This window comes from Lygodium microphyllum, chromosome 2 (assembly GCF_053477565.2).
Source record: "Lygodium microphyllum isolate KBCC chromosome 2, Lygodium_microphyllum_v1.1.10, whole genome shotgun sequence".
Lineage (NCBI taxonomy): Eukaryota > Viridiplantae > Streptophyta > Polypodiopsida > Schizaeales > Lygodiaceae > Lygodium > Lygodium microphyllum.
Window position 1 is genome coordinate 97,764,476 of NC_141136.1, and position 72,089 is coordinate 97,836,564.

Sequence of the window (72,089 nt, forward strand, 5' to 3'; positions counted from 1 at the left end):
TATAAATCAAGCATCCAATAACCTGTTGATAAAAGAAGACATCAAAGAGAATCTTTGGCATCATGAAGGCTCAACTTCAAATGTGTCTCCATAGGATTAGCAATAGACTTGCAATCTTCCATACCAAATCTCTGCAATAATGTCTCAACATACTTTGTTTGACACAAAGCAATACCTCTATCAAACTGCTTAAACTGAAAATAATGATGAAGCCAGCCCAAATTTGACATGTCAAAACTTGAATTCAACTCAGCTTTAAAATCAGCAATATATGTGTCATTAGGACCCGTGAGCATGATGTCATCAATATGAACCACAATGAGTAGAGGCAGATCACCTTCATGTTTGAGTATAACATGTTCTTAGTGGGACTATTCAAAAAACCATGTGTAGTCAAGGATGCATGTATCTTCTCATACTAAGCACGAGGTGCTTACTTCAAACCATACAAAGCCCTTTTCAATTTGCACATTTTGTTTTACCCCTTTTGGACAAACCATGAGGCTAAAAAACATAGACGTCCTCATGTAAATCACCATTCAAAAAACAATTTTGATGTCTAATCGATGTAGATTTCAACCATTATGAGTTAGTGTTACGAATATTTGACATACGACAAGCTAGAAAAAAGGTATTGTCAAAATCAATGCCCTTCGATTGAGCATAACCCTTTTCAACAAGTATATCTTTGTACCGATCAATACTATCATTTGGCTTGCACTTTAACTCATAGACCCACTTGCTACCAGTGGCCTTCTTGCCAAGAAGCAAATCACATAAGAACGAAGTATCAATTTTTATAATAACATCATACTCAAATTTTATAATAGCCATCGAATTTTCTAAATTTTGTGCCTCTTCAAAAAATTCAGACTTATCATCATCACACAAACTAGACACAACCAATGAATAACAATATAATGCATAAGAGGCACTATGAGAGCTAGGACAAGTACGACTAGCCAACAATACATCTAACTTATTATCATGCAATGTTTGCACCAACCATTTTGGCATAGACCTGGAGTGCTCAATCTCTACTCTCTCATCAAGAAGTACATCATTTATAACTGCATCAAAAATAGATGAATCTATGTTATCATGAGACACCTACATAGGTTGAAAGACTACCTGGTTTGGCATTGCATGTTACTGCACAACATTGAAAGAAGGCACTAAAGTGTCATAGATATCACGTGAGTGTACATCTCTCTCTTTGGTATATGAAATTAAAGGCTAAATAATATCTTCCACAAGGAAAGCATAATGGATGGCCAAGATACGCCTCCTTTGTCGATGATATAGCTTATAACCTTTGATTTCATTATTGTACCCAACAAAAATGCATTTTACATCCTTGTCATCCAACTTCTTACATTGTTGCACTAGTAGCAAAGCATAAGCCAAGTAACCAAAAACATGCAATTGAGCCACACATGGCTTTTTAACATGCCCGGCCTCATACAGAGTGATAGATTGCGAAGCCTTAATGGGACACCTACAAAGTATATAGGTTGCACATAAAACAACTTCAAGTCGAAAACTATGTGCCAAATCTTAACTCTTGATCATGCATTGTGCCATCTCCACGAGTGATCTATATGTCCTCTCAATTACATCATTTTATTATGGTGTATATGGTAGTATACATTGGTGTTTTCTCCCACATTTAGCCATTTATGTATTAAATTCCTTAGACATATACACCCCTCTCTCTCAATTAGAATGGAGAGTATCCACTTTACATTCTGACAAAGTTTTAGCCATGCTAACAAATTACTTGAAGCATAAAATACTTAGACCTAGCTTTGAAGCCATATATCCATGCATTCTTAAAGTAATCATCAATGAAAGTCACAAAGTATAAGTAGTTACCAAAAGAGCATGTTTACATGGGACCACAAACATCACTGCATACAAACTATAGTTTGCAAATAGTTCTCACTAAAGGATATTTTGGAAATGAAGCACGTTACATTTTACCCAATATATAGAATTCACGTGTTTTCTAGGTGCCTCAAGAGTAGGTAATGAAAACAACATATCTAATTTCCATAGGTGTAATAAACTAGCAAAATTTAGATGACCAAGACAAGCATGCCAAAGTTTTGCATTTGAAATTGCCTGCGAATTTGCAACTGCACATGCCCTATCTTCTACACATTTCACATATTTATTGAGCTTATATGGCCTATGACATAGTGAACTACATACAATAATGGTATCACCAAGAGATGTCATGAAATGTACATCTATAATCAACAAACTTCACAGTCAAGCTACTCTTGACAAGTGCAAAAACTAACAACAAATGATCTCTAGTACATATGAAGCATCTAAAAGTGTGAAATACTACCATTAATAGTGGTCAACACAATTTTGTTATCTCGTTTGATAGGATAAGAGGAGATATTGGCACATATTGTAGTACTACTCTTTAACATAGACTCATGAGAAGTGAACATACTACATAGAGAAACAATATGGTTTGTGGCACCATTGTCAAAGTACCATACATTTAAACCCAGAACAAACGTGCATAAATCGTGTAAAGAAATGTCATAACTGTATTGTGCACTAAATGCCTAGTCTATATCATGCAAAATATTTATATATTCTACCTTACAAGGAGAGGCATTTGCAACAACCATACTATCCTCTTTCTTCTTAACCTCTTTCATCGCCAATTTAGGACAGTCCTTAATGATATGATATTTTGCTTTTCAATACCTACAAAACATCTAACTCTATTTTTTCTTCTCATCCTTGTCAGTCATCTTTGTTTGAGTAGAATTTGAAGATTTTTGCCTACTAACACAAGATGAAGCTTTACCTTTACCTTTTCAACTACGTACAAAAGCTTGGTCTACACATAATGGACTTGTTTTACATAGATTATTCTTTTTGTAACAAAACAAAATCCAACTCATCAAAGGACAAAGCATTCAAGTTGCCCTTCATCGACAAATGAAGAGTAGATGCAAAACTCTGATAAGAGTCAAGAAGACCTTTGAGAATAATATGCACAAATGAATTGCCTAGCGAAATCTCATCAGCAACAATCAACTACTCCTTAAGATCTTTGATCTTTCTCAAAAAATTGTCTGTGGAGTCAACTTCATCCATCACTCTCTAATTGCTTGCGCAAGTAAGCAACACGTGTCTCATTTCTTCCTTGATACGAAAATGCAAGAGTACTCAAAGCATCTCTAATTATCTTACATGAGTGAATATGTGAGATCATGGTATGTTTAAAAAACAATGCAATCAAAGTATGAGCCTCTACACCTCTGCCATCCCAACAAATCTACTCAAGAGTAGGTAGTAGTGGTATTGTAATATCAACTAGAGCAAAATTGAAATACGTAGCATCCTCAACAATATCTATTTTCGGTGCTTCTGTTGTACTTGTAGCTTCTAAACTATCATCGATGCATCTTTCAATTCCATGTACAATATTCCAAAGCCCCTTTGCAACTAATACATGATGCATCATATAAGCCCACAATGAATAGTTGGTTCCATCCAACTTGTCCTCAATAGCTAACATACAAAATACATCATTGTTTCTAGCCACCATGGCTCTATTAACTATACTTGATGTAAAAGTTGCTTATGTAGAGGAAAATAAGCACAAAGCCAATGTATATCATGTGGCATAATATAAAGGAGATTATAATGGCTCTTACCCACATAAATGATTGATGTGAAAATTTTGCACAAAAGGATAAAATAGTTTGCACAATATTGGTAGTAATGTAAACAAAGGCCAAAATGAACTTAAATAAAAAAGCTGACAATGCTAGGCCCTTACTAGTTGACAACAATATTTGTCAATCTATGTTGCACTTATCAAATCTTGCTCGAATATGAGGAAATCAAGCAAATGGTATTGACCACTCTGCCCAAGAGGTCAAAGCCTGCTCTAATACTAATAGTTGGATTTAAGGTTGCAAGAATGCAAGTATAGAGCTTGGGGAAGAAGAAGCTTGAAAGAGCACAAGTCAAAGTATATTGAGAAGTATTAATAGAGAATATTTTACAAGACTAAGTATGCCCTAAAAGTGAATAGGCATCTACACAATGTCGATGTAAAAAAACATCCTAAAGAGGGAAAAAAGTACCATGGCAATCCTAAGTGCACTCAAACACATCATCACTGAAATATAGCAACAAAAGTTTGATAATACAATCTAGATTGCCAAAAAATGTACATTTGGCAATCATAAAGTTTTTGATGTTTCAAACAATTTTCAAGGGCTTCTCTATTTTGTTGATTGAAAAATTGAAGTCTACACCTTAGGACAATTGTTTTGAGACTTTCTTTTGTTATGTCATCTCTCTATCTCTAACAATGAGACAACCACATAGGTTTGGAAGTTCTATGGTGGTACAAGGGGCAAGATTGACAGATTTATCTAGCCTAATAATGCAAATGTGTTAAAACTTATATGTCTTCAGTTTGCAAACTACTTTTGTGTGGTTGAGTATCCTTACAAGAAACAAAAAATTATTCAATGCTTAGACTGAATGTCAAAAGGTGTCATAGCTCGAAGTTTCCTAGTAAGCTCTAATAAGATGTCTTACATAGCATTTGCATAATTAATTGGGTATAATTCATGTAATGGAAAGCTAATGGTTCATCGTGATTAAGATCAAGCTAAGATGTAACATAGCTTTGTTAATAGCAAAAACCTCTTATCTTTAAAAGTAGATATTTACAACATCATAAGCACATGAATAATCCATGTAAGGAAATAACTTAAGTGCATTTTGAATCATTTAACACCTTGTCATAAGATAGCAAAAGAAACCAAGCATCAAAATATTAAACTTCAAACAAGTTAAGGGTCGTTTGAATTAAATTACATGCTTTTGCCATCTTGATACCAAAAGTTTTATACATTATTAGGGGATTTAAACATTCTTCTTAAAATGTGATGGTGTTTTTAAATAGTTCAAAATTCATTTTCACTAAACGTTGGTCTCTTATGACCATTGTCTAGCTAAACATTTTGCAATGACATGGAGTTGTGCAATACATGTCCTTGAAAACTATTGCGTGCACTAATCCTACTTGCTCTACTTTTCATATAATTTAAAGTGCAATAAAGAGTTTATGGAGGTATGTGCATACATTGTGGGCTTGCTACATTCAAGGAACTTTGATAATCTCCTCACATGGGGTGCATTTTTTGAGATAATGCTCAATGCAACTTACTTGGCTTATTACTAGGGCAGATACCAAGAACCCCTGCCTCTCTCTCTCTCTCTCTCTCTCTCTCTCTCTCTCTCTCTCTCTCTCTCTCTCTCTCTCTCTCTCTCTCTCTCTCTCTCTCTCTCTCTCTCTCTCTCTCTCTCTCTCTCTCTCTCTCTCTCTCTCTCTCTCTCTCTCTCTCTCTCTCTCTCTCTCTCTCTCTCTCTCTCTCTCTCTCATGAACACACTTAGTCCGACCACACTAACACAAATGTCGATGTAATGCACTCATATCTTTCTATGGGGAACAAAACATACTAAATGGAACATATACACATGAAATAGCATGCTTATGTGCACCTTTCTTCTTTTTTTGAGTTTATTGAAAAGAAGCTACAATGTAAGTTTCTTCCTTACATCATAAGTGAGAATGTGTTTTATCAATGTGAAGCATAATGTTTTGAATTCCATAACATCAAAGTGATAGTAACAATATCATGTCACCAAACAATAAAGAATGTAAGGTCCTTAAATTTCATAATGAAAGAGCTAAATACACATATTCGACCTAGACCTATTTATGTGCAATAAGATGTTGCTATTTAACCTATTGCAACCTAACATGGCTAAGACAGTTTATGTAGCATGCTTAAATCCTATAGGGGAATGTTCAAGCTCATGTGTGCAACATACTTAACACACACTTATACATGGGGATATGTTTGTTGAACATACATGTGCCTAGCATAAGTATTTATGTAATTGCATTTATAGGGATAGAAACAAGAACATGTTAGTTTGTTTTACACTTGTGGGTATTTGGGTTCTTCAACTTGAATAATCAACAATTCTAGGGCATTGAAGGATGGGTCCTTGCAAAAGAATATGGAATGGATGCTACATTTTGAGTTGCTAATCTTTACATACACTCTTTGTGTAGTGTCTTAATCAATAAAAATTGTGTACTCATTGTGTATTGAGTTCATGAGCTAAATAAAAATCCAACATTTGGTATCAAAATTATTTTCAACCATTGGTAGGTTTTTCATATTGCAATAAGTTTTGTGACACATGTAATTTATAGGTCTTGGTGATTTCAAGATCAAATATCAATCTCAATGATCCAAGAAGCTCTCTGATCAAGTATCTCAATGTTTTACCACCCATTTGGAGTTGTTTATGCATTTAGAATTTTGTTCAAAGTTAAGCTTCATAAGTTGAACGGCCATGTGTTATAGATTACTAGAGGTTACAAGCTTACATGTTTTCGCTTAGAGTTTGATTTTGGAAAAGTTTTGTGCATTGTCATTGGGGTTAATGAGGTATTAAGATTGTGATCAATGTGGTTAAATCTCTTGTGTGTTTTTTATGTGGCATCATGGCTCTAGCTAAAGATGAGGATATTTTTGTGTTTTATCTCAACACGACAAACTTGATTGTGAAAACTACTCACTATGGAGCTTCATGGTGAAAAATTTTTGCATTGCCAAAAGTCTCTGGGAACATATAGCTAGTGATAAGCCTCATCATTCTAATATTGAACTTGCTACTCTTATTCATGGGGAACATAGAGATGGTGACAATCCACAACCAAAGTTATACAATAGAACTAAGTACATAGCACAAGTGTTGGAATGTCAAGGGTGCACAGGTTATGGTTACAATTGTGTTGAATATAAAATGGTCTATCACACCACACATTAGCTCGTATAAGACAATGAAGCATGCTTTGAAGTGATTTATACTATTTTAAGAATGATGTAAGGATTTCTACTGCAAGAAGTAATCGAATTAGCTCAACATGCAAGAAAAAATGGCATGATAGAGCATCTTGATAAGGTGCAAGATGTGCGTGAGTAGCTAATCAACAATGATGGAGTCATTTTTTATGATGGTATGATTTGTAAGACTTTAGAGTCATTGCCACCTTCTTAGTGCTCCTTCCATACATCACCTATTGTGTCTATGGCATGATAGAGCATCTCAATAATGTGCAAGATGTGCATGAGTAGCTACTTAATAATGATGAAGTCATTTTTATGATGGTATGATTTGTAAGACTTTAGAGTCATTGCCACATTCTTAGTGCTCCTTCCATACATCACCTATTGTGTCTATGTGCAGTACTATAAAGTGCTTGTGAGTCTGTTACTAGGAAGAACCAAAGAGAAAGAATAAGTATATCTTTCTATACCAAGGTGATTAAGCTCTTGTTGTATACAATAAGGGCAAGGATAAATTCAATGGTAATACTAAGCAAAAAGTTAATTATGGTGGATAGTCTTCTACCATGGAAGGTGTCAATAAGTCAAAGGAGAAGGGAAATTGCCATTATTAATCGAAGTCCAAACATGATATCTATCCATGTCAAAAAAGACTAGCAAAAGGGAAGAAGAAAGAGCTTAGTATGGATGTTGCAAATTCTTCTTCTACGTCTACAAACAAGGATAATACATTAGCAAAATTGTTAGCAAATCTTATAATTGATGGCTATATTTTCTTGGTGTAATTATGATGAAAGAGTTCATACATGCGATGTTCAAGACACCTGACTATTTGGTATTTTTATTGTAGAGGTTTGACACGTATTACATCCCATAAAGCTTTGATAGTGGTAAACTTTGGAACTTTTTATGTCTCGTAAAGATTTTCGTTCCAATGTTAAAGTTATTCTAGTTGGGGAAGTAGTCAAATAATACCTCATATCCTATGAAAGACATTGATGATGTGATTCTCGCTATGGTTGAAGGTATAAATGGAGCTTTGCAAGATGTATTGTGTATGCAAGGGATTAAGAAGAACTTGCTTTCTATTTCCTTTATTATTATGTGAGGTTACTTGGTAAGTTTTGAGGATGACAAATGCATTGACAGAATTTGTGATGACCATTACAAACTTATTACTACATGCACTTTGCAAAATGGTTTGTACAGGCTAGATCATTATGATAGATAGGAAGCAAATGCATGTATTGAACATAATCTGACCTGGGTTATGCAAAGTTACTAAGTTATGGCATGTTAGAGTAGGGTGTGTAAACTATGGCAATTTATTGTTGAAGGAAAAATGTGGTATGGTCAAAAATATTTCTTGTGAGATGATGCCTAAATAGGTACATGAAAGATGATTTAGTTAGAGCTACATGAAAATTGCATCTCATACATAGTGAGTAATGTGGTCCCATGAGGACACAATGTCTTGGTAGAAACAAGTACTTTGTAGCATTTATTGATCAATTTCAAGGTTTACTTGCCACTCAAAGAGCAAACCAAAGTTTTTATGTATTTCCAATACTTTGTTGCAAAAGCTAAAAATGAGATTGGTTCTAAAATGCAAACTCTCAAGACATATTTAGGGGGGAGTGTATGTCCAAAGTGCACGAGTCATAATTGAATAACAAGGGTATAACATTAGTGTACTTAATGTAGCATGACATAATTATGTTATGAGATGAAAAATAGTTCTTTAATGAAGATAGTTGGATGCATGATTAAGGCAAAAGGTTTGCCTCACAAGTCTGGGAAGCAAATTGCTTGTACAACATATGTCTCGTATCAATGTCCTACAAAAGCATTGAAGAAAATCACTCTGTATGAGGCTTAATATGATAGGAATTCCTTTAGTGAGCTTTATGTGTGTGTTTTTGGTCACTTAGATTTTGCGCATGTACCTCATTTAGCAGTCATGCAATAAGTTTGATCACAAAGGAATCAAATGTGCTTTTGTGGGTTACAGTGTTATTAGCAAAGGTTGCAAAGATTGTGAGAGAAAAGGAGAATACTCCTTGTGAAGAAAGAGCATTGCCAATGTTGGACTCAAAACCTTGCATGATAGCAAGTCAGATGCATGTTCCTTATAGAACATATGCCAGATTTTTTTTTTGAAAAGTGCAAGTTGATGTAGTGTTTATGACTACACTTTGTGATTCAAATGAGCCATAATCATTTGAAGAAGCTCAGGAACATGAACATTGGCAAGCATTTAAGCAAGAGGAAATTTATGATGTCCTTAAGAAAAGTGCTTGGGTATTAGTGGATTTTCCACTCGGTAAGAAGCCTACAGTACAAAGCAGGTTCATAAACAAGTGAGATGGTGACATTGACAAATACAGGGCCAGGTTGGGTTGCAAAAGGCTATGCTCAACAAAAGAGCATCGATTATAGAGAAAAATTTGCACCTAGTTCTCTGGCTTCCACTATGAAAATAGTTGTCTACTCATTATGGTCGCAAAATACATAGGCTAGGCATCAATATTAGTTGTAAAATACATCAACTAGACATCAAGATTACATTCTTGGATGGTGATTTCTAGGAAGGATTGTATATACATCAATAAGTGATTATGTGATGCATGGTGAATAAGGGAAAGTATGCAAGCTGTATCAAAGCACTTCACAATCTCAAACAACCTCCATGCATTTGGTATGAGAAAAATCATGCTTATCTCATTGGTTAAGAGTTTCGTATTAGTTTTGGGCAAAGGTACACTTTACGTGAAAGAGGATGATGGTGTTAGTACCATCTTGACATTCTATGTCAATGACATACTTGTGATAGCAAACTATGAGCAAAATTTTTTGGAATTCAACTCATCTACAAAAGACACTTTTCGAGATGCTAAATTTGGGTTTATTGCATGACTATTTGGATATTTAGTTCATACAAACCAAAGAGGACACACTATTTCTTGAATTAGCATATGTCTAGAAGGTCTTGGAGAAGTTTGGAATGGAGAATTGTAAGCCTATCTCTACATTGGTAGAACTAAGGCTAAAATTGATCATGGATGATGCTAGAGAACATATTGACATTGTTATGAATGATGTAGCATAGAGCGTTGGACAAATTGGGCAAACATTCATGGAAGATGTGAAAAGTCACTGGTTAGGAGATAGTTAGTGTGTTGTTTCAAACATAGATCTATTGCATCATTAAAACCAATGGGTATACTCGTTGGTTAATTTGAACATCATATTTTCAAATAATCTAAATTTATGAGCCTTGCTATTTCTAGTGCATTTCCTTGTACTATTCAATGCATTACTCAAAATTCAATATTAGTGCACCATCCTATCTTACTCTATCTTCAATTCATTACAATTCTATTTGGCAACTAAATAGAGTGTAGTAGACCTACTCTTCACCTATATTGGGTATGAGGTAGGTGTATATTTGTGCTAGATTATAGATAGTAGTTGGGTGTCTCAACTACTTGACTACCCATATAGGGCTTGACATTTGGAATATGAAATGCCTCAAGTAAGCTTATTTTCTACACAATCTACACCACTTGTGTAGCTAAATACGATACCACATTTACAATAATGGTAGAGGTTATATATAAGAAGGTTATTGGGATGATCTTCTTGAGTGCCAATAAACATCCACCACTAATCTTCTCGTTAATAGTCAATGTGCTAGCAATGGTAAGAAATCCTATGTTTCATGCATGGACTAAGCACATTGAATGTTTCCACACAATTGCATTTGAAGGGGTTATGAGGCATCCTGTTATAGCTTTTCCCTGTAATTTTTGGGTAGCAATGATGTCCTTGACAATTGAGGGGTGTTTAATCAAGATGATCTCAAATTCCTCCCATGAGTTGGATAAAGACCTCACAATGTTAGCCATATTTTCAACTAGGAGACCTAGAGAAAATTTGCTATAGTTGTAGGCGAACAGGGTGAAGTTGTTGTCGAGATGTCTAATGTGACTACATCCTCACTTGTATCGGTGGCCATATGAGCAACTAGTTCTAGAATGGTCAGCCTCTTCTAAGAGGGATTTAGGTCAAGAGGTAGATCTAGTTGGGTGAGATTGATTTGATTGATGTGAGCAACTAAATTAAATGGGACTATAGTTGCAACTTCACCTTGTGTGGTGTTTGTGTCCATGGTGAAAAGGACACATGGCAAAGGTTTCTTATTGCCACTAGAGGTGACAAAGGGATGTGAAGGTTCAAGTGGTGTCTCACCATTCTCAAAGTGCATGATGTGATCAGTTTGCTATTGTTGAAGTTGTGAACTCAAGTTTGTGATTTAGTGTTGGTTGAGCATGATCAAATCGTCTTGCTAGAACATGTACTAAGGTTGCTTTTTCCTAGCAAGTGTTTTCCCTTAGCTATATGGTGTGAAAAGGATACCTAACATTTTTTTGTATTAATTTATTGGCAACAATCGGGGGCAACATTCACAACAGTGGTGTAACAAAGCTCATTGATCTTTTGTAACTAAGCTTTCATTGAGCTTTTGGTACATTTTGAGGAGCTAAGTTTTGCAATACACTCTCTATTTAGCTTGTCACATGATATGAACCTTCTATTCACTACGTATTGCATTCAGTAGTTGAATAAAAGATCCAACATAAACAAGCAATGAGGAGAGAGATGACAAGAGAGAATAAGTGATGACAAGAAAGGAAAGAACAATGACTCACTGAAGGATGACCTTGAAGTGATATGGTGCACATAGTGAAGATGACCAATGTTTGGAATATTAACATAATGTCATTGATGTTGACAGTTTGATGGTGATGTTAGGAGAATACCATTGTGCAAACAAACAACATGGATATGTGGCTAGAATTAAACATGTGCAAAGAGGCATTGGCATAGCTATAAAGCATGGGTTAACACATAGTTGTTTAACATACATAAGATGTTGGTGACAGCTTCTAAAATGATTTAGCATACGACTATTCACCAACAAACACAAGATTTTGGCGATAACTTCACTCTTAAGGCAACATTTGTTGTTTAACCATGGATGCCACAACGAGTTTCTAATGATTGTGGTAGGAAAGTTTGATTGAAACTTGTCTCTCTTTCCCACAAAGACTTAAGATGAAGAAGTGCAGAGTTGCACTTGCTTTAATACCATGCATTGGGCAAATTGAAGCATTAGGAGTTGTGTATGGCTGAATCAAAATCTTACCATTTCATGAGATGCAAGAACAAAATGGAATAGGACTTAATTGAAATGGATATGGGCAAGGAATACCTATAGCAATGACTCATTGCTTTACAATTCTATTCCACTTACTGAATGATTCTTATTTGCAGCCATATTGCATTCAATCACATCAAGCAATTCGGGGTTAGGATTAGCACAACTTTTTTTTCAACAAATGGAAGGAATTAGCAACAATTGGCTACTGATTTTTATTGGGTAAGATGAAAAGAATTCAGCATGACATCATTCAGCCCTAAGTTGGGTCTATATGCAATCAAATGGTTATTCTCAAATGGGATTACTCTTAGTTATCCCTTTTCAACATGGATGGCTTAAACGATTGGATTATAAAGGGATTAAGAGCAAAATTAAGAAATACCTCTTGCATTGTTGAAGTAGATGATTATGGAAACTCCAATACCCGTATGAGACTTGAAATTCTTGAACTCCAGCTTGATGTAGCCAATAATTGACTCAAAGAGGGAGAAAAATTAGAAGTGTTTCTTCATAAATGAGAGAAAGAACACACAATAAAAGGTTCATGGCCTTGTTTATGTTAACCAAGAAGTATGCAAACTATTTTGACCCTCATTAATGTGCCTAAAATATGTTCACATGGTGTGATACACAAACATACTAAAGGATGACACAACTAGTTTCTCTGATGACTATGGTAGGAAAGTTTTATTGAAAATTGTCTCTCTTTACCACAAACAATTGAGAGGAAGAATATGATATGCATAGAGTTACACTCACTTTGCTATCATGCATTGACAATGGGGTGAATTGAAGCACTAGAAGTTGTGAGAGACTCAAAGAGGGAGAAAAACTAGAAGTGTTTCTTTGTAAATCAAAGAAAGAACACAAAATACATGGCCTTGTTTATGTAAACCAATAGGCACACCATCTTGACTTGCATTAATGCACCTAAAATGTGTTCACATGGTGCAATAAACAAACATACTAAAGGTCATGTTTGTATATGAGGCAAATCTAAGGATTTTTAGAATGTCACCATATTTTAAATGGACCAAAAACTACTCAAATGCTCATTTAGGCAATGGGAAAAAATCTCAAGGTTTTGATCTAAAATAGAGTAGGAGTGCTTAGAGATCTTGAAAAAGTTATATAAAACGAGTTGCTCCAAACATTTTCATTGTTGCAAAATTCAAACAAGGTGTAGGCTAGAATTGTCTTAAAGCCTCCACACTTGTTGAAGATTTAATCACTCATGATAAAATTTAAATGATAATTGATCATAGTTAATGTTATTAGGTTATTTATGAGAATTTATGTAAATAGTTTTGTGAAATCATGTATCCTCCCTACAAAAGTGAGGCCCTAACTATTGCATTAAGCAGCTTCATCCCTTGTACAAAGCCCATTTGTCATATTGGGTATCCCTTGGAGGGTTGGAGAATGATGGCCTAAAAGGTAGGTAATGTTGAGAATTTGTGCATTCAAATTGAAGTTTTGAAAGTTGCACACATGAATGATGCATGTGAGTTTGCTTAAAATGTAACCTGTTCTAGTGGCATATTTGTATTGATTGCAAGATGAAGCATGCAATGTGTTAGTGACTATGTTAATGTTGAAGACTATCAAACAAAAAAGGTTGTAGCAGAGTGTGCACACCAAAGATGCATGGAGATGGGCTTACTTTTTGGACAATAATTGTTAAGTAGCCTATCAAGTGAATAGTTTGGACATTTATAACTACTTGGCAAGGATGTTTCTATAAGTAGGATCACTTAAAGTGAGGGCACTTCTAGTTTGAGATTCCTAATTAAGTGGAAGGAATGTTGCAATATGTGGATGCCCTCTTTATGGAGGCATTTCTCTTTGATGAAACAATAATGATTATAAGAAGAGCATTTGTTGAGTTCTTGGCTATAGGTGGCCCCAATGTTAATGCTTTTCACATCTCAAAAGAATATATACTATTGCCATGATTAGGGATGCATTATGAATCAGTTTGGCATACGAGTAGAGTTGTAAGCATGTAAATTATTATTTTGGTGCTTTTGCAACTTATCTCTATAAGATTGGATGATTTACACATTCTTGTACTTACACCTTAGATGAATTCAGTAGAAATCAAATATTAAGCACCACAGAAGTGCCATGTGGTGGAGAGATACGTAAGGCCTACTTCATTGCCTTTATTGGTCTTATGCCATGGTTATTCTTGTGGAAAAATATAGTCAAGAATCTTTACTAGTTTTACACCATGGTTATTCTAGTGGAAAAATATAGTGGAGAATCTTGCAATTCAATGCACATGCAATGGACAACCAAATGTTTGAAGCCTTCATGATGGGGTGACGTTTTTGGCCCAAGCTTCCTCCTATGCATACATTGTCAATGATTTCCAATTATGGTGGTTGTGCATATAATGTGAAAGTTGGGTTCTTTGTTCTTTGTGGATGTGAAACAAAGGGGAGCGACTTTAGTTGAGATTAATGCTTGGTGAATTTGATTTCTCTCTTTTGTGCTTTACAAGGATCTCAACGTGTTTGTAACATACCTGGCATCTACTAAACATAAAATAAATATACAATGATAAAATATTAAACTAGGAACTTGCAAATAACCAGTCTAGATCAGCATTGGTAAATATGATTCCAGCAAGTAGGCTAATTCTAGCATCCTTGGCTAGGATATTCCACTTGAGGACCATCATTAAGAGTTCATCCATAAGGGCTTAGCCAACAATAGAGGCCAATGTTGATGGTCTATCAAGTCTTAGTCCAAAATTGAATTTGTCAAATAGTTTGGCCATTGAAGAACCTACTAAACTTCATCCACATTACCATATCTCATTACATGTTAGTTCTAATATCAGCCCACTTCCATTAGTCATGCAGTGACTAATTGCCATAGCTACGAGAAGATGCACATAGTCACCCAACATATAGCTCCTACATAGTATAAAAGTGAGGTATTGAATTGAAGGCACCACATGGAGTCCTAAGGTTGTCTAGCTAACATTGGTTTTGAGATATGATGATTGCACACATTAGTTTTCTTACGCATTATAGGCAGCTTTTTTAACCCTAGTTTAGAAGCCTCAACCTCTTGTAAAGGTCCATTAAGCATTCCCAAGGACTACCAAGAGCTTTTTCAACCTAACACTCACAATCTTGTCCCTTAAGAAACTCAATATATGAGCACAATGTAGAGCTATGTGCTTGGAATAATGGATAACTTGGGATGAGGGCATTGATTCTACTTATTGATTTCAAACCCTTGATATTTCCATGCATGGGTATGATAGGCATGAAACGAGGCTTTAATTTGAGACATGGGTAATGTTGGCATTCAAGGGCAAGTATAGTTGAGGTAATCTACCCCATCTTATGGAGATCTCAACAATAACATTAAAATGTAGAATGGTGATTTTGGGTCGAGATTGTGATTTTAGATATCGGTCTTTTGAAAACATATACTCTTGCACATGTACGGTACATAGCCCATTCTTATGGTGGGATAATATTCTCGGTAAAAGTATGGGGAAGGAGAGGCCTTGTATGTAGTTTATTGGGTGCTTCATCCCATCAACTAGCACAACCTAATAGGCCGATATGAAGATTACAAGTTAACCACTATTGTGCCATGTGTTTGAGCCAAATGCATGCGATTTGAACTTGATACCTAAGCAAAATTTCAACTTTTTATTGGCCCTTAACATGGCTAAGGTTGGTGTTTTGTCAGATAAATGGGGAAGGTGCCGACTTTCATAAAGCATGTGCCTCTTTACCCTGTAGGAGGTGTGAAAAGAACTCTCTTCTCAAGTGAGAAGTGGGGAAGGCTTTGCTACCTACTTGATGTGTGAAAGGATCAATAACTCTGTGGGTGGTGTGAATAGGGAGGGGGGATCAAATACCTTCGCTGGAGAGATAAAAAATTATGAATACTCAATTGAGAGATGTAGGAGAGGGTTTGTGATGAAGAGAGAAAATTACACGTTCTCGAGTGGGAAGTGTGGAAGGATGAGGGCGGAGAAAGGGATGTGGGATGATGGGGCCAGGGCATAAAATGCTATACACTTGGTGTACGGCATAAGATGCTAGGGTGGACACATGGGTGTAACACTTCTTGTGTCAGGGGAGGGAGAGAGAGAGAGAGAGAGAGAGAGAGGGGGGCTACAGAACTCATTAGAGAGGGAGAGGAAGAAGAGGGGGGAGAGAGGAGGCCATAGATCCTAGAGAGAGAACGAGAGAAGAAGAGAGAGAGGAGGAGAGGAGAGATGCCATAGGGGAGAAGAAGAGAGGACAGACGAGGAGAGACGCCATAGAACTTCAGAGAGAGAGAGAGAGAGAGAGAGAGGAGGGGGGGTGCAGCAGGCGGAAAATGCCAAAGGGCTGCTGTGGAAACCCAGCCATTTTCTTCCATCTTCGTCAATAAAGGATCCTACAGTTGGATTCTAGTACTTGAAGCCCCCTGCAACCACCCGAGTATTTTTTTCCCACCCCCCTTCCCCTTCCCTTCTCTCATGCCCGCACCATCGCATCCCGCACCCTCTGTGCGTACACCACACCTTTTCACTGTATATCTTCCTCCCCTCCCTCCCCCCGCCCCCTTCTTATTCCTTCCCCTCCCCCCCTCCTTCCCCCCCCCCTCTCTCTCTGCCTGCCATAGCCAGTCCTCTTGTCGTCACTGCCTATTTTAACGTCTTTTGCCTACATCCTCACCATCATCATCACCTCCTCCGTCATCATTATCATCATCGTCATCATCACCGTCTTATGCTCCGTTTTTGCATGCTTATACCTTAGACTATAAGTGCTTTTGAGCCGCTGCGATCTATCCGCGAGAGTGACGCTCAGCTTTTCTCCCTCGATTGCAAATTCTGGCCGCATCTTCCGGTATGGGGTCTTTTTTAACGAGGAGTAGCTGTCCGAGGTGCAGTGTTTGACTGGAAGTTCATGTGAGAGGCAGATTCTGCTTGGCAAAGCGAGTTTTTTTTTTCTTTTGATCCAACATGGACAAGCATTATCGAGACAGAAGGAAGAGAGGGGGAGTTACACAGTTAGAGAAAGGCCATTCCTGACGTCAAATGCAAGAAACTCATGTCGAATGTCTGCACCTTCATGATGCCGACGCTCCAAGAAGGTCTCTTGAATCTACAATACGGTTCCTCCGCAGCCAGCCTTGCGCCGTCTCGACAGATGTAGGGAATTTGCAGTTTGGGAATTCGGACCCCGCCGATCAAAACTGCATCAGCTTGCCGAAACCCTTGCCATCGCGCTTCAGCATGTCACAACAACATTGCAATCAATCAAGCTTTTCACATAATTCCGCTAGTTCATGACATTTCCAGCACCAAGTCCGTTCTGCACCAAGCCAAGCTCAGAAACCATGCTTACCCCCGTGCAGCCGAGAGTTTCAGTCTCTGGCTCTGCTGTAACTGCAGAAGGTATACTCGATCTTCGGATATAGCCCTCTGTGTCACATAAAGTTTCTCTCTCTCGCACACAGCGTTAAAAAGTTTCTGGCCTGTGGACATTATGCTTGCATGGAATATGTGGCATGAAGGTGATGCTGCATTTGAATGTCATGCTTGTTTGCGAGTCCATTGCCAATTTGTGCAAAATATTTTGCTGTCTTCTAGGAAGCCCTATCGTATCTAGCCTCTCTAGGAGGCGGGGCCATGATAGAATGTTGCTCCAAGCAGGCAGGGTCATAGCATCAGCCTCGCTATCTACTCCTTCTAGAATCAAGGAAGAAGTTTTGATTCTAGATTTGTGAACTGTGTTCTTAGGTTCTGTCTTGATGTTCTAAACTCAGGCAGGCTTAAGCTTTTTGTATGAAACATTCATTGCTGATGGCAAGCTGCAGCTACATGCTGAGAATTTCTTCGCACGAAATATGATGAGTCTCAGCTGTGGGGTCTCTTCAGTTGTTTTTGAAAGGCGAAATGTTGATGTGGTGCTTGGACTTGCACATCTTGTTCACTAATTCGATTGCAAAAAATAATCATCTATAGGATTCGCAATTCAGAGGACATCCTAGGAATGTTGTGCCGGATAGAAATAAGGATGTTTGGAAGTTGAAACTATGGCTTATATTGGATGCATGTACATCGGTAGAGTTAATTCGTGATGTAAGGAGAATGGTCTCAGGAACAGTTGCTCTCGCACATTGTACAGAATTTGTAGTTTATCCAGTGTACAAGATGTGAAAATGTTTGTGCATCCATGTGAAAATTGATCTATACTGTGTCTTTTGTTGCTTATTTCTCACGAGTGGTTTGAGGTGCCACTTGTTTCTTTTTTTTTGGGTTATACCTTTTATTACTGCATAGAAAATCTCACACACAACAACAGACAGACAACCCCAACATCCCCCCCCCCACAAAATAAATAAAACTCATTCCCATGCATTCACTATTTTTTGTGAAACTACTGTTCATTATTTCATAAATGTACAATCAAAAAAGATTTCATAACAAAGTTTCCCTCCCCCCCCCCTCCCCCCCCCCTCCCCCCCCCCCAAAAAAAAAGAAACTATTATGCACGTGTGTTCCCCCTGCCCCATAGAGAGAGAGAGAGAGAGAGAGAGAGAGAGAGAGAGAGAGAGAGAGAGAGTTTTTCTGGTTATGCAGGGGAAAGAAGAGATCTGAACTCAGAGCTATGGCATGCTTGTGCTGGGCCCCTAGTATCTCTCCCAACAATTGGAAGCCGTGTTGTGTATCTTCCACAGGGCCATAGTGAGCAGGTAAAGCCCTCATGGAAATTGTGTGTTATTGAGGTTCATGTTCATCTGCTCGGAGATGATCCAATATAGAATCAAGTGTTCTTTATTCTGCATATTTTAGAAGAGGGTTTTGTTCTTAATGTTTTAGTAGAATTGCTTTGAATGCACCCTTGTAGTAGTAAACTTCCTCTTAAAATCTTCATTGTATAAATGTTGAAGTGATAGTTGAATATTATTTGAAGATCGGCATGCAAAAGTGAATTAAGTGAAAGGGTTAACTTAAGTACCATTTTTGTAATCTATAGACATGTGCACACTTCTTTTCTTGAAACCATTGTTAGTAAGTCAATAATGCACAAGGAGAATAGGCTTCATGGCAAAGTTAAGTCTATAAGAAAGAAACAATGGTAAAGCGCATCCATAGAAGAAGTATCCAAGTCACTAACATAGCAGCAATGATATAGAGATTTCCACAATGAAAGGTGAAAGTAGGCATAAATAAGGTGACGTGATTGTGTCCCCATAGAAGCATGTTCCTTTGAATCGAAAGGGTCTTGAAAGCCCAATAGTTAACCCAATGAAAGAAGAGGGAATGCTGAGAAAGTTTGTGACAAAACCTTTCAAACAACAAAAAGAATTTTCTACATCTTTGACTTGGGAGTTAGGCAAGGAATTGTTGAGAAAGGCTTGTAAAGATTACACGGTGTAGGGAGTGTTAGCAGTCAGAGACCCTGTCCAGGTGCAGTCGGACAGTTACTGTCCAGGTGCAGTCGGACTGCACAGTCGGACTGCCACGTGGCAGTCCGACCTGTCCTGTCAGTCGGCTGCATTAAACGACAGGTCTTTTCTGGCGTCCAGATTCTGGCTATTTATAGCTGAGTTTTCCAGCAGTCTCCCGCACTTTTCTGCTCGCAGATTACAAACTGGTCGCACGCGCAGATTCCGTCTCTGTTCGCAGATTTCAGACAGGAGATAGTGCAGACTGCAGTGGACTTTGAGGTGAACAGCAGGTTGCATCGTCGAGGTGGAGACATGCAGTCCAGCGCACTGCGCCCGTGTATATATCTGCATATCTTTGTATACAGCACACTTTATACAACAGATCTTCATCTTCCACTGTCTCTTTCTCTCTCTTCTCTCTCTGCGTTCTCTCTCTCGGTCCTACGCTTCCGCACCGCTGCACTCTGACATGGTATCAGAGCAGTGTAGAAGGGCTGACTGAGTGTAGAACCAACCTGAAGAGGAGTTTCTATCGCGACTCAAGGCTGCGTTTTCAGCGTTTGAGGGCAGGCAGGAGAGCTGCGCCTCGGAAGAAGGCTGAAGCGAGTGTGGGCGCACAGGAAAGGAGTCCAGGTGGTGGATTTGCTGCTGTTTACTGCTGTTTGACGAGGAGGAAGTTTGAGTTTTCAGCTTTTAAGTGCAGGTTTTGCTTTTTCATCGCCTCCGGCGGGTGAAGAAGTTTTAGGGTGCGGAAGAGTCCTAGCAGGCTGAGTTTTCATAGTCAGAGGGGGCTGCTTTTGCGTTTGTGAAGGCATTACAGGTGAAGATGTCTACAGAGATTGACTTGGAGTTCCAGACGATTATGGACCGGAAGGTGCCTGTCTTACCGGCTCTTCCCGTAGATCAGAAGCTCGATGGCGACAACTACCGCATCTGGCGCGTTATGGTGTTGGCCATCCTTGAGTCCTATGATTTGGCGGAGCTTGTACAGGAGGAGATCGACCGGCCCTCGGTAAGAGATGAGTCCAAACTCTCTTCCGATGCTCGTGCGGAGTTGGCCAAGGCTCAGTCTCACAGGGACAAACTGAATGCTAGGATTCGTTCCTTTCTTTTTCTGTCTTGTACTACAGCCGTGATAGCTCACATCGAGCACTTGACGGGGGCTCGGGAGATATGGCTGGAGCTTGATCAGATATATAACCGGATGACCCTAATGAAGAGGGTTTCTTTGGAGGTTCAGATGCGGAACTTGTCCGTGAACAAGTCTTCTTCGTTGTGGGAGCATATCAACAAGCTTAGACAGCTTCAGATGCAAGTCCAGTATGCGGGGAAGCCGATTTCCTTCGAAGACATGGCGATCACACTATTGTCCTAGTTGCCGCTACGATTCGGTACTTTCTACTCCGCTCTTATTACTTCGGGGCGAGAGTCCACTCTTCGGTGGGAAGAGTTGGTTCCTATGGTCTTGGACCAAGAGGAACAACTAAAGGGACAGAATGCTTCCAAGTCGGAGGCACTGACAGGTCAGGCCTCTCAAAAGAAGGGGAAGGACCAAAAGAAGAAGAAGGGGGATAACAAGTCAAAGAAGGACAAGGACAAGGACAAAGAATCCACATGCCATATTTGTGGAAAGACTGGCCATTGGAAGAAGGATTGCCTTGACAAAGACAAGAAGGACACTAACAAGAAGGACACGAAGGATTCTGGAGCGGTGGCTGCACCCTCATCAGCTGCATTTCTTCATCTAGTTGTCATTGAGGACTCTACACGGAATGCTTCTGATGCTGCGATGACGGCTCCCCAAGCTCGAGAGTGGATCGTTGAAGTGGTGCCTCCTGGTACATGACTCCTTCCTCAGATGGTGTTGCCCAGTTGTGACCTTCGCGTGGGCAAATTCTCGTTGGAGATAGCTCTTCAGTGTCTATTGCAGGACGGGGTGAGATGCAACTTATTCCAGATGGACGTGGTGGTACCCATACCTCAGAGGTCTTGCATGTACCAGGTTTAGGGTATCATCTTCTGTCAGTTCATAAGATTTGCTCCCTTGGACTTTTGGTGGAGTTTGACAGTGATTCGGTGCCAGTCCTTGATCGTGGGTCAAGGAAGGTTCTATCATCCGGATATGAGGAGAACGGCATCTATAAATTGAAGTCTTCCACCGCCCTCTCTACTCTTCTTCTTACCTCACAGACACAGTCAAAGTTATGGCATGCTCGGTTTGGTCACCTCAACTATGATTATCTTCGGAGGGTGTCACGTGGACAGCTTGTTCGAGGGTTGCCGGATATAGTGGTGAGCCAGCAGCCATGTGTTTCCTGCATTCGTGGGAAGCAGCACAGGGATGCCATTCCCCACAAAGCTTCGTGGCGGTCTACTTCACCGATGGAGCTTGTATCTATGGATCTTTGTGGCCCTATGAGGAACGAGTCCTTGTGAGGGAGCTCTACTTCATGCTGATTGTAGATGACTACAGTAGGATGACATGGGCCTATTTCTTGGCATTGAAGTCAGAAGCTTTCTCCCACTTCAATGATTGGCTTCTCTTTGAGGAGAACCGATCAGGCCGGAGATTGAAGACCTTGCGATCCGACAAGGGTGGTGAATTTGTTTCTAATGAGTTTGCTCGTTTTTGTGCAGATAAAGGTATTCACTAGGAGTTTGCCAATACCAACAGTCCTCAAGAAAATGGCATCCTTGAACGGAAAAACCACAGTGTAATCGAGATGGCGCGTACCATGATGGAGCACCGACAGACACCTCAGTTTTTGTGGGCCGAGGCGGTGGCTACTGCAATCCACGTTCTTAATCGATCCCCCACTTCGGCCGTTGATGGGATGACACCTTTTGAGGCTTACTTTGGGACTAAGCCCGATGTTTCTTATTTTAGGGTCTTTGGGTGTGATGCCTATGTTCACATTCCCAAGGCTCACCGTGATAAATTTGAAGTAGCTTCCCGAAGATAGGTATTTGTTGGCTACAGCTCCCAGTCCCAAGGCTATCGATTGTATGATCCCGTTAAGCGGGATGTGTACACTAGTCGAGATGTGCGGTTTGGGGAGGATCCGGCCATCTCAACGGGTGAGGAGCATCCCGTTCTTGGAGATCCAGGGGAGAGTTGGGCTCCTGCTACAGTTTCTTTGGAGCCCATGCCTTTTGTTTTGATTCTGATTCTGTTTCTGACACAGAGTCTACTGTTCCACCGGTCACCCCCGAGGAGTTACCACCGGTGGATATCCCAGAGTCTTCAGCTGATGGAGAGCGACGAAGGGAGGTCCGGCCTCCTCCTCGTTGGGCCTGTGACACACTCCGTGATTCAGGGATTGAGGGGGTCCCTGAGGAGTGGGGACCGCAGGATGGTCCGCGGCGGTCACGGAGGCACCAGCCACATTCTACGGAGCTTGTTTGCTCTAACTATTATTTGATGACCCGTGTTATGCAGGATTGAGAGTCCACCTCCGTGAAGGAGGCTTTACAGTCCGCACCATGGAAGAAAGCTATGGAAGCCGAGTTGGAGGCTATTGAGAGGAATGGCACTTGGTCACTTGTGCCACGTCCCTCGAATAAGAAGGTGATTAGCGTCAAATGGGTCTTCAAGACCAAGTACCTTAGTGATGGTTCTTTGGACAAGCACAAGGCTCGCCTTGTTGCTAAAGATTTTGCACAATGCCCAGGGATTGATTGTCATGATACTTTTGCCCCCACTGCTCGTATGGCGACTATTCGAGCTGTTCTTGCCTTGGCTGGCCATAGGCGATGGCCTGTCTATCAGTTGGATGTGAAGTCGGCCTTCCTCAATGGTGATTTGAAGGAGGAGATCTATGTCGAGCAGCCTCCTGGCTTTGGATCTTCAGATGGAAAAGTCTACAGGTTGAAGAAGGCCTTGTATGGCCTCAAGCAGGCTCCGCGTGCACGGAACGAGAAGATTGATTCGTTTCTTCAGTCAAAGTTGGGATATCGGTGTTCTAAGGCCGATCCGCAGCTTTATGTTCACCCTTCCGAGGATGGTTGTGTGCTTTTCGTGTTGTATGTTGATGATTTGATTGTCACAGGTGATCATGCACAGAAGGTCCAAGAGACGAAGGCAGCTTTACATCGGACGTTTGAGATGACGGACTTGGGTCTACTCCATTTCTTTTTGGGCCATGAGATTTATCAGTCTCAGAGGGGGATCTTCATCTCTCAATAGAGATATGTATAGGAGCTCTTGGTTTCTTTTGCGATGGAGGATTCTCGGACCCTTTCTACTCCTATGGATCCGAATTGGAAGGCCACTTCCCATTCAGCTTCTCCCATGGCGGATGCTTCTCGCTATTGTCAGTTGATTGGCTCATTGATTTGGCTCCTCAACACTCGCGTTGATCTTTGTTTTGCTGTCGGGCTCTTGGCAGGGTTCATGAGTGAACCTCAGACGGTGCATTGGCAGGCTGCTCAGAGGATACTTCGGTATTTGAGGGGGACGTTTGATTTAGGGATTCATTATCCCGCAGGGACAGATGGTTCTGATCTTGTACTTGCAGGTTGGAGCGACTCGGATTAGGCCGGTGATGTGGACCACAGGCGGTCTACTACAGGTTATTGTTTTACCTTGGGTGCAGGTGTTATCTCATGGAGTAGCAAGAAGCAGCCCATGGTAGCCCTTTCGTCTACTGAGATGGAGTATCGGGCCGCGTCTTCCACCACATGTGAGGCTATGTGGCTTCGGAGATTGTTGGAGGAGCTTGGCTGCCCCCAGACTCGTCCTACTTTGCTGCAATGCGACAATGAGAGTTGCATTGCCTTGGCACGGAATCCTGTTTTTCATGCCCGGACAAAACACATAGAGATCCAGTACCACTTCATCAGAGAGAAGCTTCTGGATGAAACCATCACTGTGGAGTACTGCAAGACGGAGGACAATCTTGCAGATTTGTTTACGAAGGCACTTCCCCAGGCTCTACTTCGGAGACATTCCAGATCCCTCAGGCTTCTGCCCCGCCCAGGCTCTGAGAGGGGGTGTTAGCAGTCAGAGATCCTGTCCAGGTGTAGTCGGACTGCCACGTGGTAGTCTGACAGGTCTTTTGTGGCGCCCAGATTCTGGCTATTTATAGCCGAGTTTTCCAGCAGTCTCCCGCACTTTTCTGCTCGCAGATTACAGACTGGTGGCACGCGCAGATTCCGTCTTTGTTCGCAGATTTCAGATAGGAGACAATGCAGACTGCAGCGGACTTCGAGGTGAACAGCAGGTTGCATCGTCGAGGTGGAGACATGCAGTCCAGCGCAGTGCGCCCGTGTATATATCTGCATATCTTTGTATACAGTACACTCTATACAGCAGATCTTCATCTTCCACTTTCTCTCTCTCTTCTCTCTCTGCGTTCTCTCTCTCTCGGTCCTATGCTTCCGCACCGCTGCACTTTGACAGGGAGAAGAACAAAACTTCTTTAATTTCAAACAAATTGATACAAAGATGGCTTTGTCCACCCATGTGCGTTCATTGTGAAGCTTAGATGGTGATCCAAACAGATAATAGGTGAATATCTCAAGGCAAGTTGAAAGATCTTTGACTAGGTGAAATATGGGTTGATTATGGCTTTGGAGGGGTTTTCCTTTTATAGCTTGGGAGGACAATTTGGTTGACCTGTCCGACCATATTATGAACCTTTCCTAGTCGGCTTGGGAATATTTCCTTTATCCCATACCTGGCAACTTGATGCAATGTGTCTTGAGTTGCTACCAACTTAACAACTCTATCTAACCTGAAGGCTAGACCCGCAAAGGTCACCTTTTTGCCATCTGGTCATATGAGAACTCATCTGACATACAAGTCGAGACCAACAAATGTTCAGGCTCACACATGGCTTCTCCTTATAATGGGGGCCTTACAACTTAGAGCACCATGGGTCATTGGTGACACGTTATAAGGGTGCATTGAGTATATCTAACAAGACCATCCAAAGAAATCCGAGTTTTTATGCAATACTGTAGTAGAAGTGGTATTGTTTAATTTGCATACGAGCATATTGATAGCCTAGAATTTTCCCCTTGAAATGACTTAGAACCACTTTTCAGTGGTTTATAACTTAATGTCTATATGCTTGAGTTTTCATATCAACACACGTTAGTCAAAGGAATTCTGTGAGTGTTTTTGCTTAAAAGGAAGTAGGAACACTCAACAAGGCAGCTTTCTTGGCCAACACTTGATAGTTTCATACACGAGTGTGGGAACATTTTGTATTACTTTGTATTACTAGTGGGAAATGTTTGAAGAGGTGAAAACTATTCTCTATACAAGGTATAAAATAGAGGGCTCTCAATGCAAAGGATCCCCTAATTGAACACATGATTTGTAAAACACATTGGAAGATTAGATCTAGGTGGGGCTGACCAAGTTTTATAGCATGAAATTGCCATGCAAAATTAATCCTAAATGTGCCAAAGTGTACGATTCTAGTCAATCTAATTAGAGATGAGAAAGCTTGATATATTGTCCATGTAAAGAAGTGTATATAATTATCGAATGAATGTTATATTAGTGTAAGACCTAGAAAATTTAATTGAAGAGATTCTTGGAACTTGGAGATGGAACAAATTGAGCAAGTGTTTTATGGAATGGCACATAAAATGGGGCAATCCATGGTAGCTATCTTCGTATTTGTGAATGTGTCCCATATGGGTAGCAACCATGAAACCAATCTTCCTTCCGTGGATGGGTGGTAAATCCTTGATTACAACTTAATTACAGCAACAAACAATAAATGCAAATTTGAAAATACAAATTTACCTATTGATCTTGGACAATGCACACTCGATTGGCCGCAAAATTAGCGCCCCTTTCGGTATTTCTTTAGCTTTATTGAAGAAGAAGTTGATTTACAATGGGATTCTCCCGATCCCCTTGGCAATCCAAACTCCCCTTGCTGTCCAAGTGACCAGGAAGTCTTCAATCTGTTTTGCCCTTGATTCAAGCACTTAATTGGCCATCACCTACTTCATAGACAATGAAAATGTGCCAAATTCAATGGCTGGCTAGTCCTCCACCTGGATTTAGTTGAAATTCACCTCCAACCCTAAAAAATCAAAGTCTTGGAGCTTCCAATTTTTGGCACGCTTCACGAGGCTGCTGGTAAACCCTAAATTTTGCTCTAAATTAGGGTTTACAGTAGAGAAATTTGCAATTTCTTAGCCTCCAAAGGTCCTAATGCTGAGATCTTCGGAGCAAGGTTGTGAAATGGCTAGGAGATGAGAGAGAAAGTTGTAGAGAGAGAAAATTCAGAGTTTTGTCGCAAAGAATGATTGAAAATTAGTCAAATGCAGCTGTTGCCCTGCCACAACAGCATTAAATGCTGTCGCCTACAGTTGAGACATCTAAATCAGTTGTTAGCTTGCACTTGGATGCAATCGCCCAGCTATGGAGGGTCCGAATTTGCAATCGCCTCCTCAAAACTCACTCGTGGTTGGCTGCAACGACTGAAAATAGGCTAGCCATGGCTGCTCACAGCTCTCCCATATTTGCTACAACAAGAATGATCTCGTTTTTCCTTTTCTTCAACCTTTTACTAGCTTGTATGGGCAAGTTTGCCAAGTGGCAGTCTTTCCAACATTAATAATCATTAAATAATAATTTTCAACCTTTAATTACTAAAAATTAATGTAATAATTATTTCGGTGTCTAGAAAAATAATATGATTGGCCAATAATTAAATTGGCTAGGTATCTTCCACTCGCGAGTCTCTTTGTGCCATCTTTGACCATTAGATCGGTGTTAGGTACAATTAAACGCCATATCTCCAATGTCACCAACTAACACTTATGGCCAAATGAATGACCTAGGCCAACAATTGATGCCAGATACCACCAAGTACATGTGCAACGTAACTTGTAGCAACTTCTGCCTTTGACATTCCACGATTTTCTTGGGTTGCGGGCTCGTAAATTTACTCTAACCCCAATTGCACCTCACATGTGCAACATTTACTTTATCATGTGATTAAAAATTAATCCACATGTTAAGTGAGGTTTCAAAAATACATGTCCTCATGACAACCCTTCCTTGATTACAACTTAATTACAGTAGCAAACTATAAATGCAAATCTGAAAATACAAATTTACCTACTGATCTTAGACAATGTACACTCGATTGGCCCCAAAATTAGCGCCCCTTTTGGTATTTCTTTAGCTTTATTGAAAAAGAAGTTGATTTACTATGGGATTTTTCCGATCCCCTTCGCAATCGAAACTCTCCTTGCTATCCAAACTGACTAGCAAGTCTTCAATCTGATTTGCCTCTAGATTCGGGCACTTAATTGGCCTTCACCCACTTCTTAGACAATGGAAATGTGCCAATTTCAATGGCTGGCTAGTCCTCCACTTGAATTTAGCTGAATTTCACCTTTAGCCTTGAAAAATCCTAGCCTTGGAGCTTCCGATTTCTGGCACGCTTTCTGAGGTGGTTGCTAAACCCTAATTTTTGTTGTAAATTAGGGTTTACAGCAGAGAACTTTGCAATTTCTCAACCTTCTCCAAGGGTACCGAGATCTTTAGAGTAAGGCTGTGAAACGGTTGAGAGATGAGAGAGAAAGTTGTAGAGAGAGAAAATTCAAAGTATTGTTGCTAAGAATGACTGAAAATCAGTCAAATGCAGTTGTTGCCTTGCCACAACAGCATTAAATGTTGTCGCTTAGAATTGAGACATCCAAATCAGTTGTCACCTTGTACCTGGATGCAATCGCTTAGCAGTGGAGGGTCTGAATTTACAATCGCCTTCTCAAAACTCACTCGTGGTTGGCTGCAATGGCTGAAAATAGGTTGGCCATGTGAGCAACTCTCCTACATTTGCTACAGCAAGAATGATCTCGTTTTTCCTCTTCTTTAGCCTTTTACTAGCCTGTATGGGCTAGTTTGCCAAGTGGTAGCCTTCCCAAATGTTTTTTTCAACATTAATTATCATTAAATATTAATTTTCAGCCTTTAGTTTTTGAAAATTAATCTAATAATTATTTGGTGCCCAATTTTTTTTTTTGACTAGTCAATAATTAAATTGGCTAGGCATCTTTCACTCTTGAGTCTCTCTGTGCCATCTTTGACCATTAGATCTGCGTTAGGTACCATTAAATGCCACATTCCTAGTGTCACCAACTTTCACATTGTAAATCAACTTCTTCTTCAATAAAGCTAAAGAAATACCGAAAGGGGTGCCAATTTTGGGGTCAATCGCGTGTGCATTGTCCAAGACCAATAGGTAAATTTGTATTTTCAGATTTTCATTTATTGTTTGCTATTGTAATTAAGTTGTAATCAGGGATTTACCACCCATCCACGGAAGGAACGTTGGCTTCATGGTTCCATTGCCGGGATACCATCAAATCCTTTGAATTGGTGGGCCCATGGTACTTGATTGCAACTTGAGACTATTGCATTATTGCTATAATTGTTCTTAGCAGTGAATTACAACAAGCATGTCTTCACATGGTGATACGGGATCAATTGGAGAGGATGCATCACTCCTTGGTCAATCATGTGGTGAAGGGGGAAATGCAATGACTGATGTTGGGCGTGGTTCTTAGCATGGACAGCATGCTGAAAATGTGGAAAATGACCCAAATGTTGGCACTTCAATGCATAAAGAGGCTGATGACCAGCAAGGGGCTGAAGAATTTGATGATAGCTTCAAGGATCGAATGCATACAACAGCAAATCTTTTTGCTGAATTGGCAAAGGATCCCTAGTTTACTCGATTCTTGAATGCCCCAAAGAAGGACATCAAAGGCAAAGAGAAGAAGACACCTTCTACAGCTTTGGGACAGCCACAAGAACCGAAGGAAATGCCTAAGCCCTCTTTAGAAGAGCCCAAAGTGCCTGATGAGCACAAATAGTTGGTATCCGTGGGGCAACAAGTGCAAATGCATGGCCAACTTGGTAGTGCCAATCCATGGGAACATGGGCAGCAAGGCAATTATTCACATGCAAGCATGGGACATCATGGATACTTTGGTAGTGGTACCATTTTTCATACTATGGTTGGACAGGCACTGCATATGGGAATGTATGGCACAAATCCCTATGGTATGCAGCAGCCAATGCATGGCTCACGACACCCAAGGTATCCAGGTAATGTAAGTGGAATGCTTAATCCCATGTATGGTAGCTTAAGCATGATGGGGCACATAGTGGGCCATATGGATATGTATCGGCACCCCTAGGGACTGTTGGAGCACGAGGATTTGGTGCTGGTCATGTAGGTGCTTGAGATAGTACTGGTTTTTATGCAAATGCAGCCATTGCACTCTTTTTGCAGCAGCTCATTTATGATAACTTGACTCCCATAGGTCCTCCGAAGGACTAATGAAGGTGGCAAAAGCGTGAAGTTTGAGCCTTTCAATGGTGCACAAGATCGGCTGAAAGCACTTGTTTTTATTCAACAGTTTGATGCAGCCTATTTTGGAGGCAACTTTACAGAGGCATCTAAGATAAGCAAGGCAACCACATTTTTGAAGGGAAATGCATTGCAGTGGCGGTGTACACTTCTTATTTAAGGGAAGTCACCTAACACTCGGGTCCAGTTCAAGCAAATGTTTGCTTCAAATTGGTTGACAAGTACCTTTGAAGTAGACATTATAATAGCTTGGAATCAGTTGAATTCCAAAGATTGCAAGAACTTTGATTAGTATAATAAGAAGTTTTGGGATTCATTACTGCTAGTTACTTCTTATCGCACAGTACCCCTCCATGAGGAGGTGGAGAAGTATATTTGTGGTTTGCCAAAGGGTATTTAAGATTTTTTGCATTAAGTCCACTGTTTCCAGCATGTCGCAACTTCTAGAAACTGCTACTACAGCCGACATATTGCTGCATGGAAAGGATGTAGGATTCCACGATGATGATGCCAAGTCACATGTCAAAGTGGCAAAGATTGAGAAAAAGGGTATATTTGAAAATAAAGCTGAAAATCATGGCAAATTTGAAAATAGGGCTGGAAGGAGGAACAGATTGCAGAGAAAGAGTGGGAAAAGTGATGCATGACGTAAGGAGCTGATGGCTGCAAATAAATGCTATATTTGTGAATAGGAAGGGCATATGGCATGCAATTGTCCTAATAAACAGCAAGCTGAAAAGGATGATAATAAGGGAAATAAAGGCAAAACCATTACTAGTTTAGTGCTTGATGTAGTGGCAGATCAACCTAATCAAGATAGTACTGAACTTTGCAGGACATGAGGCAAAATTAGAGATCAGCATGCATTGATTTTTCTTGATCCAGGGGCACGGACAAATTTCATCTCTCTTGATATGGCAGCCCATTTAGGCATCAGAGAGGATGAGATGGGACCCATGGGTGAGATTGGTATGGCATGCAAGGGACATGTAGAGCTGGTCACTCCTATCATTGTAAAGTTTCGTTTGCACATTCAAAGTTATGTGAAAAGCAAAGAGTTTTTTATTGCTCCATTGGAAGGATGTGATGTCTTGCTTGGTATGCCTTTGGTGTCATCGTGTGCATGCAATGATTGATACTCATGATAAGATTGTGACCCTCTTCCATAGAGGCAAAGTTCATAGTTTGGATGTAAAATTGAAAGGGGAATAAGTCCTTGTTGTATTTGCTTCTGCTATTTCCAAAGTAATGAAAAATCATCTTTCAGCTTAGTTTTCACTAGGGATAAAAGTGATAATGGAAATGAGTGTTGGAGAGGATTAGTGATGCATGCTATAGGCTGAAATTGCCTCCACACTGGCGGATATACAATGCCGTTCATGTGAGCTTGCTTAGCCCTTTTCAGGGATAAGGGTTCCAGAAGGTACTTGGTGAAGTTTTCGAATTATTCACCAATGGATGCCAAATGGATGGAGAAGGATGATTGGGCAGACCATCCTCAGATGTTGCAGCTTTACCTTGATGCTTTCTAGTTAGAGCTGACTTAGTTCGGATTCAATCAGGTTCAGCAGAGTAAAGGTTCAGAGTATTACCTAATGCTTGTGAGGGAGCTAGCACCTTCGCTCCTTAGTAATGGGCAGCTCTAGAAGTAGTGGATCTCGAATGTATTCAACATACATTCAAGGTACTGTAGTTGAACAATATGTTTGCTAAGAGATCACTATTTAGTGTACTAGTCACTATGTTTGGTATGCAGATCGGTATGGTTTTCACTGCAGCTTTGGAATTGTACATTCGCATCCATTATGCTCGGTGTGTAGTCAGTTATGCTTGATATGGCATTGGTCATGCTTGGTGTAGCATCAATTAATGATCATTAGGGGCTGATCATCGAATGTTGGTTTTTAGTGTATGATCATTAATATTCATTGGTATTCAGCTGGTTTTGTGGACAACAACATGTCTTATGATGCCATTGATGTTTCAACCATGGTTTATACTTGGTTTTCTCTATACTATGGTTTGGTTTTGCCAGATGAGTTAAGCCCATGAGAAATGGACATGTTACATGAAAATCTGGCAATGTTTTTTGAGATTCTTTGTGAGTCTTATGATATGTTATGTTGGTTGGTAATTTTCAGCATATGTTGGGCATATGGAATGGTTTAAGAACAATGCGCAATGTTGTGTTGACTATGATGCCCTGAAGAAATTCCAGTGTAGTACTTTGCTTTTGATGCATTTAGCAGTGCAATCGAGGACGATTGCAAGGATTTCAAGGGGGAGGGCTGTCATGAGGACATGTATTTTTGAAACCTCACTTAACACGTGGATTAATTTTTAATCACATGATTAAGTAAATGTTGCACATGTGAGATACAACTGGGGTTAGAGTAAATTTATGATCCTGGGACACAAAAAAATCACGGGATATCAAAGGCAAAAGTTGCTCTAAGTTATGTTGCACAAGTATTTGGTGGTATCTAGTGTCAATTGTTGGCCTAGGTCATTCATTTGGCTATAAGTGTCAGTTGTGGTAACACTAGAGATATAGTGTTTAATGGTACCTAACATTGATCTAATGGTCAAAGATGGCATAGAGAGACTCCGAAGTGGAAGATGCCTAGCCAATTTAGTTATTGGTTAGTTAGATGCACTGAAATAATTATTACATTAATTTTCAATAATTAAAGGCTGAAAAGTAGTATTTAATGATGATTAATGTCGGAAAAACCATTTGGGAAGGTTGCCACTTGGCAAGATTGTCCATACAGGTTGGTAAAAGGTTGAAGAAGAGGAAAAATGAGATCATTCTTGCTGTAACAAATGTGGGAGAGCTGTGAGCAGCCATGGCCAACCTATTTTCAGCCATTGGAGCCAACCACGAGTGAGTTTTGAGAAGGCGATTGCATTATGGACCCTCCACTGTTGGGCGATTGCATTTAGGTACAAGGTGACAGTTGATTTGGATGTCTCAGCTGTAGGCGACAGCATTTAATGCTGTTGTGGTAGGGCAGCAGCTGCATTTGACTGATTTTCAATCATCCTTTGTGACAAAACTGTGAATTTTCTCTCTCTATGGCTTTCTGTCTCATCTCCCAGCCATTTCACAGACTTGCTCCAAAGACTTGGATTTTTCAGTGCTGAAGGTGAATTTTAGCTAAATTCAGGTGGAGGACTAGCCAGCCATTGAATTTGGGGCATTTCCATCGTCTATGAAGTGGATGAAGGCCAATTAAGTCCCCGAATCTAGGGGCAAATCAGATTGAAGACTTCTTGGTCACTTTGGACAGCAAGGGGAGTTTGGATTGCGAAGAGGATCAGGAGAATCCCATTGTAAATCAACTTCTTCTTCAGTAAAGCTAAAGAAATACCAAAAGGGGCGCCAATTTTGGGGCCAATCGGGTGTGCATTGTCCAAGATCAGTAAGTAAATTTGTAATTTCAGATTTGCATTTATGGTTTGCTGTCGTAATTAAGTCGTAATCAGGGATTTACCATCCATCCATGGAAGGAAGGCTGGTTGCAGTAAACATAGAGGGTGATGGTGAGGGTGAATATAAAGTGTCGTCTTCCCCGTTGAGTCCATAATGTCTCCGTAGGGCCTCCAGTGATGGAGAAGCTTGATAAGGCATCATGGGGTTACGAGAAGGTGTCTGTGACATTATGATTCGGTTACGATTCATATTGTGTGCCTCGTGCAAAGACTAGCACTCCACAATATCCACAAGATACTCTTTATAAGAGCACCAGCTCTGATACGACGTGAAGAAGAGTATGGAGGCATTGCTAGGGTTTGCACTGAGGAAACACAGTGTACGGCCATGATAGAAGCACAATGAGACAAAGACAGACACAGAAAGCAAAACTCAAACCCTAAATACAAAACTCAAAACTCAAATACAAAAACTCAAACACAAACAAAAGAAGGGACAGAAAGAACACAACTCTGAAGTGAATGAATGGTGTAAATGAATGTAAGAGTATAAGGTATGCCCAAGGGGAGAGTAGTGTGTCGGAAAGTGACATTCACCGGAGACAGATCCCAAGTGCTTTGATCACCAATCGGAGTGATAGAGTGAGAGAAACACGAAATGTTGATCACCAAAGTGCAAGGAGACTAAAATGCTGATCACCAAAGTGCGAGGAGACTGAAGTGGCTGTAGAGGATGATGCTTGATGATGTGGACAAAGCAACAAAACGCAGCAGTAGAATGCCACAGTAAAACGTAGCAGTAAAGTGCCGTAGTAGAATGTAGCAGTAGAACGCCGTAGTAAACGTGGCAGTAAAACATAGCAATAGAGCACCGTAGTAAAACATTGTAATAGAATGAGGTGATGGGAGCAGTCGCGAAGGTTATGCTGCCACGTGGTGGGAGACTAATGGCTGTGATTTGCACACAAGGGTGAGAAACCTGCATGGAAGAGATAGGACTGAATGGGGGCAGCCTATCTATTTATAGATGAGGATGGACCCTCCCAAATTGGGGTTTCACTGAACTCTCTCGAACCGCTTCCTGTTTTAGGGTTTTCAGTAAATTAAGCTTGTTTTGGGGCTGTTTAAGTGGCTAATCAACGTGGAATGCATTTCTTAGCTCAACAACATGGTTGTGGATTTCTTGGTCCTTTGTGTTTCAGAGGGGCTTCCCAAGATCATGATGAGTTTCTTTAGGACTTCTAGTCTACTTTGAGCCTTTCCTTTATGCAACAACCTCTTTTTGTCGTCCTCGAGCCACCATCCCCTACCGCTTGGCCCTTGGTCCTTATAGTTTTTTTGCAACTTATGTTGCCTTTGATAGTTTCTCACTATCACCTCATAGTTAGGTGAGAGGCTTGCCTCACCCAGCCCAAGTTTTAAGGAGTGATCTATTTGAGGCTTCTTTGTTTTCATTGGCGTTTGGTGGCCTTCAGTTTGATTAATTTTTCTATGGTGAGGGGTCCTTGCTCCTTGGTTGACTTTCTTCAACAATGGACTTCATTGGCATTGGCACTCTCGGATCCGCATCTCCTTTGGCCTTCCGCCACATCTAAGATTTGAGAGGGGCTGTTAGCAGTTGTGTGTCTTGTGTGGTCATCTCTTGTATGCGAGTCTTAGTTTGAGTTAGATGAGGACATTAGGAGCTCTGCCCAATTGTAGGCCGAGGCACTGGAGCATAACCAATTAACTCATTGGGTAAAGCCATTTGGGTGAACTATGGTACGAATTTATTCAAGCACATCTTTCTCACACACGGTATTTCCCTTTCCCTATCTTTCCTAGCAAGGAATAGTAGGTGCTTTCATGGCAACTTATCGTGCAAAGTTGCTATGAAGCAACATTGTGAAAGGAATAAACTTGTCATTTGCTTGCACCATTTGTTATTCCTATTTCTTGTTCATCCTCTCTCTCTCTCTTTGTCACACACATACAAAAGGGAAGGTCCTAAAAGGTGTCTTATGTTTAAAGAATCCCTTGACATGATGTGAGATGTCATTGGTGGTATATGCATAGGAAAGGTGAATGGTGTGAATAGTAGTGCAACGGAAGAAATGTGTGGGATGGGTGGGGAATTTAATTGAGCTAATGATGATGTGTATGTGAACTTATTAAATTGATTTTTTGAATTCCAATCTTTGGAATTGAAATGTGGATAAAGATAGAAAAGAAGGATGAGACGTTTCACCTACTTCAAATTGTCGTTGAGAAGCAAAACCGAAGGCAAAGTAGGAGAATGAAAACTTATAGATGGGTAGATTTTTTTCTTATTAAGCACCTCTTTTTGTATTCACATAAAGATGTTGGTTCTCTTTGGGACCTATCCTATTGTGGATTGATCGAACAATTTCCTCTTCCTCAAGTATAAATAGACATATCCAACATTGGATTGAATGGAGGGGTAGAGAATAAAGGCTTGTACTCTGTGTTGGTTTCTCTAATGGAATGAGCTGCCCCATGTGGAGTGTTTGTATTTATTGCAAAATTAGTAGATCTGTTCACCAAATCTAAAGGGGATTACAAAGGTTTACCTTCCAATAGTTGTTGAGCTTGATGCATAAGGATAAGATCATACTCGGCTCGTGTAATCTCATGTGGTCTATGAACTCCATGGTAGGCGGACATCTCTCCTCTTGTATTGGATGCTTGTGGAGCAAGTTGTGGGGTCCACTGAGAAATCCTTCACCCTTCACCCTTCACTTGCAGATTGCATTTTTGCGTTTTTGCGGTTTGCGTTTAGGGTTTGCAGTCCCAAAAAGGGGTGCCATCCTAGACTGGCTGTGCCTATTTATAGGCCACTCTCTCATTCATTCCTTACGATCGAATCATTTAGTTCGTCACCTCTTCTCCCCAGCCTCTCCACTGCCCTCACACCCCTTGAGGAGGACATTGTGGTTCATGGTTCGTGGTTGTCTTCATCATCTTCCTTGTGCTATGGCACCCTTGTTCCCTTGTATCACATTCACTCCATGATTTAGAACTTCATCATTCCATTCATCAGAGTTTCTTCTCTCTTCTCTTCTCTTTTCCATGTTTGCCGAGTTCACTCCGTGTTCCTCCCCGCAAACCCTACTGTCTCGTTAGTACGTCATCTTTTGACATGGTAACAGAGCTGGTGGATCCACTCAAACAGTGGCAAAGATCCTCCACTCCAGTGATGGCAAAAGACCGATGGCGGGTTCGGCATCCACTTCTCTTTTTCTTCCGCTGTATCAAAATCTCGTTTTTGCAGGTTTTAGGTGTTTTTAACTTGCTGCCCACACCCCGTTTGTGGAGGACATCTCGGCCGAAGCTGTCCATTGTTGTCTACAATAGTTGGCGCTTGATTTCCAGCCCTCTTCTCGTAGTTTGGGGCTGATCCTAGCCAGTGACTGTTGTTCCTGCACAAACCTGTTGTCGTACTGCCTGCCATGTCATTTGCAGCTTGCGTTTGGCACGTCATCTTTTGACATGGTATCAAAGTTGGATCTGCTCAAACAATGGCAAAGATCCTCCACTTTAGTGATGGCAAAGACTGGTGGTGGGTTCAGTATCCACTTCTCTTCTTCTTCCGTTGCATCAAAATCTCGTTTTTGCAGGTTTTAGGTGTTTCCAGCTTTCTGCCATCAACCCCTTTCATGGAGGACATTGCAGTCTCAGTTGTCCCTTGTTGTCATCTACAGTTTGGCGCATGTTTCCAGCTTTCCACCCGTAGTTTGCAGTTGTTTACAGCAGAGCGATTGTTACTAATCACTCTCCATTCAGAAAACAATATCGTTTTTGCAGATTTCAGGTATTTCAACTTGCTGCCCACACCTTGGACGCAGAGGACATTGTGGTCCAAGCTGGCCATTACCGTCTACAATAGTCTGGCGCTTGTTTCCAGCCTATCACACATTGTTCGGAGTTGATTTTAGCATGCTGATTGCTACTACTGGTTTTTCTTGCGTTTTTAGTATTTCTCTCTCCTCACTTGCGTTTTTCTACTGGTTGCAACCTCTTACTGCTAGTAGCATCCTCCCACTAGTAGCTCAATTTCAGCCCTTCCATTGCCCTACCACCCCTTGTGGCGGACATTGCGGTTCGTGCTTCACACTAACCTCACACCCCTCGAGGTGGACATTGCAGTTCGTGGTTCGTGGCTGACCTCTTTCATCTCTTCCTTCTTCAACAAGGCACACTGGTACCCATGGCTTCTTTACCAACAGATGACCAGACTATTGGGTGCTTCTACTGTGGCATCACTGGACACACCACTGATGCTTGCCGACTTTGACCTTTGCTCGCTACCCCCCGAAGTATATACGTCTTTCACTAGGCACTCCTTGTGGCACCTCTCCTTTCTGGGCCATAGAGATCGTTCTGCATCGACTATCAGAGTATTATGCTCAAGGCAATAAGATGCATTTGATGTGCACTAAGTCCTTTCAAGCACATGGAGGATTGATTGGTGCTACGACCTCTTCGAGATCGTTGCAATGCTAGCGACAGTCTTCTCCCACCCATTTTCGAGTACAATGGCTACCATGGCCGCCATTCTGCAATTCGCTCCATCGAGAGACAGTGATTGTTTGATACCATCTACTTGTCAGTCCGCTCCTTTGAGAGATAGTGGCTACTCGACTCCTTCCTCTTCTTGAGCTTCCCGGTCCACTCCATTAAGAAGCATCGATTGTTGCCCACTCATTGCTCGGTCTGAGCTCTACCCTTCACCCTCTCCTACTCAGGTTCGAGAGGCCACCTCTGGGAATTCTTCACCACCCGAGACACCTTCTTTGTCACGACTGGTAGCACTTCCTTCATCCTCAGACATTTTAGAGTCGGTGATCCATGAGTTTTTGGTTTCCCTATCTACCTCAGAGGGGGATGATCTTTCTTTGCCCTCCGAGGGGGCATCTACATTTACTGCGACTTCAGAGGGGGCTCCTATTCCTCCAGTTTCAAATGGGGTCCCCACCCCCTGCTCAATCCTTCACACACCCTGGCAGGGGCCTTTTACCTTCTTCTACCCTTGGATGGGGTGGCTTCCTTCCAGCGGTCATCTCACCGATTGATGCCCAGGATCTCAAGGATCTACCTAGATTGGGGCCTTGGAGGTTTAGCAGCAACTTGGTGACGAGGCCTTCGTATTCCTTCCTGCATGGATGCACAAAGCTAGTGGGTTCTCTTCGGAGGTTGAGTTTCAGGTTCTCCAGTTCACTATGTCTATTGTTCTTTACTGCAGGTTACCTTTCAAGTTGAAATCTGGGATCTTAGGGATCCTCTACATCTTCTTCCTCCTCTTCTTCTTGCCTTGGTCACTTGGTCAGCATGGAGCCAACTCCCGAGATCGAATACGGGCATTTCCTTATGGTTCTCAGCACCTCACAAAGTCCAACATTCCTCCTATGCATTGCATGTTTTCATCATCTTTGTACGAGGGCCCTTGGGCAAGTGAACAATTTCCCCACTAGGAACACTGTCCAGGTGGCACTTGTTGCATGAGTATTCTTCAGCATGTAGCATTCCATCTCCACCTCACTCTTCTTTTCTTCCCCTTTTTGGGCCTGAGAGGGGCATTGAGAAACCCTTTATCCTTCACCTGCAGTTTGCGTTTTTTGCGTCTCTGCGGTTTGCGTTTAGGGTTTGCAGCCCAAAAAGGGGTGCCATCCTTAATTGACTGTGCCTATTTATAGGCCACTCTCTCATTCATTCCTTACGACTGATTCATTCAGTCTATCACCTCTTCTCTCTAGCCTCTCCATTGCCCTCACACCCCTTCAGGAGGACATTGTGGTTCATGGTTTGTGGCTGTCTTCATCATCTTCCTTGTGCTACGGCGCCCTTGTTCCCTTGTATCACATTCACTCCATGATTTAGAACTTCATCATTCCATTCATTAGAGTTTCTTCTCTCTTCTCTTCTCTTCTCCATGTTTGCCGAGTTCACTCCGTGTTCCTCCCCGCAAACCCTACTGTCTTGCTAGTACGTCATCTATTGACAGATTGAAGCGGTGTGGAAGCGTTTGAAGTCATCTATCCTCTGTGAACGTGCTTATGATGACCAGCTCTCTAATCAAAAGCCTATGTTTCTTCAGTGAGTACCTAGTTGTGATACCACTTAAAGAAATACTCGTCTACAGATGACAAATGCAATCATACAATAATGCACAAATTGATAAAGAATATAGTTAGGGTTAGGGTAACTCAGAGATAATGAACACTGAAGAAGATATCTCTAGCTGAGTTGGAATTTGTGAATCCCTGCAAACTCAATTTAGAATTGAAATGCAAACCACACATGTGACTACCATCGAGATATCTCAAGATATGCAAAACACTACTCTAGTGAGATGCATAAAATATTGTGAAAGAATGGATGTGCAATACCCAAGGTCAAGTTAGGTATTTGTGAGCCAAAATAGCTTGCCAACTACCTATCAATAAGATCTCATCATGGAGTGCAGCATCCAGATCTTTGCTTAGTTCAAGTGTCGGATCAAATAGGGTGGCCACTGATGTAACTGTAAAGAAATACTTGAGCACAATTGATAAACACAAGTGTATGACAAACACAAGGTGATAACAGTAGAACTCAAAGGTGATGAGTAACTAAGAGATAATGAAGAATGAATGAAATGCTAAATGTTATCAACACACTATGCAAGAGTGAGTACAACACCTCGAACTCTCGTATCTCAGAGAGGATCAGGGTAGAGATGAGCTGAAGAGTATGTCGTACTTAGAATGGATCTTGAATTGCAGCCAGATAGCCTTTTGATTTTGTTTGTATATGTCTTGGGTCTGTTTGGATGTACCGTAGTCCTTGGATCAGGTCGATAGTAAACTTTTGAATTCAAGCTTTGATGAGATTCCACTTGCATAGTTTGAGCCTTTTAATCAGTAGCATGGAGAGATTGAGATAGCCCACATTAAAACCTAGCTTTTACATAAAACTTTCCTTCCTCTACAAACTTGTCTGCATGTTCAGATCTGCTTTCACTTCAAAAGGCACTCTCTTATCTTGGAAAGGTTGTAACTGTGTTGATTTGCTGCAGGTGGCAGCTTCCACACAAAGGGAGGTAGATGCCCATATTCCAAACTATCCCAACCTCCCTCCTCAGTTAGTTTGCCGGCTTCATGATCTGATTCTGCATGTATGTGTAGACCCTTGTTTGCACTTGTTACGCTTGTGTTTGGCCTTGCCTGTTACTTATCTGTCTGTTTTGATGATAGGCTGACATGGAAACAGATGAAGTATATTGCCAATTGACATTACAACCTATTAATATGGTATGCCACGCCTTGTGAATTTGGGTTCTTACCATTCAATTTTACGAGCTGGGTTTTTTTGTGACTCCTGACAAATACTTACTGGAGTTTCATATTTAATCTTTCTTCTGCCTGCAGCAAGAGAAAGATTCAGTATTTGTCCCAGATATTAGCTTGCAGAGCAAGCAGCCAAACATATTTTTTTGCAAAACATTGACAGCCAGTGACACAAGTACCCATGGTGGTTTTTCTATACCACGCCGGGCAGCTGAGAAAGTTTTTCCTCTACTTGTATGGCATTTGATTCTTGTTTTTTTGTCATGCCACGAATGCTATACAAGAATTAGTTCAGATAAGTTTAAAAAAGGAGTGACCACATGAAATTACTTAAGAACTAGCCAAGGTGATATTGTATTCTCTGTTTCAAAGCTTAGCTTAAAATTTACTTTCTTGTGGCTGCAGGATTATTCACAGCATCCACCAGCTCAAGAACTTAAAGCTAGGGATCTGCATGAGACGGAATGGAAGTTCCGTCACATTTACAGAGGTATCATGTCTATAAGATCTGAGAGTTTTTATTTGTGAAAGGTTTCAGCAGACCAATAAGGGAACACTAGATTGAGAAATGTGAGACAACGGTAAAAGGAACTCTCTTTTAATGCTGCCTTAATTTGTATTGAATTTGCTAATTGCTATGCACGTACAAGTAGTTTTCCAGCATTCAATTGTTGTCCTACATCAGCTGTCATGTAGTTGCACAATGAAATCCTAAGTACTTTGAAAGAAGTGAACAGGAGGGTTTTTGACATATCCATGCTGCAGAAAGGAGTCTATGGTTTCAATGTGAAAAGATGTTCTTACTTTTTCAGTTAGAAAAATCTCTATGATACTTGCACACACAATTGAAAAATGGGGCGTTGTTTATGTATCTGTAAAACTGTCATGTCAGTTTATTGAGATTATTGTCTACAGGGCAGCCAAAGCGTCATTTGCTTACCACAGGCTGGAGTGTTTTTGTAAGTGCCAAGCGACTAATAGCTGGAGATGCTGTTCTTTTCATCAGGTGGGCAATCGGTATTTTCCAATGTGAAGTGTGCTTGTGAAATTGAGACCTGCTGGTAAGAGTTTGAGCTTGTGAGTGGGAACAACTGCAATCATAGGTCAATATGTGTGACAGGAATGAAAGAGGCCAGCTACTTCTGGGTATTCGTCGAGCAAACAGGCCGCCTACTGTTATGCCCTCCTCAGTTCTATCAAGTGACAGCATGCACATAGGAGTTCTTGCAGCAGCAGCACATGCTGCATCGACCAACAGTAAATTCACTGTTTTTTACAATCCCAGGTAGAATGCAACTTAAGTGATGAGGTGTGGAATACAACTCTTTTGTAAAGAGCCTGTAACATTGCCTATCTTGATTTCAGAGCAAGCCCTTCAGAGTTTGTGATCCCTTATTCCAAGTATGAGAAAGCAGTATATCACACACGCGTATCTGTGGGTATGCGGTTTAGGATGCTGTTTGAAACAGAGGATTTAAGTGTGAGAAGGTAAGGGTGTCTAACATCTGACTGCAATCTTGTCTCTATATGTTTTGTCTAATTCCATGCACCCAAATGTACTGAAGTGCATACGTGCAATACATTCTGAAAACTTGTCTGCCAGGTATATGGGGACAATCACTGGTATTAGTGATCTGGATCCTGTTCGATGGCCAAATTCTCAATGGCGCTCCATAAAGGTGGTGTTCGGCACATTTTTATGACTGAATGTCTTTAGCATTTACAAACTTGTATTGATGCTTGTGTCTCATGGTATGAGAGCTAATTCAGTTTATTTTTCAAAGTAGGTCCAGGCATAAGTGTAGGTCTAGGCTTAAGCATAGATGTAGGCTAAGTGTAGATGTAGGCATAGTGTAGCATAGGCGTAGGCATAGGTTAGGCTAGGTATGACATAGACTAAGGGGGAAAGCACAGGCCTATGACTAGCATACACCTATGTGTATGCCATGGCTAGTGTATGCCTAGCCTAGCTTAATTTTGGAGACAGTTCTTTCTCATCTTTGAAACATGGACTGCTAAGTTGTTTATCGTAGGAAAGAATATAGAAGCCTGGCCTTTTCTGTTTTATTAGTGTTGTTAGGTCAACCACAATATGAATACCAAAGCTGGTTTCTGTGGCTTGACAAGGTAGACATGCCAACTTTCATCTTCTTTGAGGGCAGATAAGTAGGATAACAGGCACAGAATCTGGTAGCCTACATTGAGGGACAATTTATAGTACAAAGTTTTCCTGAGAGCTTCATGGGCAGGCATTGGCTCTAACTGTGTAGGTGCAAAGTGTTGGTTCATTTTCAGATGAGGGTGATCACCTGTGCCTTGATGCTTGACTTACAACATTTTGTCTTGCACCTGTGTGCGCTAGAGTCAAGACTGTAGTTTGGTAAGATGATTTCATTGCATGTGTGCATAGTCTGAAAGCTTTGACATGAAGCAAACCAAAATGAAAAAGGTAAAGTGTAGCTTTCCTACAACAGTATGCTTTTCCTCTCCCTAGTTCAGAGTAGCTGTGGTGTAATCTCTCTGCCCAATCCCCTCTCCTTTCTGCATGATCCAAAAGGGAATACTAAATTAAGTCTCCTTGTAGCAAAAAATGCCGAAAATATCCTGGTATGGTCTACCAAAGTTTGAACGTTATTCCAAGGGAAATAACTGAGCTGCAGCAATTTAAGCAGCAAATCCTTGAGCTGCAGCAATTTAATTGGCCAATCTGATATTTTTTAATGAATACCTTAATTGAGAGCCAACATGGGAGCATTCCTGTTTAGGCTTATGAAAATTTTTATTTGAATTTGTTTGACTGTAAAACACCCAATCTGGCTATGCTCTAGAAAAAGTAAAACACCTTTCTGCCGTTATGTGAATGAGCATGTTTACAGTGATTTCATTTTCAGCATACATTGTATGTCTGTATTGTTCAGCTCATTCAGCTAGTTGAGGTTGCAGGTAGGTTGGGATGAATCAACAGCTGGTGAACATCAAAAACGGGTATCCTTGTGGGAGATAGAGCCACTGACAACTTTTCTCTTATATCCTCCACAATCCAGCTGGAAATTAAAGAACCCATGGGCACAACCCTTCAGTCCCTGTTTGACTAATGGTATTGATTGTAACTCATCTTTTGAGTTTGAACTGGTCCTTTTTTTTTTTGCCCCCGACAACTCCTTATGGTGTTTGAAAGAAGAGAAATGTTTGATAATGGATAACTGAGGTTTTTTTAAGATGCGGTCAGGCAGTCTGTTATTAGCTTAATGAATCAGTTGGCAAAAGGGCCTTCATTACTAACCACATAAAGTAGAATTGCACCAGGTACAAATAATTATATCATTGTAGTGATGTTTTACAGAAATTTCTGCAGTATTATGCATGTGAATCTTCATCATCCCATCCCGATAAAAACTGAAACTGAAACCTTGCAAACCAGTCATTGCTATTTTCACATTAGGAAATATTTGAAGATCCTCAAGAAGGATCAAAGAATCAATCATGGTTCAATTCTAATATGCAGGCCTGAGGATCTTGCAATTGAACTCTTGGAAACAAATGTATGCTCAAAGGAATTGAATGAAAATGGAGAATGAATAAAAGAACTCTGCATTAGTGAGATATGGGATACCATAAATTGACATGGAGTGGTAGGACAAGTGCCAATTGCTGAAGTAACTGAATTAATGGTATGCTATGAACAACACAGTAGAGCATGTTGTCACACTTCGCAAGGGAATGGAATGTGGAATTCTAGCAAACTCGTGGAAGGACTGTGAGAGTCATTAAAGAGGGGTCTTAGGGACTCTCCTACTCCCTGTTGGACTGATTCTTCTTGAAGTAGACATGGTCATATTCTGTATTGGCATTTATGCAGGCCTAATGGGCCCTATTAGGGCATCCAACACCTGGAAAGCGAATCACTCTGGATCCTTCTGGGTGGATCCTGGATGTGAGTAGACAGTCAACTCCTTGTCTAAACACTAAAGAAGTGGGAGGTTGTAATGTGCTGCATGTGGCAGGAGTTGCTGAACACAAACCCTCTGCTCCCCCACACACACACAAAACGAAGAGAGATTTTAGAGGACCGAAAGTGCCAATTGCTGAGAGTTGAGTGTTGATGAACAAGTGTCTAACACTCTAATTTTATGAGTGCAGATGACATTTATGCTGAACTGTCTAAAAATGGTTGGACTGAGTAATTCCAAGTCAGCCCCAGAAGTACGAAAGTATCATGTCACATTGAGCAATGGGCTGCTAGAAAAGGTTTTGGGGACCGCGGGGGTTGGGGGGACTTTGGGCTGCAAAGTAAACACTAATGAAAAAGTTATTTTCACTATTTTGTTACATGATTTAGGATCTTATGTTAAATTCAGCTAGAAAATATGACATCATCTAAAGGTAAATAAGCTCTCAAACTAAATGCAACTAGCAGCAAAGAGGAAACTAACAGTTTATAATGGCCCAAAATATTTGAGACTTTTTGGATCCAAGTGACACGCAGCCTTATGCATGTTAAGATAAGTTACTATGATTATGTCACCAAAGCTTTAATATTGTCTATGCTGTTTCAAGTTGCATATTGTACTATCTTTTTCAATATTTTTTACTCAGCACAATTGTGATTTTGAATGTGTGATATGATCATATACTTGACAGAGGTGGACTTTGAGAGCTTCAAAAATTCATCACTGTGGACACAATTTCAATCTGGTAACAGTATGTTCCAAAGTTTAGCTGCGCCTGTAACAGAAGTAAATTCTTTGGTAGACTCCATGCATTGGAAGTCTTCTGCAACAAGTGGGTCTGATAGTTATGATGCATCAGGGGCTACAGCAACACATGGAATTAACCCTATTAGGCAGCTACAATTCCAACAGCATTCTATGCAGGCTGATCAGTCGCTCTACAAACCAATCACACAACCTCAACAGCAATCACAGGTACTTGTTGTCCCACAGCAGCAGCAGCTGCAGTATCAGCAGAAATTGGAGCATCAACATCAGCAGTTGCCACAGAATCAGCAACTCCAGCAGAATCAGCAGCAGCAGCAGTTGCAGCAGAATCATCATCATCATCATCATCAGCAGCAGCAGCAGCTGCTGTTGCAGAATCAGCAGCAGCAGCAGCGCTTGCATCATCGGGAGGCAGCAGAGCAGACTGCACAGCAACACCATCGGCAGCAGCTGGCACAGCAGGCTGCACATCAACAGCAACAGCAGCAGCCAGCTCAGCAACAATGTCAGCAGCAGCCAATGCAGCAGCAATGGCAGCAGCAGCCGAGGCAGCAATGTCAGCAGCAGACTGGGCAGCAGCGGCCAGTCCAGCAACAGCTGCAGCACTCAGTGCAGCAGCAATCTCAGCAGCCACTGGTGCAAAAGCAGCAGCTGGTTCAGCAACCACTACAATCACTCTCACAGACTCGAGTCCCAGCTGTTCATCCTCCAGCCTTTTCTACCCCGCAGCATAAGCATAGTGTTTCTGTTCAGCATCAAGTACAAGCACCTCTCCAGCAAACACAGCAAGCACAACAGCCTGTTATTCATGAACAAGCACAACAGCAGCCGCAAATTCACCAGCCACCGGTTTTTCAACCAGCTATTCAGCAGCCCAAACAGAGTGGGGTTCTTCAGCAGAAGCTACAAATACCTAGCCCTACAGTACAACAAACTCAACAACAGCAAGCCTTTCAACAGCTGTATTACCCTGTTCTGCAGCAGCAACTAACTCATGAACAGTCACATCCCCACTCGTCTTCATTTTCCAATAGCATTACTAGCAGCAGTCCCCTAATAACGTCCCAACCTCAGGCAACACTAAGTAGTAGTGCATCTACACCTCAATCAGCATTATCAGAGTCTAGCATAGCACTGAACTCATCAGCTGCATCTCATAATGCACTTGCATTGCCGGCATCAACTCCTCAATCCATCTTCTCAGACTCTAATTTGATGGTTAATTCATCGAGTCCTCTCCCTAACACATTCTCTTTGCAACCTGTAGTTGGGAATATTACAACTGATGCAAACCACAGTGTGATGCCGACAGTACAATCTGTACTATACCCTCCTGTGTTGACCTCAGAAATTGAGCCTCACCTAAATGGTAATATTTCAACAGCTTGGCTTCCTGCCGTAAGTCTGTTAACAAATCCATTGCAACCAGGATTCACTGATATTGCAGGGCCTGTTAGAAATGCTGGTGCTGTATCTCAAATAGAATCAGTAATGGTTCCTAATTTTCCTGCTCCAGCATTGTCTTCAACTTCACTTAGTTCAAGGGATTGCTCTCAAGAGCAAGAAGATTTTTATTCTGATATTCATGGGCAAATGCTGTTTGGACTGAATAATGAGTGTTCGACAACAGCTGTGCCATCCTCATTCTCAGCTGGCAATAATAGAATTCACAATTGGAACAAAGATGAGTTGCATAACCAATATTTAAGCCCTTTGATGCAGGGGCAAACTTCTGTTATGGGAATGGATTTTTCCTTGAGTTCTGACTTGTTCAATGGAGGAGGTTTAGATGATGATCACTTTCTTCAGCAGGTTCAAGCCTACACACAAGTCAATCCTCCAATGCGGACCTACACAAAAGTAGGTAGCTTTATGATTCAATGATGTAAAGAATGGTGTGCTAATGGATGAGAATTGATTGCATTGGACTTTTTGTGCAGGTTTATAAGTATGGGTCTGTTGGTCGTTCATTGGATGTCACACGGTTTCATAACTATGATGAGCTTCGTTGTGAACTAGCGAACCTATTTGGTTTGGAAGGTCAACTGGAAGATCCAAGATCTGGCTGGCAGCTTATATTTGTAGATAAAGAAGATGATTTATTACTCCTTGGTGATGATCCTTGGGAGTAAGTTCTTGTTTGCTTTTGGTTTTAGCATTATATCCAGGCTTTGCTGTGATGTACTTTACATTCTCATGAGATCATTCCTCCTGATCCTGTATGTTTTTATTTCAGAGTCTTTGTCAACAATGTGCGTTCTATAAGGATTTTGTCTCCTGCAGAAGTATCACAGATGCAGGATGGAATAGGATTGCAAACTAGCTTTCCTATTCAGAAACAACAAGCAAGCAGCAGTTCTGAAGAGGGGACGATACAGCAGGACTCACGAAATCCAAGTTCTGTTATCACCTCGAGTTGTTCTTTTGACTATTGAGGCTGCTGCATAGCTAACTTCATGTTTTTCGGTGATTCAAGTGCCTGGAAGTGCAGAAATATGGTTTCATTTCTGGTACTGCATATTTCAAACTTAGATACTTCTTTATGTCAAGGTGGCCTTTCAATGGCTGAGAATCATGCACCTGATATGACAACATCCTGAAAAACTTTGAGGTTCCCACATTCTTAAAGATGACGGCATCTTCAAACTTTTGCCATCAGGGCTGACATGCTTTCTGTAGTTAATGCAGAAAGTCTGCTGTACTGAAAGAGTGGATGCTTGAGTAGAGTTTCAAGGAATTGAATGCCCCTGCCATTGAAATCACCTCAAGGAATCATATCCTGATAAGAATCAATGGTGAGGGTGTCAACTGTTGGGGCAGGAAATTTCCAGATGTGATTAATCATTTGCCCAGGAAAGATAAAGAAGGGTGCTGATTTTTTTTGAGAGTTGGCTGAATGTATGCTGGTGCTTTTGCACAGAAGTCAAGAGATCAATGAGTACGCTTCTCTACAGCTTCAGACTGTCTAAACATCCTTATTTTGTTTGGACGAGGCCGGTGAGTTCCATGCTGAGGTTGAGCTTTTGTATTCCTATTCTGTTGTTTCAGAATACTAATTGAACTTCATATATTTGCATAAATGACTTGATGAACAGAACTGGGCCACTAAGTGCAGCTGCAGGAAGTTAGGCAAAAGATGCTGGTGCTGCTGGGTGTAATGTAGCACATATTAAATTTGCAGGTGACAGGTCTTCTTTGTGCTGCCGTCAAGTTGTTGGTTGCCAAGAAGAATAGATTCTGCTTGCCTATTCAAGGATCTGTTTGGTTATCAAGACAAAGCAGCCTATTGGGATTCAGGGTTGGTCTGCAACTCCAGAATCCTATGGGTTGTCACTTTTGGTGATTGGTATTCTTAAGAGCCATAGGAAATCCTCTTTAAATATGTTGCCCTTACTTTCTTCTGAGACAATCTGGCCCCTTGCAATCTTTATAGGGTGGCTGGCTAGTTACACCGGTTTTGTCTTCTGTAATTGTCTTATATGGGAAATTCCCCCCTTTACTACACTGAAGTGATATTCTTTATCTCAAATACTTCAAGGCTTTCTTTGACTGTAATTTTACACAATTCTACATGTAGACACCAAACAATTTAAAGATCTAATTAGTTCAGTATTTGGTGGGCTGCTTGCCCCCTCATATGCATGGCTGATTATCTTGGATGAGGGGCTGGTTATCTTGGTTCCTGTTTTCATGGTAGCCAAATGGCCTTTTGTATATTGGATTCTTTTACGAACCGATAGAGTAAGTAAAAATAATGTTAAAAGTAGTGATATTTCACCTGCACTAAAGGCTCCTACTTATTCTACCCCTCTCAAGCCATTTCATGAAGTGAGACTAGAGTCAAGCTCAATAAGGTCTTCTTTCCGTGTTGATTTTTCCAAGCTCATTTTCTTGGCTGTGGTTGTGGTTTTGCAAGATATAGATATGGATTGGGGATCTCACTAATCCACACATGCATGCCACTAATTAGATGAGACATTGTCTAAGAGTTTGATGGGGGCCTGGGGGATAATTGGAATGCCTTGTCTTTTCTTGGAAATTCTAAAAATCTCATATTTCAAAATTGCTAGAACACTTGTGGTGATTGGTCGAATTTTTGTTTATATCCCTCTATTGGGAAGGACCAAAATGATTTTCTCTTATAATTGGCTTTTGGATTTTTGTTGAGTTTATATTCTATGAATCTATGATGATAGAGTGATTTGTTATGGTATTGTACATTGGTGAGGTGAATAAGTCATGATTCATGGGACAATGCCTTTATTCTTGAGCTTATTGTTAGTGGATTTGGTGATGCATTCTTAGTACATAAACTGATAGACTAGGTGAATTTCTTAGGACAAAATTTGATATGAGGTATTGTTGCTGCTGTGTGGTAGCCCAATTGGTTGAGAGGAGGGGTGAGTTATTGGAGGTGGTTTCATTGTCTTATTTTTTGGGACGCTCTAGTCTCCATTGAGTGAGGTTGGGCTGTTCTACCACATTTTGAGGGAAAGATGTTGACAATGCACTTAAACTAATACTATTTCACAATTACATTTATAAATGTTTTGTGACTAGAAATATCTGGAATGAACTTGGAATTTTGCTCAGTATGACAATGAACACTCTTCGAGGCTTTTAACATAAAAAAAGAAAAAACTTGTGCAAAGCTAACTGTTCAAGTGGATAATGAGAAGTGCTATCGTAATTCATGGGAATGCTTAGAAGATGCAATAATATTTTTGATTCCAAAACCATACCTCTTGTTCTAATCAAATCTATTTGATCAAATTGCCTCTATTGGAAAAATGCATAAATATCATACATAGATCTTGTACTTTACAAAGTTCTTGAGTTAAATAGCATAAGGAGGCAATACCAAAAAAGTACGTATCATCATGTACACCTTAATAAAGTCTTGATAGATTCACATTTGTAAAACACATAATATACCTTCATTGTATGCCAATGAGATTGTACCAGTAATGTAACTGCAGGCCCTTGTATAATAGAGATACTCTAAATTTTCTATTATGACTACTAGATAAAGTAGTGAATCATAACTTTTGAGTATTGTTTGAAATTTGTGCATATATTTGAGATCACTTTTCTTGATAAGTAAAAAGACCTACGGTACACAATTGTTATGTATCAACAAACACATGATATGCACATACTAGTAGCACAATTTGAAGCCTTTGTGTGTAAAAGATAGCCCATTATGTGCCTTCATTGTATCTCCTAGTAAGTTAGCTTGAGGCATTTGTTAACATTGTAATGGTTGATGTGTATTCTTGGTTAGAGCAAGCCAATTAAAGTCCATGAAAGATGCATCATTTGCCGCTTTTTTAACATTCTTGTCAAGTATTCTCTCTCTCTCTCTCTCTCTCTCTCTCTCTGTCTCTCTCTCTCTCACCCTAGCCCAAAACTTCCCCCATCTCTCTACTTGAGGTTGTTGGTTATGGTCAATCAAAGTCTTTTCATAGTTGCCTTTGTGAGTCTAGCTTGCCTCTCTTGTTCTAGTGACATTTTTGTTGTAATTATTAATATCTTCATGGTACATGGGTATAAGATGTTTATGCAATTACTCATCTCCTGTAGTATAACATTCAAATCTTAGTTTTAAGTATGGGTTTGTCTATCTTGTAGATTTCTTTATGAGAAAAGTGATACTCATCAATGTTGTGCATATGTTGCATTAAGGCAAAGAGAATTGAAAGAACTAATGTTTGTAGTTTCCTAGCTCTGCATTCAAAGCTCTAGCTACCATGAATATTGGTATTTCTTTTGTTCCAAAAGGAATTGGCAGTCACTAATCTTGGTATGTTGGTCTTTGTGACTTGAATTGGAACCTTTAGCCAAAGAATAGCAATAATTGCAAATGTCATAGTCATCAATCCTAGCAATGATGATTCAATGCAATGCAAAGCTATCAACCTTTGTGACTTGCATTCAAGGCTTCAACTTGAGGATTCTGCACATATTCACTTTGATAGTCAATATTTGATATGTCAATATTTGGTAGTTTGTATCAAATCAATCATATATAATGATGTGACATGTTGGTCTACACTTGTTTGAGTCCTTGTGTGTTTACCATAAGCTATTGGAAGTTGCTCAAGTGAATACTTAATTGATAATGCAATATAGCTAAGTATCAATGTGTGTAGAATATTGTCTTGTAAACAATGTAAATTTCACATTAAAGAACTATACTTGAGTTCTTAATTTTAGTTAATGCATGTTAAGTTCTAATAGTATATATATCGGAGCAATGATATGGGAATATGATGCAAATAGTGTACAGAAGGACACATCGAACTAACTTGTGCAATTTGTACATTATGATTTAAATAGTGTGAGAGTGCATTGAACTTTGATTCTATGCAATTTCTAAGTGCACAATAATCATTACTAAAAACATGCTTGCTTTGTTTGTGGAGTTTATAATGACCTAAATGAGATTATGTATGGTAGTGTCTTAAAAAACAATTTGATATTTCCATTGTACATATGGACGATGCTTCTAAGGGCAAAATACTCGTAAGTTGTTATGCGACATACAATTGTGGTGAAGGATTTGCTTATATTAATATAAGAAATGTAGTTGATCTACTTCTTGTTATGCATAGAGACACTCATTCCATCTTAGGGACCAAAAACTTAAGTATGTCCAATGCTACTTAAATCACTCATATGTTCTCTTTGTCTTAAGGCACTTCTGCATGCTATGTTTTGTTATGCTCTTGAATGTTTGCACATTGTGGGCTCAAATCACACCCTCAAAGTGCATCAATAAATAGATAAACCAAAAATCAAACAAATAAAATTATCACTAATATAGATACATTAAATAAGGACCAGACAGAAAGAGGAGGAGATTTCATCTAATGAATAATAGGTTGTCATCAAATGATTTGATGCCTCCAAAAATCCCATAATAAATCACAAAAAATTAACACTTGCTACGTATCCCCAACTTGAATATTGGCACTACCTTCCTTTCTAGATCACTAATATAGATAGATTAAATAAAGATCAGACAAAAAGAGGAGGAGATTGCATCTAATGAATAATTAGTTGTCATCGAATGATTTGATGCCTCCAAAAATCTCATCAATAGATCACTAAAAATTAACACTTGCTGTTTTTTTCACATGTGTAGCTAATGAGAAGATCTTAATTATCAATTTTCTAGTTTTTTTGAATTAAATTGAGAAGTTGAAGTTTATCTTGTTTTTCTCATTGTATTCCAAAATTAAAACTCTATTTTTTTGTGTGTGACAAATGGTGGAACAAGAAATGTTGATTGCAATATGATGGAAGGAACTATTAACATTTGCAATTGCCCCTGTCACATGAGGTGACCTACTATTGATCGACCCCTCCAACCTCATATTCGTGCAAGATGGAAGTAGAAATGCTACAAATAGTCTCTCTCTCTCTCTCTCTCTCTCTCTCCTTTCATAGATTCAAACATTGGATTCATGTTTTTATATGCTTTAGAGATTCATGGTCAAAGGAGCAAGTGAGAGTGAGAAAGGAGCAACATGATGCGCTCTACATGCCTATCTTTATGGGGCAAAAGCTATGCTTATGGAGTTTTGGATGGGGATGATAGGCAACAACAATCCCAAACATGGCACCAAACATCATCCTATTGACATCGAGCTACCTCTCCATCCTTGTGCCTTGCATCCATTCTCCATGCACTAATCTTTGTATGAACATCATTAGCCACCCACTACTAGCAAGCTAAGAGCTAGAGAGATGTTGATCACCTTGTCCTTGAATGTGAGAAAGTCTTGCTACCTTGGGCTCGCATGGCCATGCCTTCAGTCTTCTATTGCTCCCACTTCCCATCACCTCGGTCTTTGTTGGGAAGATTCAAAATAGAAGATTGAGGTGATTCACTTTTTGTTAGCAGGTGAGTTGTTTTGAAAGAAGGCACGCATATGACATTTTGTTGAATCTCTCATAAAAGTATTAGAATTTTTTGTTTAATTATCATTGTGTTGTATAGTGATAGTAGAAACAAGGTCCATCACATTTTATTTTTGCTATTTTCAATGGCTTTGCATGGGTTGTAGAAGAAATGATGCTTCTATGTTAACCATAGCAACAAATTTATATTGCGAAATTTCATTAGTTCTTACCCAACAATATTTGTGCTAGTTGTTTTACTATAACTTTCTCAATTGTGCATTATACCAATATATTTGCTATATTTTGAAGCTTGGTACTTAGATCATTTCCTAGATTCATTATTTTATGATCTCAATATAGCCAAAATGAGGAAGAAGTGGTTCCACATCGTCTTTCCCATTCTCCGTGCTTCTTCCTCTTTCCACCCATTTTTTTGGCATTATATGCTTGGGTTTGAGGATTTTCAAACCAAATTTTGTAGAAGAATTACACCACATATGAGAGAGAGAGAGAGAGAGAGAGAGAGAGAGAGAGAGAGAGAGAGAGAGAGAGAGAGAGAGAGAGAGAGAGAGAGAGAGAGAGAGAGAGAGAGAGAGAGAGAGAGAGAGAGAGAGAGAGAGAGAGAGAGAGAGAGAGAGAGAGAGAGAGAGAGAGAGAGAGAGAGAGAGAGAGAGAGATGCGTGTGTTTATTTGTTTGTTAATGAGCCTTTAATTAATACATATAGAATAGACACATGGAGATCAATTTAAAAATTTCAACCAATGTCAGCAAGGTCACACTTTCTTTTCAATTGTAAGCTCGTAAGGAGTCATTTGGAGTAAGATTATCTTGATGCCACTCCTTCACTTAAGTATACTATTAGTACAATACAATGACAAAGATTGAACGCTATATTTGGTTTAAGTACTGTAGTGAAAGAGTGATAATACTCATCCAAGAAGATGAATGTGTCAATGAATACAATAACATTTTGCTAGAGTTATGATTTCTAAAGTCACATGAATAGATTGATAATGTGAAGTATGTATGCATTATAAACTTCGGATTCTTATACATTGTGTGATGTGTTACAAGTTTCCAATTATGTAGATATGATGAAATTATTCTGTTATGTACATTAGATAGATATCACACATTTGTTATGTTGTGTATTTCTGCATGAGAGGAAGAGTTTGCATCTTTGCATCTATATATCCTTTGTGAAACAATACCTTAGATAAGATAACTTTTACTTGTGCTATGTGCATAGCACATAAAGGGCACAAAAGTTCAAAAAAGACACAAATAGGATTATTTAGTTGTTTATTTAAAGGGAGAAGCCCAAATGGAAGTATGAGCAAGTAGAAGCAAGAGAGATATGAGGTATGGAGGATGGAGCAATAGATCGAGAGAGAGAGACACAAGATGTGGAAACTCCAATAGTCACAATGTGTGACCAGACTTTCCTTATTCAATAACCACTAAAAGAATAAAGAATAAAGTGATAGTGATGGGTACTTGCTTCCTGTAGTGTATAGGTATACGGTCACGATATGTGAAGTAAATACAGGGTGGCGTAAGCATAGATTCCTTTACCCCCAACAAACTCCCACTTAAAGGAAAATGTGCTACTAGTGAGGAAAGAACAAGAAAAAAGTGACAAAGTACAAATGTACATAAAGTACAACATGATGAGGAATAGATGTCATCTCATCCTACACCCATCATCTTCCTAAGGAAGACAAAATGTTCCACTAAGAGACTTTTAATGAGCAGATTTGCAGGATTCTTGTCAATCGTCATCGAGATCTTGTGCTCAATAGCCTTATCCTCTATCACTTCCTTGATGAAGCGAAATCAAACCTCAATGTGCTCTGTCTTCACATGGAAGTTCGGATTCTTGGCCAACTGAATAGTACTTATAGAATCTAAATGCACTATAGGAGTAACAGTAATACCAAGATTTGCTACCAAACGGCCTAACCGTAGGGTCTTCTTGCAAGCCTCAATGGTTGCAACATAATCTATCTTAGTAGTAGATAGGGCCATGCATTTTTGCACCATGTATATCCAGAAAACAATGCCTCTAGCAACTGTAGTAGTGCCTTTTAGATACCTCATGATACCCTCAAACGGTGTTCCAATTTTACCGGCCAGGTATAGCCATATAGTGTGCCACAAATTGTACTATAAATGCTATGTCAAGGCAAATGGCTATCATGGCATTCTTAAAACTACCCACCACTATGGATGCACAAGGGAACTTGGCCATCTTGGCCTTTTTCTTATCTGACTGGGGATAATCAACCTTACTGACCTTCACATAAGAAGGTAAAGGAGCCCCCTAGAAGAATTGTAAAGGAGCCCCTTAGAACAATTGTGAGTGATGCGCATATCAAGAGTATGTGAGACCAACCCCATGTCCTTCATCTCAAAGCTTTTCTTGAGTTGACTCTTCAAAGCATCCAGCTCATCATGCGCCCTCCCAACAATCAACATATCATCAATATAAAGTACCAAGATAATAAGACAGCTATCCGTGTAAAGACATGGATCCATATCACTGTGAGTATATCCCTCAACATATCATCGACATAAAGTACAAAGATAATAAGACTACTATCCGTGTAAAGACATGGATCCATATCACTGCGAGTATATCCCTACGAATGCATGTATATCACTGCGAGTATATCCCTATGTAAAGACATGGATCCATATCACTGCGAGTATATCCCTATGAATGCATGAAAGTATCAAACTTATGGTACCATTCCTTAGGTGTCTGCTTGAGGCTGTAAAGGCTCATTCTCAACTTGCACACTAGGTGTCCCCTGCCCTTTTTCATAAAGCCCTTAGGCTACTGCATATGGATATCCTTATGCAAGTTCCCATGCAAAAAAGTCATTTTCAACCCATGTGATAAAGGCCTAGATCTAGCTATGCAGCCAAGGCCAAAACTAATAGTAGGGTAGTCTTCTTGACTACATGAAGAAAAGACTTCATCAAAGTCAACAACATCCTCTTGCTTAAAACCCTTAGCATTCAATCTAACCTTATATGCTGTTGGGCTTGGGATGTCGAGGGGTACTCTTCTTCAACTTGTACACCCACTTGGCAATGCATGTTTTCAATTGTGCGAAGGAATCAAATCGCATGTATGGGTTTTGTTTTACAGTGAATCGAATTTAGAGTGTATGGCACTCTCCCAAGAGTGACTATCACCTCTTTGCATGGTCTCCTCATAAGTATGAGGCTCACCAAAATTTGTCACCATAACATAGTCCATGGACGGTAAAAACTGATTAAGCTAACGTCTATCTCTAGTAAACTATCTCAAAATAGGCTTTGGAGCCTATATATCTTGTCCAAAATCATGATCATGGGCCATTGGAGCAAAAGTTGCAGGTTGTCTAGTTGGCTGTATGGTAATATGAGGCTCCTCTTGAACAAGTACCCTATGTATCTCAACTACTTGCTCAGGGTGCTTATCTATCTTCTCCTCATGGAAGACAATATCATGACCATAGATGACCTTCCCAGAGCCTACGGATCCCATAGGTGATAGCTCATCTCACTTGCATCATCATAACCAAGAAAGATACATTTCATTGACTTAGGATGATCTAGCTTATTGTATTTATTCTTAGGTACATGGCAGAAAGCCTGATATCCAAATACTCTAGGATATGTATATAAGGGAAAATTTTCAAACCATACCTCCTCTACAACTTGACAACCGATAGCAATGTATGAAAATTTGTTTGTCAAATTTATGACGTTAGTAATAGCCTTAGCCCAAGAATATTGCGGTAAGATTGCATGACTAAGCATACTACAAACTCTTTTATGAAGGGTCATGTTCATGCACTCGGAAACACCATTTTGGGTGGGGTATATGGGGTGATTAATTGACACTTAATGCCCCTCTCATCATAAAACTACTCAAATGCTTTAGAAACATACTCTCCCCCATTGTCAGACCTTAGGTATTTCATCCCATACCCAATCTGCTTCTCAATAAGAGCAAGCCAATGCTGAAAGGTAGATAAGACATCTGATTTTCAATTAATAGGATATGCCCAAACCTTATGCAAATAATCATCAATGAATGTAACAAAGTACTTCATGCCACCCAATGATTGACAAGGCATGGAACTATATATATCGAAATGCACAAGAGCTAGAGGCTCACCCATATGTGTAATGCTAGAATTCTTATGAGAACTACACGTTTGCTTGCCATAAAGACAATGATCACAAGAGCCAAAATATTTGTAATCAAGAGGTAGAAGATATTGCAAAATGAGTAAGCATTTTCATTCCTTTTAAGGACATGTGCCCAAGGCAATGATGCCATAAAGATACATGTGGTATGTTAGCCATAGCCAAAACATTGTCAAGTGATCTAGATATAAATAAAGCATAGAGGTTTCCAGCCTTAACACCTCGAGCGAAAAAAAATTCCCATAGGTAATCTCCCATGCGGAATCACCAAAAGATACATAATAGCCTGCATCATCCAGCTATCTAGTAGATAGAAGGCTTTTGGTCAGGCTCGATACATGACATATATTATGCAAAGTAAAAGAGCTCCTTAAAGAAAACTGCAACCATACATCCCCAATGCCAATAATATCCAATGCCAAGTTATTTCCCAGTCTAATAGAATTAGTCATGCTATGATAGGATTGAAATCAATCTCTATGTAGGGTAACATGAAAAGAAGTCCCTAAATCAAGCAGCTAACAGTGAGAATATATAGACAAAGTATCTATCAATTGAGAAGCATCAAGAGAGGAGATTGCTAAGATGTAGTCATCATTTGACTCACACTAAACTACATTTATCTCTTCAATCTTTACACTAGAATCACTAGGGACAATGCTATGATCATTAGAATTTTCTATCATCACACATCTTATGGCACTATGACTAAATATGACCCTAGTTCCCATAGTACTGACATGCAAGAGAGGACTTATGACCATGGGACTTACTACGGGACTATGATCTTTGTGAGTCCCTACTATGGTGGTCATTACCACTCTTACCATCATGTTTGCCTTTAATAGTCAATGCATGAGAAGTACAGGTTGCATCAATATTCTTTTTGTTTATCTCCTCTATATAAAGCACCCTCAACATCCTAGAGTTTCAAGCCATCCTTAGGCATATTAGTTCACATGACACCATGGAAAGGATCCCATGACTAGGGAAGTGTCACAAGCAAGAAAAAGGGAGGTAGATTGTCCTTGAACTCAATGCCCTACAAAGTCAACTAGTTGAAAATCAAATGAAATCCATTCAAATGTATGGACACACTAGTCTCTTCCTTCATGCAAAGGTCTATAAGTTGTTTCAACTAATACATCTATGAAGCATGACTTTTCTTGTCATAAAGATTGTATATTTTTTTCCATAACTGCCAGGAATTATCCTTAGGTGTGACAACATTGAAATAGACCTGCTTAGACAATGAAATTTACATAGCTTATCCAACTCATCCCAGTCATCCTGGTCCATGTCTTTGGGCTTTATATTCTTGGTTTTCATACAACATAACCTGTTTTTTTGGACCAATACTTACTATTTCTACATCTTCCAATAGGTAAAATTAGTGCCATCAAGCTTTTGAATATTGAAAATAGCACTATTGTTCAAAGAACCAACCATAATGATAATATACCAATGCAAAATCTAAGAGAATGGATTGTGGTAAATGACTGCAAATCATACCCAAAACTAAGCCAACAAAACTTAGCCAAACAGGAGGGAATACCAAAGTAGAGAGCTATTCACCAACTACAAGCAATAGACTGCCCTACAAGACAAGGCTGAAAATTGTAATTATAACATTACTATAATAAATGGAGTGGTATGACCAAGACTAGGTGGGCATATAATCACAAAATACCAAGCCATTGCTAATAATATCCGAGTAACAACCAAGATATGTAAAAGCAACTAGTAGTGAATATGCATACAATCGGCACTAAAATTTGCCATAAACTCAAATGAGTTAGTAACCAATACATCTCATAGGCATAAACATTGTGTATGTAAGAGATCTCAATATCGTGTAGAGATTCATCAAATACACAAGTGACTAAGTAGATGAAGCTCAATACATAACCAATAAGCATGTATACATCACCGAATCCTATTGACAGAGATGTCCAAAGCATGTAAGTCACATTAGCCCATTAATAGGTGTAATCGCATCTAGGAATATCCAAGAGAGCATGTACATAAGGAAAGAGCCCCATTGTCTTCTGTAAACCAAGCTCAACTGCATAGAAAACCCAAAGCTCCAATGTTATCCAAGCATGCAATGATGGGCAGCCACGATACTTTAGTGGTGGCACTAGTTTCCATGCTATGCTGGATCACGGACCACATATGGGGATGTATGACACAACGCCATATCATATGCAACAACCAATGCATAGTGTGCAAGGCCTTTTATATCCGAGTATGGTTGATAATAGATCAAAGGATTTAAAAATTGGATAAATTGAGGATCCTTTGCCAATTCAACGAAGAAATTCGTTGCTATTCTCATCCGATTCTTGAACTGGTCATCAAATTCCTATTCGCTTTGCTAATCATCGGTCTCGTTATGCCTTAAAGGCCTTGCATCTTGTCCAACAGCAACATTTTCAGTGAGTACATGTCATTCAGATGCCCATAGACATCAACCAATACATTCGGGAGTAAAAAACTCAAGTAAGTCTTCAAACATGTAATGCCAATCATTGAACCAATTGAAGCATATAGCCAAAGCCCCAATATATCAAATGTAACTTAAATTTGAGTCCCAAACCATTCCATAATCATATCCAGGTCCAAGGATCAATGCTAGACTTCAATACATATCTGAATAGCATCAAGCCTCAATAGGCATAACCTTTCCAATTAAAAAACCTTGCTACTCAAATAGTGTACATTAGTAAATTCCATGTCAATATTGAGCTAATGAAAGCTCAAATGCATCACAAAGGCACTTCATAATATCCATAAATGATCCAACATCAATATATGTGCTTACTGGCATTAAGGGAAGCATGAATGAGCTCCAAACCCTGAAATAGAAGTCTTAGACCTATGTATAGTAGGTTTGCTATATATAACAACAATGATAGAGATTGGGAAGCTCTCAAATGATGCTCGAGAGCAAGTATCAATGTTGGGGAGTTGCCAAAGGATTATCCAAGTACTAAAGAGTGTCCAAGAGCTAGAGTAGAGGTTTAAACTGATAGAGAAATAAGGCATCATAGTAGGTGTAATTTATATTGCCTGCTATTGCGCACTTTTTGTGCTAGTTGAGCTCAACTTCACAATGATTGAAGGATCTTGAGGAACCTCTGTGACAAGTGGAAGAAAATTGGGAGATGATAGAAGTTAATGCATACCTTAGTGAAGAAGCCACGACTGTCATGAAACCTTATGGTTCAGCTTTTGGAATGGGCTAAACAAATGAAGAAGAAGCTCCTCGAATGGTTGGCTTTGATACTAGTTGAAGGGAGAAGCCCGAGTGGAAGCTCAAGCGAGTAGAAACAAGAGAATGAGAGCTATGGAGGATGAATAAAGAGAGCAAGAGAGAGGTAGATACAAGATGTGGGAACTCCAATAGTCACAATGTGTGACCAACCTTTTCTTATTCAATAGTCACTAAAAGGATAAAGAATAAAGTGAAATTGATGGGTTCATGCTATCTACAATATACATGTGTGCGATCACAGTGTGTGAAGTAAATACATAGCTGCATAGGCACATGTGCCTTTACCCCCAACATTATACACATAAGTCATTTACATTAGCATTAACATTGTCCCTTTCACTTCATCCTCAATCCTCAATCCACATGAGTGTGTGCGAGAAATAAGCTTTTGGAGTGAGCTTTTTTTGGCAACTTCTAATTTTATTCCACATAGTTCACTTGGTCCTCTTTTTCTTTTGGGCATATATCAAGCACCACTTCTGCTTCTCCATTGCCACCACCACTCCTAGTACCACCAGTAGCACCACCACTATCACTGCCACCACTACTACCACATCTTACTCTCCCCCTCCTCATTAGAAGCACAACAAATTCTTCTCTCTCTCTCTCTCTCTCTCTCTCTCTCTCTCTCTCTCTCTCTCATGTTGGGAACCAACCAGCAATGTGGGAGCTTTCGCTCAACCGCCAAGACCCACGGACCGCTTATTGTTTCAAGCATTTCAAGAGAGCTCTAATGGCTATCTCTCACCTAGCCGACGTGCCATCGATCCTACGAGTGTAATGAGCTTACCTTGATGCCGATATGAGTTGCCTTCTCTCTCGCACACACCGGTAGATCCACGATCCTTGATGCTAGCTCAAGCATCCTCAAGCCTCCTCCATCTCCAAGCTCCATCCACCATAGCCACGCGCGCAAGAGAAGAGAAGAGAAGAGAAGAGAAAAGAAGAGAAGAAAAGAAGAAAAGAGGAGATGGTGAAGAGCTTCAACCTCTTGATCCCTCACTCTCACACACTCACTCTCTCATACTCTCACACTCCCTCTCTCAAGAGCACACACAAGCAAGAAGAGGAGAGGAAGAGAAGAAGAGAAGAGCTCTTGTTATAGCCACACACCAAAGAATGAACTTCCATTTACTTTTTGAACTTTATATATACAAACCCTAAAAACCCCATGGGTGCCCATTCCTTTTTACATAACCGGCCATTGTGGCAAGGTCCCTTTTTCTAATTTCCTCTTCTTGCTTCATGCCCTAAGCCTATACCTGTCTAGTCTTTTACAAGTGGCACAGGAGGCTGGCGCTCTTTTACAAGAGTTTTTGAGGCGCCTTTCATTTAAAATTACGCTTTTGGCCCCAACTTAGCTTTAGAGGTCACCTGCGTGTCTTTGCTCTTTTTCCATCTTCTTCCCGCTTTTTCATTCATTCTTTCACCTTCTTGGCTTGGGGTTAACATTACCCCCCTCCGAGATGGGTGCCAGTCCCATGGCATTCTTGGCTGCTGTTGGGGTTTAAGAGGTAGTCGGCGTTGTAGTCGTGTAAGGGTAGGGCCACGTGTAAACTCGGGTGCTCGTGGAAGCTTGGTAATAAGGTTTGTTGGAGAAGCCAAATGGATAGCAAGTGGTTGACGGGGGCCTCCAAAGTTGGTGGTTTGTCACCTTTGTGATTCTTGGAAGGAAAAGGTGCAGTGCTCTACCTAAGGGGGGGTGTCAATCTTATTGTGTAGTGTATTGTGCTCGTACTGGTGGAATGGGGAGTTGGGTCTAACCACAGGCTAGCCTGAGTGATGTCCCACACTTGAGGACCCCATTCGTGCAAGGAAGGTGCGGTGCAAGTAGCATAGGAGGGTGACAGGTCTAACCATAGGCAAGTGGTACCCCCTGGTTATGTCCTATCCTTGATATGCCCTAAGCATGAAGTGGGGGAGCAAAATGGGCGAGGGGGTTAGGAGCGGGGCCAGTCGACCAAAGCCACCGGGCATGCCTAACGTGAGGATCCCTAGGTGCAGTGATTGTGCTTAAGTGCTTCTGTAAGTGAGTTGTTTTGTCCATTCCATGGGTAATGTTCCTCTTGCTTTTCCTTGGATGCTTGTTCGTTTAAAAAAAAAAAGTATTACACTACTAGAACGACAGCCTGTGCCTAATTTTCCTCGTCTGATTTAGGCGGAGAAGGGGGTTGGATGGATTTACTCAAAAATTGATGGTTTTGCATGTATCCTTTGAGATTCATGCAGACGTGGAGGGAGGTGGTGGAGAGGAAGGGATGGTTGCACCTAGTGAAGTGGCTTTTGTTTATATCCTCTAGGAGAGCTAGGCAAAAAGAGGGGAGAAGGCTAGCCCTCATCATTAGACGTGCCATGGCACAACTGTCGATGGTGTTAGGGTCAAAAAAGAGGGGAGGTAGGCCACGTTCTTGTGGGGTTAGGTCCTGCTTGAGTAGTAACTTAAGTAACCTAAGATAATTACATGTAGTTACAAAGGCTGGATCGGGGCATGAAGAGAAATCCGCGAGGAAATGCATCATGGAATCATTTAGGATTCCCGAGTCGAAGAGGAGGGCATGTTCGAAGGAGGCGGCATCGGAGTTGTAGATGATAGGAAAATCATGACGCCCATGGAGAGTGGCAACAAAATCCACACTTACCCTACGAGGATACGCCATGAACGTGCGGTCATTCCTCTCATAGGGCAGGGTGTTACAAAAAGCCATCCAGGCGAGCATGGTGATGTTACACTCGCCTCCTCCATAGGGGTTGGCAGTTGTATCCCTGTATAGTATGTGGTATTTCAAACATCTTGTTTTGCCAAAACTCCGCTTTTTTCTTTCCCCACAGAGTGGGGTTCCTCTCCCTTTCTTCCAGCCACTTCTGTTCCAGTCGGCTGGCAGTCGCGATCACCTCCTCCATCACCTTGATCGGTAGGACCCTCCGCAGGCTGTTGGGCATGAGGAAGCTGAAGGTGAATGGGTATTTTTCTTTTTCCTGCCGCTCCCAAATTACCAGTTCCACGTGGAATCCAGCAGGGAGGTCATCGGGGCACAGTGGGAGGGGTGCAGATGGCTGCACGACCGGTTTGGCTCTTAGTTGCTTCCTGGTTTCTTTAACTAACTTTCTCCGTCTCTCCCTTAGTGTGGCTTGTCTCTCCGCGGATGGATTAACCTGTTGTTGTTCTTGGACACGCGGCGAGGGGGGTTGTGGGATCACCTCTTCTCTGAATCTTCCCATAACGAATTCAAGCTCAGCATCCTCCCCCTGCCGGTCTTCTTGTTGTGTCCCTTCTTCAAAGCCCATTGCGTCTATTTCGTGGGGTGTTAGGCCGGCCAGTAGCAGGTACTTCCGTTGCTCTTCTAGGCTCAGCCTAACCTCCGCAGGTTGGGGTGGAATTTGTAGCCTTGCATGTAGGGCTCTGCGTCGTGCGATGCTCAGTTTTTTCTGTACCACCTCCAATGACTCCTTTCCCTCTGGGTGGGTCGTGTCTAGTAGTGTGTTGATGAAGGCTTGCTGCTGGGCATTGAAGGTTGTTTGGGCGGCGTGAGCTTTACTCTCTACAAGGATTTTTTCTTTCTCCACCAAAGTGAGACGCCGTGCCAGTATCTTCACCATTTTTTTGTTCTACGTTGCCCATTCCTCTGCTCTCTTGTTCATTTCTTCCATGCTTTCTCCCTGCTTCTGTACCAGGGTTACGAGCTTCTGCTCTTGGGCTTTGAGTTCCCTGCTCATATTCTCGTGCTCTTTCCTTTCCAAGTGTAGCTGATCGGTCATAGACTCAATCTCCTTTTGCTGCTGCTCCCTCTCTTGCTTTCTCTCCTCTTCTTTGGCATTCAATTCCTCCATCATTTGCTCGATGTTGGCGGTTTTCACCTCAAATTCCCCATGTTGCATCAGGAGGAGCTTATACTCTCTCTGCATCTGCACCAATTCTTGATTCTCATCCTCGAGCTGCTGCTTGTAGCTCTCCTCCATGTCCTCCTTGGCCTTTAATTCCTGCTTGAGGTCAAAGATCTATCGTTGTTGCATGGCTATTGTGCGGGTTTTTTCAAGCTTGAAAGCGGCTTACTGACTCCTTTTCCGCCACCAACTCAGCCACATCCATCTTCTTTTCCTCCTTAGCCTTCTCCAATTGGGAGAGCAATGGCTGGTGGCTTCATTGTTGTGTGGATTGGGGTGGTCGAGGCTTCCACTCTCTGACGCTTTTGGTCTTGTCTCGACTCAGCGTTTGCGGCGGCTGGTCTCTTTTGCCCCATGGCCGTGGTCTCCGTACTCTTTCCATGGGCCATTTCTTTATTGATAAAATATTACATCCAGGCCATGAAGTTGGAGACCTCCATGCTGGTGGGGATGTTAGGGATGAGAGTGGTTGGTTTGGTGGGGGGCACCATGAGGATGGGGATGGGATGGAGAAGGGCCTTGCCTTTGCCTTCGGGCGGCGTGACTTTTGGTACTTGCATGCTAGAACTAGGCCCTTCTTCCACAGCGGGCTCCAAGCTCCCAGATCATCAACCCTACACTTCTGCTCAATGGACCGTCGTGTGGCTTCGGCCAAGTCCTCCTCCTCCTTTCTTCTTAGTTCCTCTTCTTCCTCAGCAGCTCTTCTTTGCCTTTCTTCTTCAATTTTCCTATACTCTTCCTCCAGTTTCTCTTTTTCTTCTTGTTCTTCCCTTTTCCTCTTCTCGACCTCCTGTTTTGACACCTTTTTAGCCTTGTTGACTTCTTCCTTTGCTTTTTCTTCTTCATGTTTATTCTTCTTCTCCCTCTCCTCGGCCTCCTTGAGGGATTGTCTTTTTGCCTTTTCCAAATCCTCTTTCTTCTTCTTGCGGCCTTCATCCAACTTCTTTTTCTTTTGTGCTGTCTTCTTCTTGGGTTTCATGGCCTGCTTTTTTGCCCGATTGTTCTTCTTGTTCCTGCCTTCCTTATTATCAGTCTCGGTCCTGTCGCTGGACCTCTCTTGGTCCTGGTAAGGGGGTGACCTATCAGCATTTCTCCTTCCCCTTTTTCTGCATCTTGTGTCTCCTTCACTGCCTCCTGGATGAGCACAGTCAAAATGCTTCCATAGGCAATAAACGAGGCCTTCTTTCTTTCTATGGCCTTGGAAGCTGCGGACTCCCCTCCTGCTAGTATGCTTCCTAACGCTAGTGCTTTAGCCACCTGGTCGATGGTTTTGCGTACATAACCGTTCCAGTTGACTTCATGCAAGGTGTGAGTCGCTACATTCTCCAGCACGGGCATGCTGATTCGATGCATTAAGGCGTTGTAGCGCTGGCTAGAGAAGAGCTCATGTACTAGCTTCGCTTGCAGTCTAGCTTCCGCATCAAGAATGTCTTGGATGTTGATGCCATCATTAGTTAGCACATCCTCCTTTTTCATTTTTAGCATGGCATACACATCACTCTTCTGCTTCTTCTCTATCTTTGGTTCCAGTCCCAACGCCTTCTCCACCAAGGCAAGGTTTAAGTGAACCTGTACCTGTTTGGCGTTTTCTTCCCTTCCTACCGTGACGGTGCCGCACTCATTGTCAGAGTTGTAAGTCCTGAGAAACTTCACACACTTCATGTGGTCAAGTTCTTATGCAAATTTCTCGAGGTACTTGGTGAAGTTGCATTGTTCGATGACTCTCTTGGCCGCTTCCTCCTTGGCCACCACATCCTCTATGTTGTGAATGATTCGGAACTTAAGCTGGTTGTAGGCGCGACTTTCAAGAGTGATGCGGTATTGCACTCTTTCCTCCTCCGTGAACATAAGTCGATGGGCGTGGTCTTGCTGCGACATCTTTTGTTCCTGTCATAATCCCAAGTTTCCATTAGTGCTTCCACATTAACAATTCATAAGAAAAGTCATAGTTAAAAAGAAGGATTCTATATGTTTATTGAATGAAAAGCATTAAAATCCCATCCAATGTAGAATCTTCCCTTCTGATTTTAACTTTTTGGCCTTTATTTTAAAGTTCTCTTGCCATTTTCCTACCTTGCTCGTTGTTTACGTGTTTATGCGTTTTGCTTTATTTTCCTTGGTTTTAATTTGATTCACCTCACCCCCCTCCCCTCCCAGCAGCTTGAGAAGAATCCTTCCTAGGATTGAAGGATTTGGAGGTCGAGGACATTCTGCAATGGGCTTAGGAGTTATCGACGTGTTAACCAAGTGTAGAAATCGGGGTTGTACTCTAACTGAGCTTCACGGTCTAGATCAAAAGGTCGAGTGTCCATGTGTGCAATGTAAGTGAGAACATCTATTAGAAAGTCACTGGAGGCGACGCGGTTAGCAATATGTAGCTCTTCCTTAGTCAGTAGGTGATCGAGGTAAGGGTGTCCCTTGATGTGCTCTTCCAAGGGGCGACCACGAAGAGTGGTTAACACTCTATACGAGGTTGGCGCGACATAAGTGGGGTCATACTCCGCTGTTTTGATTGCGTGGCGCTGCTCAGCATTTGTCATGACTCGACACCCTTCTACTTCCCATTGCAACCTAAGAGTGTACCAGTGCCTCAAGAACGGGGATTTAGCCTCAGCAAGTTTGGATAATTCTGCAATTTCTTGGTTGGTGATGGCAGAAATGGTTCGCTGATCGTATGACGTGATGAGGCATTGTTTGAGGGCTTGCTATTTAGAGATCTCACTGTTGAGCAATATAATGGCGGAGTTAGCTGCTTTTGTGAAGGTAAGTTCAAACGTCTCCCAATAACAAGGCATCGTACGAACTGCGGTTGCAAAAGGCTCGGGCCTCCATTGAAACCTAGGCTATTGGGCTTTAGCTTTTGCTTCCATGAGCAACGATTCTTGGGAGGTGGTGGGTGGTGACCGAGCACTACCCTTCTCTTTAGATTTGGCTGCTTATATTTCTACTGGTGATCGTGCGGACTGGGGTGAGGTCGCGCAGCCCTTGCTGAAAGCCGTAACAATGCAGGCGTTGCCTATGGCAAGGTGGATGTGCTGCAACTCATAATCAATGTTGCAACGAGTTTGCTTTTTGAAGGTTCGCCCTAGTAGCGACTCCATGCCTACGTCCTTGGCGTCTGGCAGCACGTAATAGAAGATCATTGGTACAGTCTCAGACTCAATAGAAACGACGGCCCTGCACTTGCCGAGAAGTGCGTATGAGCGGCTCCCATATGGGCTTAATTTGGCATTAGTGGGTTGTAATGGTTGTTTGCCAAGTTGGGTCCAATGATCGTGAGTCAAGACATTGAAGTCCGCTCCCTCTTCGATCAAGGCATTGAAGACACATGTTTGCTTGGCAGTGACTGTGATGTGCACGTATGCGGGCTCCACGGTTTCCTCATCCTCATCATTGATTTTGGTGATGGTGGCTACTCGTACTTTGACAGGCGGTTCCAACATTGGTGGCTCATGCAAAGGATGCATAGGAGGGTAGTACTTCTTGACACGATTGCCATTGAAAAAGCCTATTCCCTCATCGTCTAGAGTCTCGAGCTCAATGTTGCCCATTCGACTGATTGCACGGACTTTGAAAGGTCCAGGACCCCTAAACTTCATTTTTTGCTTATGTCCCTTAACTGAGTATAGGAGCACTAAGTCACCCTGTTTGAAGTCACGTTGCTTGACATGCTTGTCAAACCAGCTCTTGCGTCGTGCCTTCTCACATATGAGTGCATGAGTGGCTAGAAGACAAGTCTCTAAGAGGCGTTCGAGTTCAATTAGGCATTGCGTCCATGCCTCCTTTCCTTCCCACCGCTCCTGAAGTGCGACTCGCAGGCTAGGCACAAAGAATTCTACAGGGATAATTGCTTCGGTTCTATAGGTCAACCTAAAGGGGGTCTGTCCGACATCCATTTTATAAGCCGTGCGGTAAGCCCACAAGGTTGCTATCAACTTGTTATCCCAGTCACTGCACGAGGCAGAGACCACCTTGGTTAGGACATTGACAAGAATCTTATTTGTTGATTCTGCCTGGCCATTTGCTTGAGGGTAGTATGGCGAGGATTTTCGATGGATAATTAGGAAGGTGGATAGGAGATGCACTATCACTTCATTGATGAAGTGTGTCTCCTAGTCACTGACTAGTTCGATGGGCCAGCTGAATCATGAGATCACCTGCTCCCACAAGAACTTGACAGTCGTTCGAGCATCGTTATTTCGTGTTGCTCTCGCCTCTGTCCACTTCGTTAGGTAGTCTGTGGCCACGATGATGTATTTGACTTGCGAATATTGTGCAGTAGGGCTGATGGGTGCTATGAAGTCGATTCTCCATTTTTCGAAGGGTTGTCATGCAATGATTGGGGTCAACTCCATTTGATCCTTGCAAATTGGGACCTTCGTTCACTGACACTCATCACAATGCTTAACAAATCGTGCGGCATCACAGAACAACATTGGCCACCATAGTTGAGACTGCAGCACCTTGTGAGTTGTCGTGTCTCCGCTAAAGTGTCCACCAACAATTCCGTTATGTGCCTCTGAGAGCACGTCGTGCATCTCATGCTCACACACGCATCTGCACAATAATCCATCTTGCCCTAAGCAATACAGCTGGCATGCTATCAATTGTTAGGGTTGAATTTTGAGAATGAGTCGCCTTAGCCTTGCCTTCTCTATCGGTCGTTCACACAGTTCGTGCTCAAGCACTTGGACTATGTCGTTTGCCCAATATGGCGTTAGATCGGCCTTGAATAAATCTCTCTCGTTGGAGAGATTAAAGAGGTGGGCATTTGGCAATTCATCGGTAATGCCTTCTCTAGCGGCTTCTCCTGTGGGGATGCGTGACATATGATCAGCCATGTAGTGTTGTTTTTCCTTCCGTACGACAATGGAGAAGTCAAACTCCAAAAGCAGAAGGAGCCACCAAGGTATGCGTCCTGTAGCGGAAGGTTTATTCACTACATATAGCAAGGCTTGATGGTCCACAAAAAAGGTAAAGGGTGTAGCCAATAGATAATGTAGGAACTTCATTACAGCAAACACTATGGCTAAGCCCTCTCTTTCTGTCGTGGAGTAGTTCATTTCCATCTCAGTGAGTTGTCTGCTAGCAAAGATCACTAGATAGTCTAGGTTGTGCTCACCAGGTTGGCACAACATTGCCCCCACAGCGAATTTAGAAGCATCGATATGCACGTGGAAGGTAGTGGCCCAATTTAGGGCTCATAGAATTGGTGCTATGGCTAGAGTCTTCTTCAACTCTTCATATGCTCGTTGGCATGCTTCAGTACATTCAAAGACAATCAACAGCTTGTATAAAGGTTTGGCTATCAATGTGTAATTCAGCACAAATCGCCGATAGTATCCCGTATGGCCTAAGAAGCATTGGACTCTCTTGTAGTTGGTTGGGGGTGGAAGGTCGACAATAACCCTGACTTTCGAGAAGTTAGTGGAAATGTCGTTCTTCGACACCACGTGGCCGAGGATGCATCCATGCTTCACCCAAAACTGGCATTTCAAGGGGTTCAAGGAGAGACGATATAGGTGACATTGCTCAAAGACTGCTTGGAGTTTGTTTAAGTGTTCCATCCAAGTCAGGTGAACGCAGAGATCATCGACAAAGACTTCAAACTCCTTACAAAGCATGCCTTTAAATATGGTGCACATGAGACGTTGGAAGGTGGCAGGGGCATTAGTCAACCAGAAAGGCATGACTATGTAAGCAAAGATACCCCACTTAGTGGCGAAGGCAATTTTATGCCTGTCGGCAGGATGCACTTGCACCTGATTGTATCTTGAGAAGCCATCTAGAAAATTGTAGGCCTCCTTGCTCGTGACTCTTTCAAGCATGTGCTCGGTGTATGACAATGGATAATTGTCCCTTTTAGTAGCAATATTCACCTTCTTGTAATTGACGCACACTCTAATTTTTTCATTTTTCTTTATCACGATGACTATGGGTGATACCTAGTCCGTGTGCTCAATTTTGTAAATGAATCCTACTCTCATCACCTTATCAATCTCTTCCTTGACAGCATGAGAGTACTTTGGATTCATTGGATACGGTCGCTGCTTCATCGACATTGCGTCTGGTGTCATGGGTATATTATGAGTCACTACACTCGGGTCTACCCCTTTAAGCTCTTCCAAGGACCAAGAAAATACGTCTACGTACTCTCTCAAGAGAGCGACAAGACTCGTTTCTTCTTCCTCAGTCAAGTCATCAACAATAAAGGTTGGTCGGGGTGTCTCTCTTTCCTGGGCTAGGTTCATAGCCTTGACCATGGCTGGTCCCTCGATTGGTTTGCTTGTTTGCCCTTGCCATTTGGCACCCAACAAGATCACTATCCTATCTCCTTTCTTGAATTTCGTAAATCTTTTAGGGAGGTCCCGTGGTTTTCACTGTTGGTCTGCTCGTGTGTGCTTGGGTTGTTTTGCTATTTCCTGCTTCAATCGTTGCGCCTCAGGTGAATGGGTAGGTCCCCGTTAGTGCGTCGGGTCTTGGGCGGCCTAGGTATTTCTGGGTCGCTATCCGAACTTACCTCCGACTCAGAGTCGAACTTGCCGTCTTCGCTAGAAGAGGGGGTCTCCCCTGGTGGTCGCAGTTCAGATGGTGATTTTGTCCTAAGCATTGGTGTCACTCCCGGTTGGGTTAGGCCTGCTTGCTCAAGGTCTATGGCTCCTACATGTTCTAACCAAGTGTGATCACAATCCATGCGCATGATCCCTCACTCTATCCTGTAGACACTCCTTTTTTCTGGCTTGGAGTTTGCCCGTATTTGTTCTATTTCATGTCCTTTAGTGTCATATTCTACTGTGTCTATCTCACCCTCACTTTCATCATTGAAGGATTGGCAGTCTTCGTACTCGTTATCAGAGGCCTCTGCATCAGACTGCTCGTCGTCTCCTAGGGCATGGTATATCTCTTATCGTTGATCAGGGACTAGGGCCTAGTTGTACATAAGGTTCAAGTCATGCACCCTGGTCCATTGCCACTTGGATTCGCCTAAGAGATCATGGAGTGGTTTGAAGTTTGTTGTTGAATTGTCAGCTAGCTTGTCCGTTAAGTATTCCAAAGCCTCCTGGAGTTCTCTTTTATTGCTTGGCACTTGGAAGGTTACGGGCTTAGGTCTCCCAAGAAGGGTTCCTTCCATCATGCAAACTGGTACGGAGGGCGTGCCATCAGACGTGCCCATCATCTTGATGGCTTGCTCATACGCTTCTTGATCCGAGAACGACAGGTCGACTGTAGCAAGGACATGCATCCAATCTCACTCATCCTCTAGGCATGGGATATACTTGGTCAAGGGCCCATAAGACTTCTTGACTTGAGCGTTACCCTTGAGCATCGCGGAGATGGCATCCAAGTCGACTGGTGAGGTCTTCCAAGTACCCATCTCTACCCTCACAGCTTCCGTTCTGTTGCCTAGGAAGATCAAG

The 72,089-nt window shown here is 41.1% G+C and overlaps 1 protein-coding gene across 2 annotated transcripts; it reads left to right on the top strand.

Annotated features, from left to right (window-relative positions):
* Nucleotides 1-16,297: 16,297 nt before the first annotated feature.
* LOC148040061 (auxin response factor 6-like) lies at nucleotides 16,298-48,998 on the top strand. Of its 2 annotated transcripts, XM_087696557.1 has the most exons (16): nucleotides 16,298-17,567; nucleotides 18,756-18,868; nucleotides 40,409-40,507; nucleotides 40,587-40,643; nucleotides 40,761-40,913; nucleotides 41,085-41,169; nucleotides 41,595-41,685; nucleotides 41,800-41,964; nucleotides 42,045-42,167; nucleotides 42,283-42,358; nucleotides 43,623-43,776; nucleotides 45,321-45,374; nucleotides 45,489-47,257; nucleotides 47,338-47,525; nucleotides 47,634-48,394; nucleotides 48,493-48,998. In XM_087696557.1, the coding sequence occupies exons 1-15, from the start codon at nucleotides 17,459-17,461 to the stop codon at nucleotides 47,830-47,832; spliced, it is 3,435 nt and encodes a 1,144-aa protein (XP_087552683.1). In that variant the 5' UTR covers nucleotides 16,298-17,458; the 3' UTR covers nucleotides 47,833-48,394; nucleotides 48,493-48,998. The 2 variants fall into 2 exon arrangements, with proteins under 2 accessions (XP_087552683.1, XP_087552681.1); XM_087696555.1 differs by having other exon boundaries at nucleotides 16,299-17,567; nucleotides 45,321-47,257.
* Nucleotides 48,999-72,089: the final 23,091 nt, after the last annotated feature.

Coding starts and splice junctions, on each gene's coding strand:
- LOC148040061 (XM_087696555.1), top strand. CDS start 17,459: ATGACATTTCCAGCACCAAGTCCGTTCTGCACCAAGCCAAGCTCAGAA. Junction 17,568..18,755: donor CTCTGCTGTAACTGCAGAAG/GTATACTCGATC, acceptor CTGGTTATGCAG/GGGAAAGAAGAGATCTGAAC. Junction 42,359..43,622: donor CTCAATGGCGCTCCATAAAG/GTGGTGTTCGGC, acceptor TTGAGGTTGCAG/GTAGGTTGGGATGAATCAAC.